This window comes from Phyllobates terribilis, unplaced genomic scaffold (assembly GCF_046119375.1).
Source record: "Phyllobates terribilis strain yellow unplaced genomic scaffold, ASM4611937v1 Scaffold_1__5_contigs__length_1240528914, whole genome shotgun sequence".
NCBI lineage: Eukaryota > Metazoa > Chordata > Amphibia > Anura > Dendrobatidae > Phyllobates > Phyllobates terribilis.
This window is the reverse complement of record NW_027362761.1, coordinates 361,416,934-361,489,022: the sequence shown is the minus strand read 5'-3', so window position 1 is coordinate 361,489,022 and position 72,089 is coordinate 361,416,934. Positions and strand designations below refer to the sequence as shown.

General features: G+C 42.7%; 1 protein-coding gene across 2 annotated transcripts; it reads left to right on the top strand.

The window, feature by feature from the left end:
- Positions 1–17,331: 17,331 nt before the first annotated feature.
- P2RX4 (purinergic receptor P2X 4) lies at positions 17,332–70,488 on the top strand. 2 transcript variants are annotated; one of them, XM_073676295.1, is made up of 12 exons: positions 17,332–17,556; positions 23,934–24,081; positions 45,526–45,597; positions 45,877–45,949; positions 50,664–50,760; positions 54,469–54,549; positions 55,826–55,967; positions 59,375–59,511; positions 61,398–61,491; positions 63,263–63,328; positions 67,266–67,364; positions 70,292–70,488. In XM_073676295.1, the coding sequence occupies exons 1-12, from the start codon at positions 17,417–17,419 to the stop codon at positions 70,430–70,432; spliced, it is 1,290 nt and encodes a 429-aa protein (XP_073532396.1). In that variant the 5' UTR covers positions 17,332–17,416; the 3' UTR covers positions 70,433–70,488. The 2 variants fall into 2 exon arrangements, with proteins under 2 accessions (XP_073532396.1, XP_073532397.1); XM_073676296.1 differs by having other exon boundaries at positions 17,333–17,556; positions 67,879–70,488.
- Positions 70,489–72,089: the final 1,601 nt, after the last annotated feature.

The window sequence follows — 72,089 nt, the reverse complement described above, 5'->3', positions numbered from 1 at the left end:
AAGAGTTAACTCAGTCACAAGAGACAGGGAGTGTTTTAGCAGAGCCCCAGGGTGATTGTGGGGAAGTTGTTTACTATTCTGGCTGGAGCCTTAGAGAAAGGTGGTGTGTGATCTGTATATCACAGAAGGCAATGGAACAGGATTCAGATCAGGAGAGAAACTAAACACAGGTCAGATAAACTCTCTGAACTAACAGTGCAGAGTATAATCGGGCAGGAAGATAAGGACTGGAAAGAATTGTGTCACAGGGATCATCTCCCTCATCAAATACCCCCCCCCTCCAACTCCATGCAGGATAAAGAATGCTGTGTACTAGTGAGTCCTTGTTAAGGAAAAGCCTGATGTTTATCCATAGAAGTGTGCTGCCAAGAGATCTAATCTGTGCTGAATTATGCTACTGAAGAGACTGACGTTACTGTGCCTGCTTTATGAGACTGTACTGTAATGAAGATTGTTGCCGTAATATCCCGGAATTGCACTTGCCATGCTTCGGATTAAATTCCACTGTTAAACTGTTGAAAAAGACTCGTGTCTGGTCAGCAACTGAATCTATCGTGTGCCTGAGAGAAGCTGCAGCCTATGGTCGTCCTGAGTAACGGTTCCCTCAGGATTCCAAAGAATTCATGAAACCCGTCTCACCCTATCTGAACCTAGTGGTGTGCGTGTAACACAAGGAGAAAGGGAAAAAAACTACACCTGAAAAAAAAAACACACAATTAATCCCAAGTGTCAGTTTTGTTTTTTTTTTCCTAAATATGCACGGCCAGTGATAATGTCACGCACAGTGTAGGAAAGACAAAGTGCAACACGAAGGGATGAGGGGAAGGGAGCCCAGACACTAAGGAAAGAGGGGGTGAAGACCTCCTAGGCTGATCTGATATCACCCTGTCTTCCCTACTGTCCATATATTGGTTTCTCACCAATCGCCGATCAGGAACCTAAAACCCTGTATCTCCCTAGAGCTAGGTTCTGGCTAGGGAAGGGGGGGGGGAGTGAGTGCTAGTCAGTCCCCACTAACAACTAAAGACAGCAAGGGGAGACAAACACTGGGGCAGTAACTTCGCTTGAGCCGACTTAAGAGAGATTACCCACACGACCTCTTAGCACCAAAGAGGAAGTAAGCAGACTGCAATAGCTCCAAGCCTTCACAGGGGGTCATGTGAATATCACCGGCACTTCCCTATAGCAAACAAGAAGTATTTAAACACCCAGGCCTGGGTGTCAATTAGCCGGAGGGAGGTAGCTGCTGGTTCCTAGAGTGAGACAGATCTAAGAAGGTGTCTGTAATGTCAAACGAAGAGATCTCCTGCAACCAACTGCAGGGCGACTGTCTGTCACATCTGACACACCCGTAACACGGTATGAGGCCGTACAAAACTCCCTGTGGACATTCCTGCAATGCCTGGAGCCTACGGCTCGATACAGGTGCTATGGAGAGCACCGTAACCCCTTTCGCACAGAGGAAAATGGACGCAGAACCACGTGAGGGAAACTTTGCAGATCTCGGGAATACTGCGGTCCTGGATGGATAATCCCTGGGGTTAACAGGATCTGTTAAAGCAACGTAAGAAAATTATAGAAATGTACAGTGAAAAAGAAGCAAGTGGCAAAGGGTGCTGTGCCCGATACTGCATGTTAAAGACTGATGTACTGGTACTGTCCAATAAAGTTGAACTTGCAAAAATGAGCAGGGTGTCCTCTGATGTGTGTGCGGCTAGTCCTGGAATTATGGACGTGGAGCAGAGGCGTAGATAGGGTTTTGGTTCAGGAAGGGGCGAAACTTCTGAGTGGGCCCCTAACCAGGTAACCCTGATTACAGCTATGGTGGCACACCCAGACAGTGGATGTAGGGGAAACTCAGCAGATGACCGCACTGTTACTGAAAATAATCTCTATACAGCACTGATATTACCGCCATATAGTGACATATATTGATAGATACCAGTCCTGCAGAACATATAGGAGATTACAGTACAGTTATATATAGTAACTTACAGTTAACGTTCTTTCTGATTAAATTGTTCACTTCTCCTGTCTTTTTCATCTGGCCCAGACCGACACGACAACGTCTCAATCCAGGATTCAGAGTCTCAGGTCTGCAGAGATCACAACAAAGACACATTTGACTCCTTACATTTCAGGCATCATCCCCATCTATTCCCAACCAGTACAAACACCTCATCCTGCTGATAATCCAATACTGAGGCTCTGTTGCTGTACGTGTCCCTATTACTGCACCTACTGTGTGGTACCATGTGCCCTCTAGATGGTAAAACAAACCTCTCGAATATAGTAATGCCGTGTGCAAGTGCCCTAGAAAACAGTGCCCACATTGTGCCCCCTAGAAAGTAATAATGCCCTCCATGTGCCCCTCTGACAGTCATAATAACCTGAGTTCCCCTATATCGATAAGTGCCCACTTAAAATGAAATAATGTCCTGAGTCTCCCCCCATGTACAGCTACCCTATACACAGTATAATGCTCTCCTATGCATAGTATAATGCCCCTTCGCTATATAGTACCACCCACACAGTATACTGACCCCTTAGTAGCCTCCAAGCTGATGTCTCCAACACTGTATTATGGCCCCCACACTGTGCAAAGACCCCACATTATCTCCCACACTGTATGATGGCCCCCACACTGTGCAAAGACCTCACATTATCTCCCACACTGTATGACCCTAACTATAATCCCCACACTGTATAAATAGCCTACACATAGTATAATTCCCCCTCATAGGCAGAGTCTGTAGTATAATGCCCCCCCCATAGGCAGAGTATGTAGTATAATGCCATCCCCCATAGGCAGAGTCTGTACTATAATGCTCCCCCCCTTCCCATAGGCAGAGTATGTAGTATAATTACCCCCACCCATAGGCACAGTCTGTATTATAATGCCCTCATCCCTTATAAGCAGAGTCTGTAGTATAATGCCCCCTCCCTTATAGGCAGAGTCTGTAGTATAATGTAGTATAATGTGCCCCCCCATAGGCAGAGTCTGTAGTAAATTGCCCCCCCCTTATAAGCAGAGTCTGTAGCATAGTAGTATAACGTGCCCCCCCTCATAGGCAGAGTCTGTAGTATATGTGCCCCCCCCCCCTCATGGGCAGACTCTGTAGTATAATGCCCCCCCCTCATAGGCAGAGTCTGTAGTATAATGCCCCTCCTTATCGGCAGACTCTATAGTATAATGTGCCCCCCCCCTCATAGGCAGAGTCAGTAGTATAATGTGCCCCCCCCCCCCCCCAATAGGCAGAGTCTGTAGTATAATGTCACCCCCCCCCCCCCATCTCCCGCTCCCGGCATAAAAATGAATAAGCATGATACGCACCTCTCCTCCTCGTTCCCTCGCTGCTCTGAGTGCCGCGCCCGGCCCGCACATCTCAGCACAGCGGGCCGGGCGCCAAGTGATGACGTTGTCAAGGTAAAATATATATATTATAGAAAATCAATTAGTTTCTTTTAATAGATTACCTAATCAGTGTGAATTAATATAAAGATGATGGAATAATCTATGTGTATGTATGTATGCAAATGTGTATATGCACATGAATTATGTTAATAGTTAATGAATATATAACTAACAGTTTCTGTTCTTATTGTAGACATGAACAACTAAATGATCTCCTGGGAATGACGTATGCATGTGCATGGCTGATAACAGAGAGATTCATGTCGAGTTGGCAAAGATGGCGCTGAGAGACGACTTCACCCCTCCCATCAGAATTCCTAAGGCGTTACTGAGGCCAGGAGATACATGGATGAGCAAATTGCAGTGTGCCGAGTTATCAGAAGGAGCAATGAATTTTACTAATCCCACCTAGAAGGAGAATACTATATAACCCCATGTCTACGTAATAAAGTATGCCATTTTGCGTGGTTCAGTCTTTGAGTGAAGTTTTTCAACCAGATTAGCAAATTTGGTTAATTAGCTTCTTTGCATGTGTGGCACCCCAGGGGTCTGGTTTTCCACAGTAACAGCAATGTTATGTCTGAGAGCAGGTGGGAGGTCTCTTGGTCAGGGATCCTATGCATGCCACACCTCCTGCCCAGTCCTGGGAGGGGAAGAACTTCCCCTATATAAACCTAGGGCTGAGGCAGGGTGAGTGAGTAGAGAAGAAGCAGAGAAAAGAAGCAAATATAGGAAGAAACAACAGGAGCTCTGTGGGAGCAGTGTTACAAGGAGTCAGGGGCTGGCAGCTGCAGAGCTCGCCCTGACTGAGAAGTTATCACCGGACCCGGAGTCCGAGGCTGTGGGGACTAACTCCTATCCAGCAGCAGAAACCGACCGGCAGGGGATTGCAGGTCCTCTGGCCCAGAAACCCGAAGGCCCCGAGTCACCGGCCATACGGGTGAGCACCACACGGTACACTCAGGGACGTGGGCTACTTATACCCGCCTCTAGCAAGGTAGCCAGAAGAGTATCGTTAGTTTGGGAGGCCTACAACTCCGCCTGGCCAGGGGAGATCCCATCTGCTCAAGGACTGACCAGGCCCCAATCGCTAGCCAGTACTCCGGGAGGGTCTATTTTTGTCACCAGTAAAGACCCTGAACTACACAGTACCGTCTCCGAGTGGTTCCTGCTACCCCCATCATCCACGTCGGCTGCCCTGAGGCCATACCCCTCCCGTTGGGGGTTATACTATCACGCTGCACAATCCTACCACCGGCCTCAGCGGTCTGCCCTGCAGCAGCAGCTCCCTGGCTGCACTCAACGGGTGGCGTAGTCGTCCAACATCTACCGCTAAAACAGCGCCACTTAGTCTGACTCCCTGGGCACGGACCGGATCACCGCCACGAGACTACAACCCTCAACAGATCCGGCTCCGGGTAAGCTCCCGCGTGCGCAACGCAGCGCGACACAGGCCCAGGGGCGCGTCAACTTTTGGCGTAGTCGGCAGGATTTCGTGCCCGCAACCACCGGGTACTGCGTGCCTGAAAAAGACTGTTCAAACTTACCAGTGGTGAAGATTCCCGCCATCCGGCGCCATCTTCTGTCTTCTTCCCGCCATCCGCGAAGTTTTCCCGCCATCCGGCGCCATCTTCTGCCTTCTTCCCGCCATCCGTGGAGTTTTCCTGCCGTTGGACGCCATCTTGAAGACGCCGCGCGGGAAGAAGAGGGGCGTGGACTCCGAAAGCGCGCGAGAACTGAAGCCCCGCCTCACGTCCGGACGTTGCGTAAGGTCCTGGAAGGAGCCCAGCAGACGCCGACGTCACAGGAGCGCGACGGAAGGTCCTCAACCCTGACGATCCACTGCGGAGCCGCGGCCTACGGAAGAGGATCATCGCAAGGTAGGCCACGGTCCACTAGGGGGGAGGAAGATGTCGGATACGGAGGAGAGCTTCACTGCCTCAACCCCCGCCAGCGCCACCGCTGTTGCGGTCATGCCTTTCACCATGCCCTATATCCCGGGGGCAGCCTGGCTACCCCAGTACTCAGGGGAGTCACATACCCTGCAGGACTTTAGAGAAAAACTGGATAGCCTCTTCCAGGTGTACCCCCTCACAGAAGAGCAAAAAGTAAGCATCCTGGTGGCCCAATTAACCGGGGCAGCCCAAAGGGAGGTAAAGTCCTGGCCACCTGGGGGGAGGACTGTCGCAGGGATACTAACCCGGCTGAGGGACACCTTTGATACCCGCACCTCAGCCGAGATCAAGCTTAGATTCTACGGGTGCAAACAGCGGGCACATGAGAGTATAAGGGACTATGCCCTGAACCTACAAGAGGCCCTGAGAGCCATTAAGCAGACCGACCCTGACGGCGTGGGAGACGAGGACAGGCTGTTAACTGAACAATTTATAGAGGGTTTATATTGCAATGCCCACCGAACCCAGTTGCGGGCAATGGCCTTACAGGACCCTCATCTGGGATTGCACAGTTCAAGGACAGAGCCATCCGGGTGCTCCGAGAACCGGCACCAGGTGGCGTTGTGACCCACAGACGCCCCACTACCACCTACCACCAGGAGGCGGCGCCCTTGTCGGCAGGGCCTGTGGGAGCTGATGCGCAGGCTTTGAACAATGACTCGGCTCCAGACCTGCACCATCAGGTCCAAGAGCTAGCTAAAAGCGTTGCTGCGCTAACCCGAACTGTGCAGTCTTTACAGGTTTCCACTCCAGGGAAGATCCAGCTGGCATCCGGACCGGAGGACATCCCGTGGCGTCGACCAAGGAGGACCCCACCGGCCAGAGGAAGACCCAGCGACCGATACAACGAGGACGGACGACCCATCTGCCGCCGCTGTAATCAACCCGGACATATGGCAAGGTACTGTCCTTTAAACTGGCACAACCTAGGGTAGAGGGCCAACCCCTAGGAAAAAGATCATCAGGCCCATCAAACTGGCGCGACAAATATGTGGGAGGACGTCCAGTCTTGCCTGTGGTACTGGATGGCATTCCTATGAGTGCCCTACTGGACACCGGGTCACAGGTCACCACCATCCCGTACGTGCTCTTCAAGCAGTACTGGAATGACTCGGATATTACCCGCTACCCTGACGACGACTTGAGTATCATCGCCAGCAATGGTCAGCCCGTGCCACAGATCGGATTTAAAGAGGTGACCATTAAAATTGGTAGAGTTGAACTGGCAGCACAGGGACTGATCATTGTAGACATTGACAAACACGAGAGTCACCCAAAGATAACTCTAGGAACTAATGTAATTGAAAATTGTCTTGCAGAGGTGATTTTCCTTTTACAGAAGGTTGCCAAGAACGCCAGCTCCGGCGAGCAGCGAGTGCTCCAAAAAGAGATCCGGGCACTGATGCGACGGCAACAGGTGGAACTCTCCGGCGGTGAGATTGGTAGCGTGAGAATGTGTGACCCTTTCCCTATTGCCATGCCCCCAAAAAGTGAAATGATGATTTGGTGCCGGGCAGCTATTGGTCTGAGAGGTAGAGATTACCAGGCAATGGTAGAACCAGTTTACTCAGACAGTAGGCCCACCATCTTGACAGCACGGGGGGTGGTTAATGTACGCCATGGGAGGGTGCCCGTTTGCATAATCAATATCGGGAAGAGGGAAGTGTACCTGCCCCGGTATGCCACGCTAGCCAAATTATATACCATTAACCAAAATGCTATACAATCTGTGGAACCCTTGCCTCCATCTCACCCAGAGGAAGGTAACGGCTCTAAGAAAACAATGGAGGACTGGTGACAGCAACTACATTTGGGTACTGACTCCACTCCCTCACATCAGAAACAGGGAGTCTATCGGGTGGTTCAAGAGTACGAGAGAGTGTTTAGTAAACACCCGTTAGACTTCGGGCGAGTCAAGGGGGTAGAACACCACATCCCCACGGGAGACCATCCTCCCATAAAAGAGAGGTATCGACCCGTACCCCCTGCACACTACCAACACGCCAAGGGGATGCTTAGAGACATGAAGGAGGCTGGGGTGATCAGGGATAGCTGTAGCCCCTGGGCAGCTCCACTAGTCTTAGTCAAAAAGAAAGACAACACCATGAGGATGTGTGTAGATTACCGGAAAATCAACCGTATCACACACAAGGATGCGTACCCCTTACCAAGGATAGAGGAGTCTTTGGCTGCTTTAAGATCTGCTAACTTCTTCTCTACCTTGGATCTCACTAGTGGGTACTGGCAGGTTCCTGTAGCAGAGGCGGACCGGGAGAAGACCGCATTCACCACCCCGATGGGACTTAGCGAGTTTACCTGCATGCCGTTCGGACTCTGCAACGCACCAGGAACCTTCCAACGATTAATGGAGTGCTGTCTGGGCCATAGAAACTTCGAGACGGTCCTGTTGTACCTGGACGATGTCATCGTATATTCTAAGACTTATGAGGACCACCTGAAACACCTGGCGGAAGTGTTCGAAGCTCTGGCAAGCTACGGCCTAAAGGTGAAACCCTCCAAGTGTCACCTCCTGAAACCAAAGGTGCAGTACCTGGGACACGTGGTGAGCGCTGACGGAGTGGCTCCCGACCCTGATAAGATCACCGCAATTAAGGAATGGCCAAGTACCTCCAGTGTAAAGGAAGTGCGGCAGTTCCTCGGGTTGGTAGGCTACTACCGCAGGTTCATCCCCGGTTTCACCAAAAAGGCAGCTCCTATGCAGGACCTCCTGATAGGCCAGTCCCGGAAGGCCAAGAACCAGAAGCCGCCCTTCAGATGGGAGAAGTTGGAAGAGGAGTCCTTCCGCCAGCTGAAGATGGCCCTCACGGGGGATGAAATCCTGGCGTACCCGGATTACAGCCAGCCCTTTATCCTCTACACCGACGCAAGTAACATCGGGCTAGGAGCCGTGCTGTCCCAGATCCAGCAGGGGAAAGAACGAGTAATCGCTTACGCCAGCCGAAACCTGCGACCCACCGAGAGAAACCCTGAGAATTACAGCTCATTTAAGCTAGAGTTCCTGGCAGTGGTGTGGGCAGTCACCGAACGCTTTAAGCACTACCTCGCTTCTTCCCGGTTCGTCGTGTACACGGATAACAACCCGTTGACACACCTGGACACAGCAAGACTCGGTGCCCTAGAGCAGAGATGGATGGCCCGTCTGTCCAACTACGAGTTCACAATCAAATACCGGGCAGGACGCTCCAATACCAACGCGGACGCCCTGTCCAGGATGCCAAACCTACCGGACGTAGGAGAAGATCCAGAGGGACTGGAAGAAGTCGAACTCCCTGCGTTCCACCGGCATGGGACTATCCAGTATTCCCACCGGGTAAGGAGTAAGCAAGCCGCTACGTTTAACCCCTTGCCTCACTACAACTGGGAGGAAACGCAAGACAGTGACCCTGCCGTCTGACTGGTGAAGGAGATGCTGACTCGGCCAGAGGCTCGCCTTGACCCAGACGCTCCGGAGGAAGCCAAGCAACTGTGGGCTGAGAAGAGTCGACTGTTCCTTTATAAGGGGAAGTTGTGCCGCAGAATGGTTAACTCCCGGACGCATGAACTAATCTGGCAAGTAGTGGTGCCACGAAGAGACGCAGCCATGGTGATGGAGGCATACCACGACGGGGCTGGACACTTCGGATGGAAGAAGCTGGAGTTCCTGCTGCGCGAGCGGTTCCACTGGGTAGGCATGAGGGGAACCATCGAGAGGTGGTGCAGAGACTGTGGCCCGTGCAACCTAAGAAGGAAGGACCGTGCCAGCCAGAAGACTCCCCTGCAGTCCATCGTCACCCGGCAGCCGTTGGAACTGGTAGCCTTGGATCATGTAAAACTGACCCCAAGCAGAAGTGGCTACGTCTACGCACTAACCATCGTGGATCACTACTCCCGGTTCTTGGTTGTCGTCCCCGTCAAGGACTTAACAGCTCGAACAGCAGCGAGAGCCTTCCAGCAGCATTTCTGCCGTCCACACGGGTACCCGGACCAAGTGTTGACAGACCAGGGACCTGCCTTTGAAGCGGAGGTCTTCCAAGAATTCTGCACTCTGTATGGCTGCCAGAAGATAAGGACGACACCCTATCATCCGCAAACTAATGGACTTTGTGAGAAAATGAACCAGGTGGTAATGGATCTTCTGAAAACGTTGCCCCTGGAAGAACGCAGTCTGTGGCCTGAGAAGCTGCCCGATCTGGTGGACCTATACAACCACATCCCGGTAGGTTCCACCAACTGTACCCCGGCTTACCTAATGAGGGCGAGACCTGGTAAGTTACCTGTTAACCTGGAAATGGGAGTCCTGACACCCGAGGACACTTCACCAGAAGCAGACTGGGACACAGAGAGGCAGCAGCAGTACCGGAGAGTACAGGAGAGCGTGGAGCGAAGTCTCTGTCAGGCTAGGGAAAGACAAGAGAAAACTTACAACCAGTATGCTCCCGCTGTTCCCCTGGTACCCGGAGAGCAGGTCTTGAAGAGAAAAAGACGGCTCCACAAGTTGGACGACCAGTGGGAGAAGGACCCGTACACCGTACTGCCCTCAAGCCACGACAACCCGAAGGTCTGTACCATCAGTAAAGACGGAGGGGAGACCACAGCCATTGTATCCCGGGATCACCTGAAGAAGTGTCCCGAACAGCTACGGAACCCTGAAGAGGAACAAGAAGACCCTCGACCCGTAGAGGAAAGGGAAGACATGGTTAATACTGTGCTCGGAGACTTCCCTCGGTCTTGGACTCAAGTCAATGGTGCAGTTGTGGTACCCGTACTCACCTTCCTCCAACCAGCATCCCAAGCACCTACGGAGCAACAGGTAGAGCTGGAAGAACAGCCGGTCCAGGAGGCAGAAGACCCCACACCAGCAGACCAGGAGGATCAACCCTCTGCTTGCAGTGAGCCTGCCATGTCCCTAGTGAGCCAAAGAGCCGGTAGACAGCTGCCCAGTTTACCCTTGACAGCTCCTACACCCTGTAGTTCAGGGCTAGACAGTCAGCTCCGTAGGTCCACTAGGGCCACTAGAGGCCAGTTACCCGCACGTTGGAGGATTTGAAGTGTATAAATTGTTTTATTTGTGATCACCTGTCTGTTACTTGTAAATAATTATGTGTTTCTAGTTATTTTTAAGAGTCCTTGGTGGATTTACCGGGAATCCTTTGTACATAGTTGGAGCGTAACCCAGGACGGACTAAAGACTGTTAAGGACTCGGGGCAGGACAGACCCCTACCTGGTTACGTCTCCCTGTTTTGGTGAAATGGACACCTTGCTTTCTTCAAAGACTGCACCCGGTTACGGACATGCCGTGACCACCTTTATGTGTTTCTTTATTGTTATTGTTATATCTTGTTATGTTTTTCTAAAATATGTTTAGTCCCGGAGTACTAAATTTCACTAGGGGGGAATGTGGCACCCCAGGGGTCTGGTTTTCCACAGTAACAGCAATGTTATGTCTGAGAGCAGGTGGGAGGTCTCTTAGTCAGGGATCCTATGCATGCCACACCTCCTGCCCAGTCCTGGGAGGGGAAGAACTTCCCCTATATAAACCTAGGGCTGAGGCAGGGTGAGTGAGTAGAGAAGAAGCAGAGAAAAGAAGCAAATATAGGAAGAAACAACAGGAGCTCTGTGGGAGCAGTGTTACAAGGAGTCAGGGGCTGGCAGCTGCAGAGCTCGCCCTGACTGAGAAGTTATCACCGGACCCGGAGTCCGAGGCTGTGGGGACTAACTCCTATCCAGCAGCAGAAACCGACCGGCAGGGGATTGCAGGTCCTCTGGCCCAGAAACCCGAAGGCCCCGAGTCACCGGCCATACGGGTGAGCACCACACGGTACACTCAGGGACGTGGGCTACTTATACCCGCCTCTAGCAAGGTAGCCAGAAGAGTATCGTTAGTTTGGGAGGCCTACAACTCCGCCTGGCCAGGGGAGATCCCATCTGCTCAAGGACTGACCAGGCCCCAATCGCTAGCCAGTACTCCGGGAGGGTCTATTTTTGTCACCAGTAAAGACCCTGAACTACACAGTACCGTCTCCGAGTGGTTCCTGCTACCCCCATCATCCACGTCGGCTGCCCTGAGGCCATACCCCTCCCGTTGGGGGTTATACTATCACACTGCACAATCCTACCACCGGCCTCAGCGGTCTGCCCTGCAGCAGCAGCTCCCTGGCTGCACTCAACGGGTGGCGTAGTCGTCCAACATCTACCGCTAAAACAGCGCCACTTAGTCTGACTCCCTGGGCACGGACCGGATCACCGCCACGAGACTACAACCCTCAACAGATCCGGCTCCGGGTAAGCTCCCGCGTGCGCAACGCAGCGCGACACAGGCCCAGGGGCGCGTCACATGCACTCGGACATCTTTAATTTGGAGGAGAGCAGTTACCTAGTGTATCTTAAATTGGTGAAATCTCCACAACGTCACTGATGTCAGACTCAGAGGGGACTGATGGGAGAGAGGGAGCGTCACGCTCCCTCTCTCTCATCAGTGAACTCGCGGCAGTGACGAGCGAGGGGGGGGCCTGATGCTGGCAGTGCAGGAACAGAGTCTCCCTGCTCTGCCTGGAGTATAACTGTATCCGGCATGCTGTGCGTGCCGAATACAGTTGCACAGCATAGCTCCGGGTGGGCCGCTCAGAGCGCAGGGCCCGGGGCCACCACCTCCTCTGCCCCCCGGTAGCTACGCTACTGACGTGGAGACAGCGAAGACCTGCAAGTGAGGGTAACGCACCTTACAAAGCACAACACATATGGACTGGGACACAATTTTCTTGTAATGTGCCAGGGCGTTATGGAGCAGCAGCTCATCCACGGCTACCGTCCTGGGCACCTTACACATGCAAGAAAAGATTTAGGAACTTGTGGTTGGAATGGAAGGTGAAGATAAAAATGTATATTGTACTAATTCCTACTCTTAATTGGGCATGAGCATATAAGGATCTGCTGCTTTAAAATTCTGATATATATATCCAAATATTAAAATGTCTTGCTGATTGGTCAGGTTTTTGTATTTGCTCTCCCAAGAAGCTATTGGTAAACACAAAGCAGCAGCCAACCTTTCGCAGGCCATGTTATGCCCTGACATTGGTGTCTCTGTGCTTCTCTGCCTCCATTAGCTGATGTCTGTCCAAAGAAGAGCAGTTTGGGTGAATACAACTCAAAACCCACTACTCCTGACAATAGTCTACTATGCAATTGTGTCTGTCTGGAAAGATGGACACCACCAGAAAGGCGGTCAAACACAGTACAAAATTTAATACTTTGCACTCCGTTTGCCACATTGATCTCTGTTGGGGCATTTCTCCATTCACATTTTCAGGGATTCAGATGATATAATCCAGTATCCAATTTAATATGTATATACAGCAGGATAAATAAGTATTGAACACATCATCAATTTTTTAAGTAAATATATTTCTAAAGGTGCTATTGACATGAAATTCTCACCGTATGTCTCACCAGATGCCAGGTAAGAACCCATCCAATCCATACAAATTAAACCATAGATGTCCATAAATTAAGTTATGTGTAATAATAAGAAATTACATAGTATTGAACACGATTACTGAAATACAAAAGCCTTTGTTGGTGATGACAGCTTCAGGATGCCTCCTGTATGGAGAAACTAGTCGCATACATTGCTCAGGTGTGATATTGGTCCATTCTTCCACACAAACACCCTTCAAATCCTGAAGGTTCCGTGGGCTCCTTCTTTGAACTCTAGCTTTAGTTCCTTCCTTAAATTTTCTGTTGAATCAGGTCAGGTGATTGACTCGGCCATTATAGCAGCTTTATTTTATTTCTTTGAAACCACATGAGTGCACACAACCACTCTTCAAACTCTGAAGGTTCTGTGGGATCCTTCTATGAACTCTGTAATGCCCATGTGCCTGCATGGTTCCGCTCCCTCTACCTGGCAGGAACGCCAACGTACTTACCGCCACAGCCACTCTGCGGTGTCTCCTGTTCTAGCTCTTGCCACAGCTCCCAGGTTCCTGGGCCCATACACATCATGCAGGTCTCCTGGCAACACACTTAGGGTGTGCGCACTCCCTGCTTCTTAAAGGGGCAGCGCATGCACTCAGGAAGTGTCCCCAGCCTATAGCCAGGAGGCATTAGGTATATAAGGCACCCTCCCCTGTAGGGAGGTGCCTGAACAACTTCAGTTCCTAGTATGTCTACAACCTACTAGTCCATTGTCAGGTCCCTGATTTCAAACATGTTTTGCGATCCTGTACCAGTACCTGTCCAGTGCCTGTCCAGTACCTCTCCTGAGCCTATCCTGTCTTTACCCATCATACTGTCTGAACCTGAATCCGTTCTGTCTGACCTGGCACCAGTATCCATACTGCCAGTGATCCTGATCCTGTCCTGCCTGACACATCGAGGATAGATACAAAAGAGGCCAGGATGAAGAAAAGTAGGGCCAGGATGGAAACAAATGGGGCCATGAAGGAGACATATGGGGCCAGGATGGAGACATATGGGGCTAGGATAAAGACATATTATGGGGCTAGGATGGAGATATATGGAGCCAAGATGGAGAAATATTATGGGGCCAGGATGGAGACATATTATAGGGCCAGGTTGGAGTCATATTATGGGGCCAGGATGGAGACCTATTATGGGGCCAGGAAGGAGACATATTCTGGGGCCAGAATGGAGACAAATTATGGGGCCACGATGGAGACATATTATGGGGCCAGGATGGAGACATATTATGGGGCCAGGATGGAGACATATGGGGACATGATGGAGACATATGGTTCCTGGATGAAGACATATGGGGCCAGGATAGAGACATATGTGGCCAGGATGGAGACATATGGGGTCCAGAATGGAGTACATATGGGACCAGCATGGGGGACATAATTATTATAGGAAAGGGTCAGGATAGAGGACATTATGACTGTACGGGCGGGAGACAAATTTGGCCAGGATGGAGACATGTGGGGCCAGGATGGAAACATACAGTGAAGGAAATAATTATTTGCATTTTGCAGTGAGAAATACGTATTTGCCACCAAGTATTAAGTTTAACCCTTAAAATTATAGACTGTTCATGTCTTTGTTAGTGGGCAAACATACAAAAACAGCAAGGCATCAAATAATTACTTCCTTCACTGTATAGGGCCAGAATGCAGACATATGGGGACAGGATGGAGACATATAGCGCCAAGATGGAGACATATGGGGCCAGGATGGAGACATGTGGGGTCCAGAATGGAGACATGTGGGGCCAGTATGGGGGACATTATTATAGTAAAGGGCCAGGATAGAGGACATTATGACTGTACGGGCTAATTAAGGGATATTATTACTGTTGTGATGTATTTTATTTTTGAGGATACTGCTTTCAATGGGAGGGGGGCTCCTGTTACTGTGCAGAGCGGCACTATGTTGCTTTTATTCTTCATTTGGTGAAGTGTAGAAGTCAGGGAAAAATTGAGGAATGTGCTCTAGAAGTGATCAGCTATAGATGACTGTATTTTTTTCTGCAGAGACGAGTCCTGGCTGGAAGAAGTGATGGTGGTCTGCGCTGGATGAAGAATAAAAGAGAAAATGAATCACTTCAACTACAGACGTTACTGGTGAGTCAGTGTGTTACCTGTACACTTACACTATACACTATATAGTATATACAGAGCTCTTGTGTATAATGTCACTCGTGATCCCTGTATTACCTGTATACAGACACTAAGTACAGAGCTCCTGTGTATAATGTCACTGGTAATCACTGTATTACCTGTACACTGACACTATATACTATATTCAGAGCTCCTGTGTATAATGTCACCAGTGATCCCTGTATTACCTGTACACTATACACTATATTCAGAGCTCCTGTGTATAATGTCACTGGTGATCCCTGTATTATCTGTACACTATACACTGTATACTATAAACAGAGCTCTTGTGTATAATAACACTTATGGTAATATTAGTGTTATTAGTATTGTGTTTTTTTTTATTAATGACCAGTATTGTAGTATTCGGTCACTGTGTGGTGGTAATATGTGGTCGAATGATGGTGTGACTGTATTTGTCCCTAGCATGTTGTATTAGTCACTGTGTGGTGGTAATATGTGGTCTGGTCATGGTGATGTCCCTAGTATGTGGTATTATTCAATCACTATGTGGTGGTAATATGTGGTCTGGTCACGGTGTGGCGGTATATGTCTACTATATGTGGTATTATTTGGTCACTATGTGGAGGTAATATGTGGTTTGATCACTTTAGGATGTTATTTTGCACATATTTGCTGCTGAGGCCAGAGATTAGTTGCAGCAGACAGTTGAGGTGACAGATGGATTGGAGGTCATCTTTTCCAATCTGAGCAGGGTTCCTTTAGTACTAATTTTCAAAAACCCTTTAAAACTATCCACCATACTAAGAAGTGACTGACAGCGCCTGGGACAATGTGTGCTGGACAGGAGGCAATGAGGTGGGGTAAGGTAGCGTAAGAAGGGTAAAGTGCCTTTACTTTTTCGTTACCGTTACTTGTATTTTGTGGTTGAGGAAAATGAGTGTGGCTTTTTAAATGGGCGTGGTTTCCTAATGCAAACAGGGAACCTGTTGACCCATTGTCACGCCCAGGGGATGAGGACGACTCGGTACCCGGGCCTTTGTCTGGTTTTGGGTATGTCGCGGTGGTCGGCTCCCGGGCCCGTACCCTGGGGTCACTCTTGAAAAAGGGGATTGGAACTTGGATAGAGATAAAAATAAAGTAAATAGTTCGTGACGCCACCTGTAGTACCTTGTAATGATTACCAGCGCTGCTTCAGTGTGAAGTTTGATGGTGGGTGGTGATGCTGGGGCTTGTAGTGCAGGCGGGATGGCGCAGCAGGAGTAACTGACAGAGACAGGGGATTCGATTCAATACCTTTACTGGTGCGGATGTCAGGTACGGTCCAGGGTACTCAGTAGGATGGGTGCACTTCAGGACTTCTCCCCAGTGAGCGGGTATAAGGCCTCCTGGTCCGTGTCTGCCTCTCTGTATGCTTCTGGCCAGCCTGCAACTGGGCCTAGCTTATGTGTCGTGCTGTTCCTTCACCTGTCGCTCGGTAGTAGGACCTTCTGCTGGCAACCACTATCCCTGGACGTCGGGGCCTTCGTGGTTCCTGGTCCTGTAATGGGTCTAACTTCAGGTTGTCCAGGGACTTATAGTCCTCCTGGAATGCCGGTGGTCCCAACTGGGTATAAAGGGACCCTGTAGGCGCGGACCCGGTGTCCGGTTTGTATATCGGGGTGAGCCTATGATGCTCCTCTGCCTCTGCCCCCTCAACTCCTCTCTCCTTTCTCCTCTTGCCTTCGGCCACACTCGGGGCCCTCAGAACTCAGTAGCAGACGTGCTGCGTCTTCGCTGCTCTCAGCGTCAGCACGCTCTCAGACTCTCTGGCTCTGTCTGACTGAACTGCCTGGCTCCACCCTCCATATATATATCCCTAACGGGCTCCCTCTGGTGGTGTGAGGTAGAAGGGTGGAGGTGTTTGTATGTAATGAGGGCCTCTTGTGGAGAAGTTCATCCATGCACCCTGGGTCCTGTGGTACCTGTGCACAGCAGGGTGCCACACCACCCCTGGTCTATGCTGTGTAAAAAAAGCACAGTGGGCATGAGATTTCTGTGAATCTCTTCCACTTTGCTGGGCCTGTAAGATGCTGCGCTTTTTTTGCACAGCGAAACTACGCAGCATCAAAAACTCATGGTGCTAGCCTGAACTATCATAGTGTTTAACAGCAAATCCTGTGCATTCCTGTTTCATTGGAAATCAGGGGGATCTCATATGAGGTTTTTGAATGGATCACTTTCCGTTTGTCTGTTTCTAAAACGGAACATCATGTGAACAGAGCAGCAGACGGTATCCGGCACTGAGCACCAAGCTCACTAGTGACAGCTGCTGAATGTGAGGCGTGTACTTCCACTGCCGACCAGTAGATGGCAATTCGGGAGGAAATCCAGCTCCGCCCTTTGATGAGGAGATGATCCCCGACTAGAGGGCTGGTCACATGACCCGCTGGAGTCCAGGAGTCTTGGAGTTCCCGGCTCCTGTGCGGTCATGTCTGCTGGAGGCTGCTGTGCCGAGGTGTACAGCTGTATATTCGACTACAACACCCCGCGTATTGCGCTTATTAAGAGCCGCAAGGTCGGACTGCTGAACCGAGTCATCCAGCTGCTGATCCTCGCCTATGTTATCGGGTATGCGGTCTCCGTAATGTGGGGTTATTATAGAGCGCGGGTGATGTGTCGTCACCTGCTGCCATATGTGCAGGTATACGGCTGTCCCCAGGGGACACACACATGCCAGGGGGCACAGGTCTGTCACTGCCCAGCAGCTGGTGGGAGACTACGAGTCTTCCTACACTGCTGGCCAGGAATGCTGGGGATCGTAGTATCGCATCAGATTTACAGAACGTTGTACAGGAATGTGTAATGATTGCCGCCTTCACCGAGAAATAATATTCTACTGTGACAGTGCTAGATTGTGCCCACCATAATACCACCATCCAACTGGGCTCAATATCTCTAATGACAGCGCCAGATTGTACCCTGTGCCCACCATAATACCACCATCCAACTGGGCTCAATATCTCTAATGACAGCGCCAGATTGTACCCTGTGCCCACCATAATACCACCATCCAACTGGGCTCAGTATGTCGAATCACAGCGCCAGATTGTACCCTGTGCCCACCATAATACCACCATCCAGCTGGGCTCTGTATGTCGAATGACAGCGCCAGATTGTACCCTGTGCCCACCATAATACCACCATCCAGCTGGGCTCTGTATGTCGAATGACAGCGCCAGATTGTACCCTGTGCCCACCATAATACCACCATCCAGCAGGGCTCTGTATGTCGAATGACAGCGCCAGATTGTACCCTGTGCCCACCATAATACCACCATCCAGCTGGGCTCTGTATGTCGAATGACAGCGCCAGATTGTACCCTGTGCCCACCATAATACCACCATCCAGCTGGGCTCTGTATGTCGAATGACAGCGCCAGATTGTACCCTGTGCCCACCATAATACCACCATCCAGCTGGGCTCTGTATGTCGAATGACAGCGCCAGATTGTACCCTGTGCCCACCATAATACCACCATCCAGCTGGGCTCTGTATGTCGAATGACAGCGCCAGATTGTACCCTGTGCCCACCATAATACCACCATCCAGCTGGGCTCAATATCTCTAATGACAGCGCCAGATTGTACCCTGTGCCTACCATAATACCACCATCCAGCTGTATCTCTAATGACATGGTAGACACATGGTGCAATCTGGCACTAATACCACCATCCAGATCCAGCTGGGTTCAGTATCTCTAAGACAGTGCCAGATTGCACCCTGTGCCCACCAGACCCCCACCACCCAGCTGGGCTCAGTATCTACAGGTGCATCTCACTAAATTAGAATAACCTCAACAATTGTATTTATTTCATTTCTTCAATACAAAAAGTGAAACTCATTATATAGAGTCTTTACAAACAGTGATCTACTGTATTTCAAGTGTTTTTTTCTGTTAATGTTGATGATTATGGCTTACAGCCAATGAAAACACAAAAGTCATTATCTCAGTAAATTAGAATACTTTATAACAACAGCTTGAAAAATGTTTTTAAAATCCGAAATGTTGCCCTACTGAAATGTATGTTCAGTAAATGCACTCAAAACTTGGTCGGGGCTCCTTTTGCATCAATGCGGCGTGGCATGGAGTCAATCAGCCTGTGGCACTGCTGAGGTGTTATGGAAGCCAAGGTTGCTTTGATAGCAGCCTTCAGCTCGTCTGGTGTCTCTCATCCTCCTCTTGACAATACTCCATAGATTCTCTATGGGGTTAAGGTCAGGCAAGTTTGCTGGCCAATCAAGCACAGTGATACTGTTGTTTGTAAACCAGGTATTGGTACTTTTGGCAGTGTGGACAGGTGCCAAGTCCTGCTGGAGAATGAAATTTCCATCTCCAAAAGTTTGTCGGCAGAGGGAAGCATGAAGTGCTCTAAAATTTCCTTGTAGATGGCTGCGCTGACTTTGGTCTTGATAAAACACAGTGGACCTACACCAGCAGATGACATGGCTCCCCAAACTATCACTGATTGTGGAAATTTCACACTAGACCTCAAGCAGCTTGGATTGTGTGCCTCTCCCCTTTTCCTCCAGACTCTGGGACCTTGATTTCCAAATGAAATGCAAAATATACTTAATGCATTTACTTAGTGTCAATGACTACCTTCTGGACATCTGTCAAGTCAGCAGTCTTCCCCATGATTGTGGAGCCTACTGAAACAGACTAAAGGACCTTTTTAAATGCTCAGGAAGCCTTTGCAGGTTTTTGAATCCGTCCATCTCTCTTCTAGCAGAATCCAGGAATCGAAAAAGTGGCACCCACCATCCCATAAAAACACTTTTATTCAAGCCTCCATAAAAACATGGATGCAGGAGGATACGGGCAGCGTGGTGGACCATGGCCGATTCGGGTCAGACTACACTTCTACTCTGTTATTGCCCATGCTTCAGACACCATGAATCAGCTGACTGGTTCCCTTCCACTTTTAATAACCTGTTAATGTTTTTTTTCCACTGTAAGGGACATACGACGGGGGAAAAGGGCATTTTTTTTTTTTTTACTTTGTGAAAACCCTTTTCTAAACTTTGCTAGTATGGGACTTGAATGTATGATTATCTGATCGCTGCCATTGCACCTCAGGGGCACCACTTGATTGTGATGGTGGCCATGGTTGCTGTTGACTACTGCATATTAAGGATTAAACATTTGAGATGAGAATTTTTTGCTCCTGGCTGTTTACATTATCTGATGGAGCAAACTCGGCTCCTGGGCCTTGGCCATCATCCACCATTTATGTCCAGCACATGTCGGTATGGGGTTAAGCTGAAGTATACGAGATTGGTGGACAATTCTGACAAATCGATAGGTTTGGCTGACTTTATGTAAAGTATATGGCCAGCTTTAACTAGTAAAATAAATCTGCAACCAGGAACTATAACCGTTGTAATCTTGCATGACGACACGTTTGTTTGTGGTATGTCACTTTCTAAGAACAGGTTCAGGTCGTATCCACAAGTATGAAAGTTCATCAAGAGTTTTACTAGAGATTAAGATCCATAAGCTATTTTTCCATTCTTTATGAGATGGGAGTCTAAGGTCTCATTCACACGTCAGTGTGTCTGGTATGTGTGGTGCCAGTTTTCACATGTACTGGAGACACTGACACACGGAGACCCATTGAAATGAATGGGTCTGGGCACATGTCAGTGTGTTCCCACGGACTGTTTGTCCGTGTGCAAAACACACTGACATGTCCGTTTTTTTACATGCAACACGGGCCGCAAAACGTCCCACACGTGGACACTGATGAGTAACGGATGACATCCATGTGGCAGTGTGACACGTACCGGCGCCTGTTAATCAGCAGTGCAGTTAGCGCTGTTCCCAAGCGACGGGTGCTGCAGGAATCTGTCATCATTGTCCCCTGCCGGCGCAGAGATCCCGCTGTCTCCAACTGTAAAAATAAGAATAAAATTAAAAAAATCATTACAGTCACCTGCGAAGTTTAAATAATCCAGTGTTCCACACTGTTATCCATCTGACCGACATTTCTTCATCAGCATGTGCGGTGGCATGAGGCGACCGCACATGCTGAGGAGCAGGAGAGAATGACTCGCTACAGCGAGTGGGCCCCTGTACTCCGCTGAGCTCAGTGAGCGGTGTCCTGTCACTCAGTGAGCTCAGCACAGTTCAGGGGCCCGCTCGCTGCAGCAAGTCGTTCTCCCCTTCTCCTCAGCATGTGCGGTCACCTCAAGGCACCACAGACACTGATGAAGAAATGTCGGTCAGATGGATTACAGCGTGGGACGCTTATTTAATTTTCAGGCAGGTGAGTATAAAGATTTTTTTTTATTTTATTCGTGTTTTTACAATTGGAGACAGCGGGAGCCAAATACCACTCTCAACATTGTCCCTTGCTTGCGCTGATCGCAGCGTCGGCAGGGGACAGTGATGACCGATTCCTGCAGCACCCGGCGCTTGGTAACAGCTCTAACTGTACCGCTGATTCCCAGGCTCCGGTATGTGTGATTCTGAGGTGGCACACGGTTGCCATACACGGACACGGATATCTCCGGTACTGGTTTTTCGAGGACTGGAAATATCTGGATGTGTGAAAGAGCTCTAAAGCTGTGTGCACACGTTGAGTATTTAATTGCAGATATTTCTCCATCGTTTCTGCATCTCTTGGAAGGAGAACGTAGCCTGAAAAATATTGCTTTTTTGTCTGCGTTTTTTCAGTGCATTCAATGGGTGAAAAACGCTGGCAAAAACGCACAGAGAATTCACATGCTACAGATTATTTTCTGCACCAGATCTGCAAGTCAAAAATGCTCAACGTGAAACAAAAAGGTGACAAAAACGCACCAAATCTGCAACGTGTTCACACAGCCTAATTGTGTTGCAAAGAACCGAGCATTTATTTCCTATTCACACCTCCAAAAAAAAAGGAAAAAGACATCAGCAATGCTGGATGGAACTCAATGATCGGGTGCAACAGTTTATCTCCTGCAGAGCCTGTTATTTCTTGACCTTACAAGGATAAAATAAAGAGCAGTCCTCACCAAGGTGAGTTTTACTCATTCTTTATTTTTCTCATAAGTGAAAAACGGTCCATGCCCTCAATTCATCAAGACCGGCTTTGTTCACGAGGAGGAGATGTGCTGGAGTTGGACGCTCCTGATTCAGGAAGAGGTGAATTCCAGGTCATGAATCTGGAGCGTAGGATGAGCGGTGTACACCCTGTGTGAGTGCGTCTCTCCTCCAATCCTGCCCCAGCTCCTGAGGGAATAAGATTTATTGCAAATCGAAACCCTCCTTCCCAACTCCAGCTCTGCTGAAGAGCTGGGAAAAACTCGTGAAGATGCCAATAGTCGTAAAATTTAGGCACAGTGAAAAGTTGCAGAATTTAGCTGCAACTCGAAAAAGTTTTTAAATCTTTCATAAATTGGACACAAACTAAACTTGTGTTGGGTTATTCATAGAAATGGAATTCAGTCCAAATGTAATTTTCTCCAATGCAGCATAATGTAAGAATAGTTGTGTGGTTTTTTTTAAGTGTATAAGCAAAAAATTGTATTAAAGGGGTTTTCCCTCTAACAAAGTTTAATTTTAATCAATAGATCTTGGAATAATAACTTCCACAATTGGATGTGTGTTAAATAAAATGTTCCTGTGCTGAGATAATCTTATACATGTGCCCCTGCTGTGTACTGTGTAATGGCCGTGTCTGACCGTACAGGGACACTGTCTGATCATACCACATCTCCTGGTCAGGGGAGAAGAAAGAGTATAGAGATATTACAGCAGTGGATCCCAGGGGATTCTTTCTGTGAAGTAAAACATTGCTTAAAAACAGGCAGTAAAATGTTTTACCCCACAAAAAGAATAATTTGCGATCCCGTTCTGTAATGTCTGTATACTCTTTTTTTTCTTCCTCCCCTGCCCAGGAGCTGTGGTATGATCAGACCATGTTCCTGTACAGTCAGACACAGCCATTACACAGTACACAGCAGGGGCACATTTATAAGATTATCTCAGCACAGGAACATTTTTATTTTAAAACAGCCAATTGTGGAAATTATTATTATTCCAAGATTTGTTAATTAATATGTACTTTGTTCGTGGGAAAACCCCTTTAATGCTGTATTTGCATTACTTATGTTGCTATTGTATGACGTAATCATTTTACTGTAATTATGTGCTTACAGTGTTGCACTTTTTTATATTGACACTGTCTATCTGGGGCTGCTTGTTAGTATCTTGTTTTGTACACTATGGCAATATGAAAGCGACTCTCCACGACATACCTAATGTCCTCCATTCTGTTGCCTTTCTGTCAAATCGGTGTCTTGTTTTCTTCTTCCACATATTGGCCACCATAGAGGCATGGGGAGCATTGTGGGATAATGTGAAGTCTGTGGTCTTCTCTGCCTTTGCGTTGGTGTGGGATGGATCAGTGCTGATAGCGATGGTACTATGTCAATTCTGAAGCTGAGTAAAGGCAAAGGGTAGGCATGGTGTACACTTTCTACGGTGCTTCCTATGCCTTTGTGGCAGCCATTTTTGAGGAAGAAGAAAACAAGGCACTAATCTGACGGACTGAGATGGAAGGGAATAGGTGTATTGTGGCTGTACATTACAGATCTATAGTCACATTTAATGTGGGGGGTGGACAGTCACTTTAAAAACTATTAAGCAAAATTGAAATGTCAGGGACAAAAGTCTGAAAAACTACAATACAGTCCTGGATCTATTGTAGATCAAACTCTATACACCCATAATGGGATCCACTAAGGTATCCATAACTTTAATAGAACAAACTATGCATTATTATTATGCGCCAACGTATTCCACAGCGCTTTACAGTTTGCAGCTCAATTAATTGCCCATTACAAAGCTAATGGGACAGATTGCCCCCCTACATCACAGCTTTTATATAAATGTAGGGATAAGTCAGTCCACTGTTTTAAAGCAATCCCCGCTCTATTGTTTCTTCTTCATTTACAGATGGGTGTTTGTCTGGGAGAAAGGCTACCAGGAGTTTGACACTGTAGTCAGCTCCGTAACATCTAAAGTGAAAGGAGTAGCGGCAACAAACACATCGGACCTTGGCTTCAGGATCTGGGATGTTGCTGATTACATTATACCAGCTCAGGTGAGTTTTGTACAGCATGAAATGAAAATGGCTTAGATCTAACTTCTCCTAAAAATGTCAGTCTGCTGGATTTGAAGGTGCCACGAAAGTGGTAAATTTGTCTTCAGGGGAGAACTAAAAAAAAAAAAACCTCATGTCTGCTCTTTCCTTTTACAGCAATTAGATTGTTAGAAGGTTGAACCTGCCTTGTTCATGTATATATACAAGTTGCATTTTGTGTGTTTTTTTTTTTTTTTTTTTTGGTACAGATTTACTTATGTCATATAAGGTCTATGTCAAAGCACATCTGAGACGTCATAGTTTGCAGCTCTATAGAGTTCTCTGATCTATTTACACCGCTCTCAGATTTCTAGCCCAAAAAACAAGTGCAAAGGTCCCCATATACATTAGTTGGCCTTCAGGCTGTGGCTGTAGTGGCCAGCAGGCAGATGTGTACAGGAGGCTCTAGACTTCCCTCAAGGGTGATGGGAATCGGGCAATTTAAATTAAAACATCAGATCATTTTATTCTGGCCTTCTCCACCCTTAGCAGAAAAATGCTAAAGGGTTGTAAGTTATTGTATGATTAGTCATAAGCAGACAGCATCATTCAGGGGAAGAAGAAGAAACCGCCTCCAGTGAAGCTTAGACTCAGCCTTACGGTATCACACAGAGAAAGCCATGTGCACACGGTGCGTTTTTTATATTGTAAATCCGCGCGGAATTGGCCCTAAAAATGCATTATAAACCTTATCCCATCATTTTCTATGAAATTTTGCAAGATCTTTACACATGATCAGGATTTTCCCTTACAGAATTTCATGTGCGTTAAAAGCAGCAGCATGTCCATTCTTTGTGCGTTTTTGCCTGTGTTTTTCCTATACAATGCATTGGAAAGAACGCATGGCAAATCCGCAGGCAAAAATGCATCAAAAATTCTGTGGATTTTCTGCAGAATTTCTGTTCCCAAGAGGTGCAGAAACTCTGCACAAATTTCTGCAAGCAAATCCTGATCATGCGCCGAAAAGACTGATGCGTCTAACCAGGTCACACAGATCTCACTGCTGGCGCCTACTGGGATAAGTGCAGGGGAAGGAGAGCAGAATTGTGTGTCATCTGGAGGACGTCAGAGAGCAGCGGCACATTCTCACTTCCTCTGGATGTCTGATTTGTCTAAAGGAGGGGAAAGTTAAGTGGCCGCTGATTGGCTGCAGGGAGAACTAGTGCCGACACCGTTGGAACAGCACCCGCACCGGAGGAGAGTATAGTGGTTATTATTTTCTAAGGAGGAGCATAGTGATTGAGAAGGATTTGTCCAAGTAGTGGACAACCCCTTTAATTCTGCTCAATATTTAAAAAAAATTAACTCCTTACCGACATCTACTGTACATGTACTGTGCAATTCGTTAGCTTGTATATGGAGTGGGCTCATGACTTGAGCTCATCCCATGCCCGGCAGGTAATTGCTATGTGTTACAGCCAAGACCTGCCTCTAACAGCCATGGGTGAAGCTCTCGATTGGTAACTTGTTAAATGCCACTGTACAGCGGCATTAACAGTTCGCCGGCATGGAGGCGTGTCACACTATGCGCCCATCAGCATGCACATCACGCTGTTGTGGGGTTTCCAGTGGGTTGCTATGACAGCCGGGCTTCTGCTTAAGACCTTTGTGCTTGTCATTACGGTGCTCTCTTGAAATCCAGCCTGTGACCGGGCTTCAAAGGAGACTGTGATTTTTACTGTATGCAGCAATACTGTGGTATTGCCGCAGATAGCACAAGTGATCAGACGATCACAGGTTCAAGTCCCCTGAGGGGACTAATAAGTACAGTGAAAAGTGTAAGAAAAAAAAAAATTACCCCCAATTAAAGACAAATTAATAAAATAAATACACATGTAGTATCACTACTTCCAGGCAAGTCCAGTGTATCAAAATATAAAAATGATTGGTAAATACCGTAAACAATAAAAAAAAAAAAATGAAATAGTCCTCCATATTAGTAGAATACACAGCCCATATCCTTCATATAATATAATGCACAGCCCAGGGCTGTGGAGTCAGTAAGCCAAACCTCCGACTTCAACTCTGACTCCTCAATTTCCATGACACCGACCAACTCCGCTTCCCTCATACATGGCTCATGTTTAACCACTTCGCGCCAGAGCCTGTTTTTGCCTTCGTGACCAGGCCAATTTTTTCAATTCTGACCACTGTCACTTTATGAAATAATTACTCTGGAATGCTTCAACGGATTCCCCTGATTCTGAGATTGTTTTTTTCGTGACATATTGTACTTCATGTTAGTGGTAAAATTTCTTCGATATCACTTGCGTTTATTTGTGAAAAAATCAGAAATTTGGTGAAAATTTTGCAATGTTCAAACTTTGAATTTTCATGCCCTTAAATCAGAGAGATATGTCACACAAAATAGTTAATAAATAACATTTCCCACATGTTTACTTTACATCAGCACAATTTTGGAACCAAAAGTTTTTGTTGTTAGGAAGCTATAAGGGTTAAAAAGTTGACCAGTGATTTCTCATTTTTCCAACAAAATTTACAAAACCATTTTTTTAGGGACCACATCTTATTTAAAGTGACTTTGAGGGGCCTTTATGACAGAAAATACCCAAAAGTGACGACATTCTAAAAACTGCACCCCTCAAGGTGCTCAAAACCACATTCAAGAAGTTTATTAACCCTTCAGGTGTTTCACGGGAATTTTTGGAATGTGGAAGAAAACAATGAACATTTAACTTTTTTTCACAAAAATGTTACTTTAGACCCAGTTTTTTATTTTTCACAAGGGTAACAGGAAAAAATGGACTACACAATTTGTAGTGCAATTTCTCATGAACGCGCTGATACCCCATATGTGAGGGAAAACCACTGTTTGGGCGCACTGCAGGGTTCGGAAGGGAAGGAGCACCATTAGACTTTTTGAATGTAAAATTTGTTTGAATAATTAGCGGACTCCATGTTGCGTTTGGAGAGCTCCTGATGTGCCTAAACAGTGGAAACCCCCCACAAGTGACACCATTTTGGAAACTAGACCCCTTAGGGAACTTATCTAGATGTGTGGTGAGCACCTTGCACCCCCAAGTGCTTCACAGAAGTTTATAATATTGAGCCGTAAAAATAAAATTTTCACATTTTTCCCACAAAAAATGTTTTTCATCCCCTAATTTTGCATTATCATAAGGATAACCGGAGAAATTGCACCATGAAATTTGTTGTGCAATTTCTCCTGAGTACGCCGATACCCCATATGTGGGGGAAAACCACTGCTTTAGTGTACGGCAGGGTTCGGAAGAGAAAGGAGCGCTATGTTGGCTGAGATAGGTTCCAGACACCATGTCACATTTGAAGAGTTGCTGACATGCAGAAACAGCAGAAACCCCCACAAGTGACCCCATTTTGTAAACTACACCTCTCAAGGAATTCATCTAGGGAAGTAGTGAGTATTTTTTAATTTTTAAATTTATACCATTGGGCAGTGAAGAAAACATAATTATATTTTTACCACAAAAAAATGTTTTACCCTCAGATTTTACATTTTCACACCTGGCAATGGGTAAAAATGGTGCCGAAATGTGTCACACAATTTCTTCTAAAAGTGGCAATACCCCATATGTGGCTGTACCGTACCATACCACTTAGCCATACGGCGAGATCTGGGAGGGACGGAGCGCTATTTGACAATTGGAGAACAAATTATTGTAGAATAGGCATTTGGATTTTCTGAATTTCTTTTGGGGGGCATGGGGCCATTTCGCTTTTCCAGAGCCTTTCTGCTACCAGTAACTTGGAAGTCCCTTATATTTTTAACAGATGACGGACCTGAGTGGGGACTAGCTTTTTTTGAGGACTGAGTTGAAGCTTTTATTGGAAACATTTTACGTAACATTTATCCGGCGCTCTAGACTGAGCACTTACATCGGGGTTTCCATCTAAATTTCCAAGTGATGTAATTCAGATGAAACCCCTGCGGGATCCATTCACTGTAATGAGGCAGCAGAGTTACTCTGGACTCCGTCTGGCCTCTGTTTAGCGGTGTCCTTTTTTTCTGAAGTGCACAAAACTGTGGCCAACCGCACTTTTATGCACGTGTAAAAAAAACCTGACACCGTGGGATTACAGGCCAGACGGCATCCACAGTGGCCTATATCTGCCTCATTACAGGGAATCTTCCGTCATGGGTTCCATCTGAATCACGTATTTCAGAGATTTACACGGAAACTCTGGTGTAAGTGCTCAGTGCAGAGCGCAGGATAAATGTGAGCAGAGCCTTACTGCGATCTTTGGGAGACATAAATCAGTAGCTGGTGAAGAATTTGTTTTATTTATTTTTTACGCCGTTCCTCGTGTGGTATAAGTGATGAGATTACTTTATTTTTCGAATCGGTGCGATTACAGAGATACCAGATTTATATTTTATGACTGACAGCTGTCACAAACTAAAAGACGATTTTTTTGCAAAATCTAGTTTTTGCATCGCCATATTTTGAGAGCTATAATTTTTCCATATTTTGGCCGACAGAGTCATGTGACGGCTTGTTTTTTGCGGGACGAGTTGACATTTTTATTGGTACCATTTTAGGGTACGTGACATTTTTTGATCGCTTTCTATTCCGTTTTTGGGAGGTAAAATTAAGAAAAACCAACAATTCAGGAACTGTTTTTTGAGGGTTTTTTTTATGCCGTTCTGCGTGTGGTAAAAGTGATAAGGCAGCATTATTCTTTGGGTCAGTACGTTTACAGCGATACTACACTTACTGTATATTTTTTTATGTTTTGGCGCTTTTACACAATAAAACTATTATAGAAAATTTTTTTTTTGCATCGCTTTATTCTGAGAGCTATAACTTTTTTTATTTTTTGGCTGATACAGCTGTATGGCGGCTTTTTTTTTGCGGAACAAAATGACGTTTTCAGCGGTAACATTTTTATTTCCATTTTGCTTTTTGATCGCATTTTTTTCCACTTTTTGTTTGGCGATATGATGAAAAAGCATAGTTTTTTGCTCCGTTTTTTTATTTATTTTTATTACGGTGTGCACAGAAGGAGTTAATTAGTGTGACCGTTTTATAGATCGGGTTGTTTCGGACGTGGCGATACCAAATATGTGTACTTTTTTTTTGTTTTTGCATAAATATACGGATTTATTGGTTTAATATTTTATTTATTTTTTATTTTATGATTATTTATTTATTTTTAACAGTTTGAAACATTTTTTAGACTTTTTTTTACATTTTTTACTTAGTCCTGTATGGGACATTAATTTTTATTTTTCTAATCACTGTTCTCATGCAATGCAATAGACATGTATTGCATTGCATGAGAGCTTTGCTGACCGTTTCACACTGTCTGTCTCCTGCTAGACTTCAGCTACAGGCTGAGTCTAGCAGGACACCATACATGGCAGATTCGGAGGCGGTCATGTGACCTCCGGCTGCCATGACAACGTCAGGTCCTGTAAGACATCAGGGGGCCGTCGGAGAGGTAAGTGGACGACCCCCTCTCCTCTCACTATCTTCTAAATGCCGCGATCACTATAGATCGCGGCATATAGAAGATAGCAAAGGGTTAACATCATTGGGACCTGACACTTAGATCTGGAATAGGACAGACATTTATAGGACATTTCATAACTTTCCCAAATTCTTCTGAAAAAATATTCCCCACAAATTGCATTGAACGACTGTACCCAATTTATTATATATTTTAGGAGTTGGTCCATTTTATACCGACTCCGATTCCACTAAAATGGACACAGACTCCAACTCCACGACTCCGACTCCATAGCCCTGGCACAGCCCATAGTCATCCGTGTGGTATAATGCACAGCCCATAGTCATCCGTGTGGTATAATGGACAGCCTATAGTCATCCGTGTGGTATAATGCACAGCCCATAGTCATCCGTGTAGTATTATAGCCACCATGTACTCACATTTATTTATTTATTTTAAAAATACTCACCTTCCCTCCTCTCCCCCGCCACAAATCATCCTCGTCTAAAGCCGATAGTTGACTTCAACGCGCAAGCGATGGGAGCGCATGACGTCCCTGCTATTCGTCCCCAGTAACGTGCACGTTAATGTCAGCTGCTGGACTCTGATTGGCAAGCAGCGTGTATTGCCGCGCATAGACCCGATGGGTCTGTGCGCCGTAATACACTTAAAGGGGTTTTCCCACAAACAAAAGTTCATTTAATAACTGGTTGTGTCTGACCATGTACGGAACATACCACAGCTCCTCGGCAGGGGAGGAAGCAAAAGACAATACAGACATTACAGCAGGGGATCGCAGAGCATTCATTTTGTGAGGTAAAACATTTCACTGCCTGTTTTTAAACAACATTTTACCTCACAAAAAGAATCAGCTGCGATCCCATGCTGTAATGTCTGTATTGTCTTTTGCTTCCTCCCCTGCCCAGGAGATGTGGTATGTTCTGTACACAGTCAGACACAGCCAAATATTTGCTGGCCTCGGCGGGCCTCTCTTTCGCCTGGCCCAGTTGCACCTGCGACCTAAGTAGTTACGCCCCTAGTTACGGGTCTCTAAAAATGGTGACAATCAAAAAAGATTTTTTTCTAAATTTATATTTAATTAATTTTTTTTCAACACTAAAATAATGAAAAAAACTGAGAAATTGAGTATCCCTGTAATTGTGCTGATGAGGCAAATTATATTGGCAAGTGATTTTTACCACACAACGTCTGCTGTAAAAACAATTCTCAAAAAACAATGTCAGACTTGAGGGGTATTTTTCCCCACTCTTGGAATTTTTTCCCCATTTTTTTTCAGTACACTATGTGGTAAAATGAATGGTGTCCTGCAAAAAACAAACCCTCACGTCTATGTGGACAGAAATAAAAAAGTTATGGCTTTTGGAAGAAGGGAAGAGAAAAATCAAAACAAACGAATGGAAATTGGCCACGGTGGGAAAGGGTGAATGTTAAAATAAAATGGGATAATTAAAGGGGTTGTCCACTTCTTTTTATGATGCCCCCAATGTATCCCCCCGGGGCCCATAAGGGTTTTTGTAAATACCTTGCAGTTACTGCCTGTGAGCGGCGCTATCACTGGCCGCTCACAGTCGTCACGTGACCCCCGGCTGCAGCCGGCTCTGATATCCGCTGATGTCACGTAATGATTCCGGATGCAGTCGGGGGTCCCTCTTCTGAGTTCCACGGTGGCTACTGGGTTGTGGGCGGGGCTACCCCACGCGTCATACCTGGCATCCACCGTGCGCTCTGCCTCTCCTCATTCATTGGGAAAGCGTGCGGTGGATGCTGGGTGTGACGCGCGGGGTAACCCTGCCCACTGCCCAGCAGCCACCGCGGGGAGCGCGTCACTGATGTCACGCCTCACTTGACGTGACATCAGTGGAGGGTCACGTGATGCCTGTGAGCGGCCACCAATAGTGCCGCTCACAGGCAGTAGCGGCAACAGAAGGTAGTTACAAAAACCCTTATGGGCCCTACAGGGATACATTGGGGGTATAATAAAAAGTTGTGGCCAACTTCTTTAATATTGAACACAATTTCTGTATATCGATTCGGCCTTTCACAATAAACAGTATCTCATGTGGCCCCTCGAGGACATTAATTGCCCACCCCTGGTCTAGAAGCATTCCTCTTTCTTCTGTTATTATAAGGTTATCGATTGTGGACTTATTTTCTGAAGGAAGTACGGTAATATTTTTCTATAATAGCGAGACATACGGTTTATATATAAACTGCTACCATCCAGCGAAATTATCTTGACTAAATATTTACACTCTGATAAATTTGCATACATTACTCATGTGTATTCTTGTGTTATGCAAACTACAGTTGTATGTAAAACAAAATGTACACTTTGCTCTGTGGCTCCGAGCCATGTGTTTTCTGATCCATACTTGGTTTGCCAAAGCCATTAATACAGATCTCAATTCAGATGAGAAAAAAAAAGTATTGCTCACAACAGCAACACAAAGAGAAGGGGGAAAGGGAACCCAGACTCTAGGGAATGGGGGAAGTGGAGACCTCCTAGGCTGATCTGATATCACCCTGTCTCCACTAATGTCCCTATATTTGTTTCTCACCAATTGCCGCACGCGAACCTAAACCCTGTATTTCTCTATCGCTTGGTCCTGTATAGGGAAGGGGGGAATGAACACAAGTCGATCTCCACTAACGACTAAAGACAACAAGGGAGACAAACAAGGGGGAAAGTAGCTTGGCTTTAGTTGACTTCAGAGAGAGAACTCCAAGCATCCTCCTATCACCACAGAGGAAGATAGCAGTCTGAGAGCTCCAAGCATTCACAAGGAAATATGTGAATATCACCGGCACGTTCCTGCTGCAAAGTGAAACTCTTTAAACACCCAGGCCAGGGTGTCAATTAGCAGTAAGGAGGTAGCCGCTGGGTCCTAGAGTGAAACAGCTAGGAGGGTGTCTATAATGCCAAACGAAGAGATCTTCTGCAACCACCTGCAGGGCGACTGTCACATTTGACACACCCGTGACACAAAATAAGCAGCATGTCCATTCTTTGTGCGTTTTTGCCTGCGTTTTTCCTATACAATGCATTGGAAAAAATGCATGCCAAAAAAGCCTCAAAAACGCTGTGGAATTTCCGCAGCGTTTTTGCTGTCAAGAGGTGCAGAACCTTGCAGAAAAACTGCGGAAATTTCTGCAAGCAAATTCTGATCGTGAGCACATACCCTTAGGAAGTGAAAATGCTGGCACATTCCCCTTGAAGAATACTGTATGTGGTAATGCATTGTACTGTTTTGATTGTGGTTTTATCTATTTGGTAATTTGCATTGCTATGTTTTGAAATGTTGATGTATTCGTTTCCTGCTCCATTCATAGAAGTAAATTATAACTCAAAGGGACAAAAGTGCGAACATAAACCCTTTAAAACTGGTAAATTTTAATGATAAATATTAAGACACCTAAAGACCCTAAAGTGAACAACACTAAAATATACAGTCTGAAGTAGCCAGACTAACTGGGAAAAAAAAAGCAAGTGAAATCCACAAATTCAAACCTAGTCTTGTCTCCCTTGCTTGTGGATAAAGATACCTAGATAAACGGCATTACATCTGTCTCTTTGTATATCAGATAAACATCAAATTGCAACGTAAGTTTGCCAAGATAGGCTGTGGAGTAACAATCATCCCCAGGTGATACCACATGGGACCCTATGTAACCCTGAGAGCAATGTCTAACTGCCCTACCTAGCAGCGGGGTTTGGCACCCTAGATGACGAGGTTTTAGCGCCTCTGCTCCACGTCGGCTGTCACTCACTTTCTCTGTATAACACTACGGGAGCCTTAGCTAGACATAGATCAACTGTCTAGTAAGGGGAGATGGGGAAAACAAAATACAGGGTTTATGACATCATTTTGATGTCTGTAAGCGGAGATAGTTTCCATGTCTCTGCTCCGACGCGTTTCCCCTTTATTGGTTCATCAGAGGGCCCAGATCCATGTTATTCTAAGTATTCTAATATGTAGATGTTATGGTAGTCAGAAGCCCATGCTGGTATAACTAGGATAAGCACTTGTGCTATTTAAATATGGCTCCAAATTGAAGACTGCCACCCCCATGGGGAGGAGTCTGATCGGATAACACCAGACTCAAACCCCCCCCCCCCCCATAGGCCCAACCCAGGCATCAATACATTTGAGAGGGAATATCATATGGTGATCCCTCACCAACCTCCAATACACCTGAGGTCTTACGTACTAATGTGCTTGTTCCATACGCCATTGCCTAATGCTTCATAGAATGGTGCCCCGGATCGCATTGGTGTGTCACAAACGAGCACGAACCAGAAGTCTATGCGTGCAAGCTGAGACGCACTCAAATGCTCTGCCCATGCGCGAACAGCGCAGTCACAGACCGGAACCGGAAATAGTTTGTGTTCCTCACTGGAACACATGATCCCATGCGTCCACGTGGGTAGGGTGCATGCTGGGACAATAAGAGATTCGATACAAACCAGTATTCGTTTCTTGCCAAGCAACATCTAATTAGCAACAGACAGGATGGGAGGAGTTATATGGGCACTAGCTAAGGCAGATTTCCTGTTCTAGTTAGATAGGGTTTAGCAACTGAGAATTACTGACCTATGGTCTAGCTGCTTGCAGACCTGCATTAAGGCTAAGTGCCCAAGTTGCGGAACTGAAGCATATTTTTTACGCTTCTCCCTGGCGGGAAAATCGCATGCGGATTTTACATGCGGTTTTCCCGCCAGGTAGAAGCGTTTGTGAGGCGTCTTTGCATGCATTTCCGCATGCGGGTTATCAAGCACTTCTCCCAGTGATTTAAGCATCACTTGGAAAAGTGCTTGACAACTTGTTCACACTATATAAATCCATGCAACCGGCATGGATTTATATAGTGTGACCAAGTAATAGTTAAAAAAAAGAATCAGAATGGTAAAAAATAAAAAAAAGAAAGTTTATACTCACCTACCGATGCATTCTCGGCCCCGTCCGGAGTCTTGAGCGGCTCACGCTGTTGTGTGCAGGACTTGCGGTGACGTCATTGAGTCATGTGATGGGTCACATGACTCAATGACGTGGCAGGTCCTTCACACAACAGCGCGACGGAGGGAAAACATCAGAAGATAAGTATAAACTTTATTTTATTCTTTTTTTTACAGGTTCTTTGGTACCCAGGTCTGGATGAGAGTCTCCTCTCCTCCAGACTTGGGTACCATCCGCATGCGGAAACGCAAAATTAATGAACATGCTGCGGATTTTTGACCGCAGCTTATACGCTGCGGAAAAATCCGCAACATGGGCATTGACCTTGCGGAATGCCATTGGGGACCATGGGGTACGGATATACATGCGTTTTACAAGCGTTTACGCTGCGGAAATTCCGCAGCATATACGCTTGTAATACGCAACGTGGGCACGCAGCCTTAAAGGGTTTTCATGTGCCAAGAGGCAGACTCGAGATGTCAGACAGTACGAATCCAAGTGAAGTGAAGAAAAAGTGGGAAGTCTGAGGTCAGAAAGGAGTCATACAACCCCTGACAAAAATGATGGAATCACTGGGCTCGGAGGATGTTCATTCAGTTGTTTAATGTTGTTGGGGAAAAAAAACAGATCACAGACATGGCACAAAACTAAAGTAATTTCAAATGGCAACTTTAGGGCTTTAAGAAACTCTAAAAGAAATCAAGATTAAAAATGTGGTACTCAGTAAGGGTAATTTTTTTCAGACCAAGCAGAGGGAAAAAATTATGGAATCACCCTGAAAATTTTCATTTCCAAAACTAACACCTGCATCAAATTAGATCTGCTCGTTAGTCTGCATCTAAAAAGGAGTGATCACACCTTGGAGAGCTGTTGCACCAAGTGTACTGACATGTATCATGGCTCCAACATGAGAGATGTCAGTTGAAACAAAGGAGAGGATTATCAAACTCTTAAAAGAAGGTAAATCATCACGCAATGTTGCAAAAGATGTTGGTTGTTCACAGTCAGCTGTGTCTAAAATCTGGACCAAATACAAACAACATGGGAAGGTTGTTAAAGGCAAACATACTGGTAGACCAAGGAAGACGTCAAAGCGTCAAGACTGGAAACTTAAAGCAATATGTCTCCAAAACAGGAAAAGCACAACAAAACAAATGAGGAACGAATGGGAGGAAACTGGAGTCAATGTCTCTGACCTAACTGTAAGAAACAGCCTAAAGGAAATGGCATTTACATACAGAAAGACTAAACGTAAGCCATCATTAACACCTAAACAGAAAAAAAACAAGGTTACAATGGGCTAAGGAAAAGAAATCGTGGACTGTGGATGACTGGATGAAAGTCATATTCAGTGATGAATCGCGAATCTGCATTGGGCAAGGTGATGATGCTGGAACTTTTGTTTGGTGCCGTTCCAATGAGATTTATAAAGATGACTGCATGAAGAGAACATGCAAATTTCCACAGTAATTGATGATATGGGGCTGCATGTCAGGTAAAGGCACTGGGGAGATGGCTGTCATTACATCTTCAATAAATGCCCAAGTTTACATTGATATTTTGGACAGTTTTCTTATCCCATCAATTGAAAGGATGTCTGGGGATGATGACATCATTTTTCAAGATGATAATGCATCCTGCCATAAAGCAAAAACTGTGAAAACATTCCTTGAAAGAAGATGCATAAGGTCAATGTCATGGCCTGCAAATAGTCCGGATCTCAATCCAATTGAAAATCTTTGGTGGAAGTTGAAGAAAATGGTCCATGACAAGGCTCCAACCTGCAAAGCTGATCTGGCAACAGCAATCAGAGAAAGTTGGAGCCAGATTGATAAAGAGTACTGTTTGTCACTCATTAAGTCCATGCCTCAGAGACTGCAAGCTGTTATTAAAGCCAGAGGTGGTGCAACAAAATACTAGTGATGTATTGGAGTGTTCTTTTGTGTGTTTGTTTTTCATGATTCCATAATTTTTTCCTCAGAATTGAGTGATACCATATTTTTTTCCCTCTGCTTGGTCTGAAAAAAATACCCTTACTGAGTACCACATTTTTAATCTTGATTTCTTTTAGTGTTTCTTAAAGCCCTAAAGTTGCCATTTGAAGTGACTTTAGTTTTGTGTCATGTCTGTGATCTGCTTTTTTTTCAACGACATTAAACTACTGAATGAACATCCTCCGAGATCGGTGATTCCATCATTTTTGCCAGGGATTGTAGCAGAAACGAGGACGAGGTCCTAGGTGCAGGCCAGGAAGGCCATTGTGATGGTACGGAACTTTGCTCAGGGAAAGCCGAAGACAGGATTGTTGGGAAGTGAAAGGAAGGAATTGCATAACCAGGACTCTAGGAAACGATTAGCTATACTAGAGAAGAAGCTAGAGTGTAAACATACTGCTACACGAGTTCTCCTGGAGAGCTGAAGATGCAGTGGCGCAGCAAAAAGAATGTGTGGTCCTGATCAAATGGACTTTGGTGGTACTAATGAGGAGTCATACCCACGTACCCCAGCCAGTAGGTTCCTCTTAATTCTACTGGGAACTGAAAGTAGCTGTGAGGGGCTGTAACTTTACTCATCAACCCGTGCAGTCCTGACAGGGGAAGATGGAGCTTCTCATGATGGTTTGCTGGACTGATGAGAATTGTGAGAAAAGCAATGTAACTGAAAAGAGCCTATTCCTGTATTTTGAAAGTGAAGTATTGTGCATACTATCTGATGTACATAGTTCTTATCAAGTTACTGTTCAGTAAAGAAAAGTTTATTGTTGGACTTGGCTCGCCCTCACTGATCTCTGTCACATCTGGTCCTGGCCTGCAAAGTATAATGGCACCATGCTGTCTGAAGAGGTGTATCGCTGAGGTTACTACTGCACATACATGCCCCGCCACATGAAAATGGGGATCCTGGCTGGGTGTAAGGTGAGTGCCTGAACCACGGCTACTTCTCACCGCCACGTTACAAAGCGACTAAAATAATGGGAACACCATTTTTTTTTTTTCTTTTTTTAATTTCTTCTTTTTGTTTTTTTTTAACTGGGAAAACACCTTTAACTTCCTTTTAGGAGGATTGCAGACATTCTACCAGACCGCTATTTAAATGAATCCTAAACTTAACAGGCAATCAATGATTCTTTAGTTGTTCTCTCTAGTAACTACAATCAGTCATCAGATATCACAATACAAACTGTAATCCTCTTCTCTTTTTTTTTTTTTTTAATATTTTATAGTAGTCCTTACTTATTTTAAAATTAGCACTTTGAATCCAGCACCATCGTTTTAGTATTAACCCCTTTACCCCCGAGGGTGGTTTGCACGTTAATGACCAGGCCAATTTTTACAATTCTGACCACTGTCACTTTGAGGTAATTACTCTGGAACGCTTCAACGGATCCCCCTGATTCTGAGATTGTTTTTTCGTGACATATTGTACTTCATGATTGTGGTAAAATTTCTTCGATATCACTTGCGTTTATTTGTGAAAAAAAATGGAAATTTGGCGAAAATTTAGAAAATTTTGCAATTTTCAAACTTTGAATTTTTATGCCCTTAAATCAGAGTGATATGTCACACAAAATAGTTAATAAATAACATTTCCCACATGTTTACTTTACATCAGCACAATTTTGGAACCAAATTTTTTTTTTGTTAGGGAGCTATAAGGGTTAAAAGTTGACCAGCGATTTCTCATTTTTCCAACAAAATTTACAAAACCATTTTTTTAGGGACCACATCACATTTGAAGTCACTTTGAGAGGTGTTTATTACAGAAAATACCCAAAAGTGACACCATTCTAAAAACTGCACCCCTCAAGGTGCTCAAAACCACATTCAAGAACTTTATTAACCCTTCAGATGCTTCACAGGAATGTTTGGAATGTGGAAGAAAAAAATCAACATTTAACTTTTTTCACAAAAATGTTACTTTAGACCCAATTTTTTTTTATTTTCGCAGTGGTAACAAGAAAAAATGGACCCCAAAATTTGTTGTGCAATTTCCCCTAGGCACGCAGATACCCCATATGTGGGGAAAAAACACTGTTTGGGCGCACAGCAGGGCTCGGAAGGGAAGGAGCGCCATTTGACTTTTTGATTGTAAAATTTGCTTGAATAATTAGCGGACGCCATGTTGCGTTTTGAGAGCCCATGTGTGCCTAAACATTGGAGCTCCCCCACAAGTGACCCCATTTTGGAAACTAGACCCCCCCCCAAGGCACCTATCTAGATGCATAGTGAGCACTTTGAACCCCCAGATACTTCACAAATTAATCTGTAAAAATAAAGTGTTTTTTTTTTTCCAATTTTTATTTTTACGAATCAATTTGTGAAGCACCTGGGGGTTCCAAGTGCTCACTATGCATCTAAATAGGTGCCTTGGGTGGTCTAGTTTCCAAAATGGGGTCACTTGTGGGGGAGCTCCAATGTTTAGGCACACAGGGGCTCTCCAAACGCAACATGGTGTCCGCTAACAATTTGAGCCGATTTTCCATTCAATTTGTTAGCGGACACCATGTCGCGTTTGGAGAGCCCCTGATGTGCCTAAACATTGGAGCTCCCCCACAAGTGACCCCATTTTGGAAACTAGACCCCTCAAGGATTTTATCAAGGGGTATAGTGAACATTTTGAACCCAGAGGTACGACACAGAATTTGATAACATTAGGTCATCATATTGAATAAGTTGTCATTAGTCTTGAGCGCAAGTGCTCGCTACTTGAGTGTACATCGGGTACTCAGGTATGCACCATGTACTGCGTGTGCTCGAGTGACATGCTCGAGTCCCTGCCCCGCATGTTTCACGGTTATTAGACACCCCAAAAAAAAACATGCGGGGATCGCTCGTGCATGGCAGGCAATCCCCACAAAGTTTTTTTGGCCATGAAGCATATGGGGCGGAGACTCGAGCATGTCACTCAAATACCCACGATACCCAATGCATACCCAAGCACGCGATGCAAACTCAAGTAGTGAGCACTTGCGCTCAACACTAGTCGCCATATCGTGATCTTTTTTTCTTACTTTTGAAAAAAATCACAACCCCAGCCCTAACCCTAGCCCCAACCCTAACCCGAGAGTTTATTTTTTACGCCGTTCCTCGTGCGGTATAAGTGATTAGACGACTTTATTCTTCGGGTCGGTGCGACTACAGCGATACCAGAATCATATGGGATTTTTATGATTGACGGCTTCACACACTAAAAGACGCATTTTTTGTAAAATCTAGTTTTTGCATCGCCATATTTTGAGAGCTATAATTTTTCCAGATTTTGGCAGACCGAGTCATGTGACGGCTTGTTTTTTGCGGGATGAGTTGACGTTTTTATTGGTGATATTTTCAGGCATGTGACATTTTTTGATCGCTCTCTATTCAGATTTTTGGAAGGCAGAATAAACGAAAACCAACAATTCAGGAATTGTGTTTTGTTTTTTTTTTGTTTTTTTTTTATTCTGTTCCGCGTGTGCTAAAATTGATAAGGCAGCTTTATTCTTTGGGTCAGTACGTTTACAGCGGTACCACTTTTATATCGTTTTTCTATGTTTTGCACTTTTGCATAATAAAAGCAATTTTATAGAAAAAATTATTTTTTAGCATCGCTTTATTCTGAGAGCTATAACTTTTTTATTTTTCGGCTCATGGAGCTGTATGGCAGCTTGTTTTTTTGCGGGACGAGATGACTTTTTCAGCGGTACCTTTTTTTTTCATATTCGTCTTTTTGATTGCGTGTAATTCCATTTTTTGCTTGGCGGTATGGTGATAAAGCATTGTTTTTTGCTTTGTGTTTTTTTTTTTTTTTTTACAGTGTTCTCTGAGTGGGTTAACTAGTGGGACACTTTTATAGGTCAGGTCGTTCCGGACGCGGCGATACCAAATATGTGTTCTTTTATTGTTTGTTTGGTTTTTTTTTTCATAATAATATTTATTGATGGGTACATTATATTTTTAATTTTGGTGGATTATTTTTTTTTTAAATATTTTTACAATTTTATTATTATTTTTTTTCACTTTATGACAGTTTTTTTTACTTTTTTACTTTGTCCCACTATGGGACTTTCACTTTTTTTTTCTCTGATCGCCTGCATGGCACAGGAATGCAGCACCATCCCTGTGCCATGCAGGCAGTCAGCGCTGGACAGGGAGAAGATAGTTTGGAAATGCACTGCGCATGTCCAAAAAATCTTCCTGCTGTCTGGTGACCCGGATGTTGTCATGACGACATCGGGTCGTCATGGCAACATCCAGGAAGCCTCGGCAGACAGCGCTGGAGGCCGGAAGAGGAGGTGAGTACACCGATCACCTCCCCTTAGCCACCGCAATGCTGCGATCGACTTCGATCGCAGCATTGCGGGGGTTAATGTGCCGGGAGCGGTGCGGGACCGCTCCCTGCACATAGACCCGGGTGTCAGCTGTGACAATCAGCTGACACCCAGCGGCGATCGCGCCTGCACAGCCTGTGTGCGGGCGAAATCGCCAGGGCGTATTAATACGTATCTGGTCCATAAGGCCGAGGGCACAGATACGTATTAATACGCCCTATGTCGTAAATGGGTTAAATCTGGTTACTGAGCAACTGTAAACATTTAGAAAGTACAGGCCAAAGTTAAAAAAAACAAAACCTCATCACCTCACCTTTTAGTATACGTGCAGAAGCTATCACACAAATTTATCATACATATACAGTTGCATCTCACTAAATTAGAATATCATCAAAAAGTTAATTTATTTCAGTTCTTCAATACAAAAAAGTCAATCTCTTATATAGTCATTACAGAGTGATCTATTTCAAGTGTTTGTTTCTGTTAATGATGATTATGGCTTACAGTCAATGAAAACACAAAAGTCATTATCTCAGTAAATTAGAATACTTTATAACAGCTTGAAAAATGTTTTTAAAATGCGAAATGTTGGCCAACTGAAATGTAAATGCACTCAATACTTGGTCGGGGCTCAAGATTATCTATGGGGTTAAGGTCAGACGAGTTTGCTGGCCAATCAAGCACAGTGATACTGTTGTTTATAAACCAGGTATTGGTACTTTTGGCAGTGTGGACAGGGGCCAAGTCCTGCTGGAGAATGAAATTTCCATCTCCAAAAAGTTTGTCAGCAGAGGGAAGCATGAAGTTCTCTAAAATATCCTGGTAGACTGCTGCGCTGACTTTGGTCTTGATAAAACACAGTGAACCTAAACCCACAGATGACATGGCTCCCCAAACCATCACTGATTGTGGAAACTTCACACTAGACCTCAAGCAGCTTGGATTGTGGCCTCTCCACTCTTCCTCCAGACTCTGGGACCTTGTGGAGTGTGTCACTGACTGGCTTCTGGACATCTGTCAGGTCAGCAGTCTTCCCCATGATTGTGGAGCATACTGAAACAGACTAAGGGACCTTTTTAAACGATTAGGAAGCCTTTGCAGGTGTGTTTTGTTAATTATTCTAATTTACTGAGATAATGACTTTTGTGTTTTCATTGGCTGTAAGCCATAATCAACATTAACAGAAATAAACACTTGATATAGATCACTCTGTTTGTAATGACTATGAGTTTCACTTTTTGTATTGAAGAACTGAAATAAATTACCTTTTTATGATCTAATTTTGAGAGCTGCACCTGTACATGCCATATATAGGTATACATATAGATAGTCAAGTTACAATTTCTATATCTTCTCATACTAACAAAAATGACATAAATAAGGTGTCTTTTTGGAGTTTGATAAAAAAAAAAAAATGCACAGAGCATGAAGTTTTCCTAAGCTGCACGTTATCACCACCAACCTGTACAAATGTAGTTCTCCTAGAGATGTGGGGATTCTCAAAAGATGCTCATGGTTTAAAATCTAGGTAACCAATCATTGTGTCCAGCTAAAAGGACTCGTAGCTTCTCAAATTAAAGTTAAGAGTCCATTTTAGATTAATAATTTCCTCCATTTGGATGAGACCATTTACACAATTAAAGAGAACCTGTGGTTTTGAACATTCAGTCTGATCTACCAACAAAATGGTATAGACCAGAGGACACTAAGCAAATTGATATACTGAATCTGATCTCCGAAAACTAAGTTGTAAAAGCCTCTTCTCCTTGCAACTCACCAAGCCCTGAGGGTAGAAGGCAGGATTCAAAGGGCTGTCCTCCCGGGTATCAAAGTACTATGGTCCTTCAATCCCGACGAGAGAAGATACAGACTGATCACTACAGGCTGTTCTCTTCATCACTATTGGGGTGAAACAGAGGGCTCATTCAGCGCTGTTAAGCAAATCTAAAGAAGAAAAAGAGGCTAGTAATCTACCAGCTAAACTATAGGTAAAAACAAGTCTGAAACCCAGCTGTGTCTGCCTCCAACGTGACACTAAGCTAAACTGAGTAGCTTGATGCAGGCAGACCATGTGTAGCCTGTTGGGGAGGAGTAAACTTTTATTTAAATCTGTATTCTTCGTGTCAGCAGATTTCACCTATGGTTTCTGTGTTCCCCAGTGGGACCCTGTTCAGATTGACATATAAAAACAAATAATGCACTTGTCTTTTGTATAGGACATTATACCAAACTGACTAATTTGCCCTCAACTGCTCTGTGTATCCATTGTGAGAAAAACACAATACAAAGGTTTGCTGTTAAAGTGAGAGCAAAATCTGGCGAGATCCTCTTTTCTGGGAGTTACCAACTTAGAGAAAAAAAAGATCTGATTCTATACAGTATCTGAATGGAAGAAAGGTATATTGGAAAGTGGGGAAAGGGCAACGTCTAGAAATTGACAAAAAATTGATGGACCATTTCAGGCCCTCTGACTTTGCTCCAGCTTGTAGAATTTGTATTGAAAGGGAAAGTGTCTTTGATTTGGCTTCTTTTGAATCTACCTGCTGCACAATCCTAGAGCAATATTGTTGGTAGCTGCTGAATTCTGAGCCTCAAGATTTGGAAGGCGGACCCCAAGTGCATGAAATCTATTACAGGCCTTCCTCTTCAGGGTTTTTGCATGTTCAAGGGCTGAATTGGACAAGATTATTTCTGACTCTACCAGCAGAAAGAGCACTTTGTTCTGACATCCATTTTGTTCCTTTCGACAGTTCTTGTCAGGAGGTGGCCTTGACCGCCGAGACAGACCCCTAGCACAACAAGGCTACAAGAGACCATCTTTTATGTCAACCCCACCTCGGTGACCACTTGGTTCAAGGCCTCTAGGTTTAGAGGCAACACATTTTTTCGGCATGAAGGACTGTCACCCAGGGGCTCTATTCGGATGGGCAGCTATTTTCCTCCCTTAAAAGACGCATAGCTTTGTGCAGTCAACGACACCTCGGTCACCTACGGTTACTAGATAGCATTTACTGCCCTCCCATGTAACAGTTTCTTCAGATTGTGTCATCCCCCCCCTGCTTTACCTTCAAGGGCTCCATTTTGACAATTTGTTTTTTTTTTCAGGTAATATCTAACCTTCTCCAGGCTTGGGTCATTATACCAGTCTTTCCTTGGGAGCGCTTTAGAGGTTTTTACTCAAATCTATTCTTCATACCCAAGAAAGTCAATTCAGTCCAGCCCATTTTGGACCTAAAGTTACTTAACGCTTTTTTTTTTTAATCCCAAAAGTTAGGGATCTCCTAAAATTCTAACTGACCTAGCATATCCATCCCACAACCAGCCCCATATGAGTTCACCACACCAAGGGGAGGTATAGGGGTGTAACCTTGATCTAATAAAAAGCAGAATTTGGGTGTCTGGCTTTGTCATTCTGGAAAACATAGTTCGCTGTGAGAGGCTCATTGGAAAGTCAATATAGGCTTTTAGGATTGCTACTTCCTATAGGTGGCACTAGAGTTCTAGTACTCTTCCGCTCTGAAGATAATTTGCATATTTACCAGAGGAGCATTGCAGCTTAAGTCTCCTCACCTTGACATGCTTAACATGTCACTCTCTCACCCAGCCAAACTATATCTTACACTTTGCACTGACGAGGGGCAGAACCCCAAAACAGTGTCTGCAAATTGAGGTTTTGGCTATTATCCGAAGTCATGTGACAAGGCTTGTCGGAGAGTCAGTATTGACTTTTAGGATCGCTGCTTCCTATTGGTGGTACTAGAGTTTTAGTTCTCGTCCTCTCTGAAGAGACCATTTGCATTTTTCCAATTGTAGCCTTTCTGTCCATAAAGAGCCATTCCTGCAACACCAGGTTTAGTAATTCTTTCGTTATTCCTTTTTACGCTATGTAATTTCATATGCTGTATTGTTTTGTTCCCATTTTGAATCCTCGTTGCATACTTTTTATAAACGCTGCCTAACTTTCTGGATTTCTGTAACTGATGTCCAATCGGCCTGTATGGATGATTTGTAATGGCAGCTAGTAATTCCTTTTTGTTATTGTGGAGTTGGCAGTGATCGTACTGGGGTATGTATATGTGTGTGGAATGGGAGGTGTAAATACCATACACCACCGTGAGTTCCCCCAATAACTGGCCTAGTAGTGGAAGTAGCCACGTCCATCCCTAGTCAGTCAATTGGATAATTGTCCTGACGATTGGAGGCAGCAAAATTCTGTTCTCTTGACAAACCGGCGACAGCTGGTGGATCTGCGTGAACTTCCTGGTGTAATTTCTGGCAAACTGGTAACAGTGACGGGATCTGCGTAAGACCCTCCCTCCCCTCCAGCTGTTATCTCTGACAAAGAGCATTATTAAAGGGAGCGGCTGGGGGAGAGAAAAGGTGAAGGGATAGGGGTTGAGAGGGAGTTGAGTTCTGCTTGATGGATGTAGTTTATTAGCAGGAATCAGAGTTTGTAGGAGGCTGTAGGTGTAGTGATGTGGCAAAAGGAGTATGGCTGCTGTATTCTGCCCATTGTGACCAGATTTTCTCGAATTTGCTTTATTACTCTAACATTTTCAATAAAAGTGTACTGTTAAAAATATGCTGGTCCACTTATCCACTGTAATTTGTCCCCTAACAGGACAGAACCTGTGTGTTAAGAAATATTTTACTAAATGTTATTTATTACAGGAAGAAAATGCTTTCTTTGTCACGACAAATCTAATTCTGACACCAAATCAAACCCAACGCCATTGTGCGGAGGTGAGTTTTTCTCTCCGTGATTTGCATAGATATCTTTTTAAGTTACATTAATAAAATTAGATTATCAAGAGCTAACAATCAAATACTCTAAAAATAAGACGTTCAAAGTGTGTCCTGCAGCTTGGACCCCCTGGCACCACTTGTTCTTTTTCTCTGAAGCACTACCACAGTATACATTCGGAATTACACCATGTCCATTGAGAGACCACTCTTTCCTTGTACTTGAGCACTTCTACACAAACTACTATGGTTGAATTTCATTTATTTTTTTATTCCTAGCTACCGGATACTTCCACAATATGCAATTCTCATCGTAACTGTACCCCAGGTTATGTAGGAACGCACAGCAATGGTATGGCCTCATATTAATACACTTGCTCTGTATGTTTAAATATAAGTTCTACAGGTTTAAACTCCGTCGAGAACATATATGAGGAAAATGTGCACAGATGACAGTGACTTTTTTTCTTTTTTGTTAATGGCACACAACTGTATTCTAGAATCATGAAAGGTAAAATTTAGAAATGTATTTATTTTTTTTTAGGTTAGTTCATGCTGCTGATTTTCAAAGCAAATTTTACTCCATGCAGCGCAACGGTTGACATCTATTGTAAATCTGCGGCATTTCTTTATTCTGCAGCATAATAACCACAATTTTGGTGTGGATTTTGTCGCTGTGAAAAAGTCAAAGCCCCCATGTGCACATACCTTTTTAATGCAATTAATACTCTCCTTGTACACTTTAAAATTACTTTACAGGGAATGACTGCTGAGCTTTGATCTTGCAGCTCCAATAACTCGCAAAGAAAGATCTTCAATGATTTCTGATTTTATAGTTTGACTGCACAATTAATTATTGCAGATAATTTTGCTGGAGGACCTTTGAGCTACTTGAAGAACACCTCCAGCAGAATATATTTTATAAAAGCATTCCTAGACAACATCTTGAATTTTAGATTCCAAACCTATTTCCAACGCTCAGTGTTTTTCTAGTACTCAAACTATGCCTTGGCACAACATCAAAAGAACGGCTAGCATCAGTATTCTGTCTATGTGCTGGGAGGACAGTCTGGTTAGCCTTCCCTCAGTATTCTCCTTAACCGCAAAAGGACACCTTTCTATCTTTTATCTGTTGCTGCATTTTTGAATTTTTCATTCATGTCAAAAAGGGCATTGAGAGCTCTGGGTGTGACAGAGTACTTCCCAAGCCTTTGCCTCCTTGACTTGTTTCCCTACCTTGGACCAACCTCTTTAGCTTAATTGATAGTTCACTGCATGCATTTCCTGGCTTCACATGTCATATACAATGAGCTATTAATCAAACTAAAGAGTGTGGTGCTAGGTGGCGAAATATTCTGCAGGAGAAAAGGTCTGGGAAGTGCTCTGTCACGCCCAGAGCATTAAATGTTGTATTTGCATATCAATGAAAACTAATTTCTAGGGAATGCAGCAACAGATAAATTCTAAATGTATCGATAGATTTACATTTCAAGCACATGCATGCCCATATATAATGTGGTTTTGGAGGGTTAATCTTAAAGACAGACTCCCTTTAAGATGCTAAATAAGTACATAGGGTGGCTGTATCCTGATATTCAACTGTAGTTTGTCTAATCATTATGCAGGCAATTCAGGTGTCTGTATGACACAATCTTATCCCCATTGATTCATGGAGTGTCACCAATGTACTGGTCCTAATGGGGTACATCTGAAAGCCACAAGAAAAGCTACATGTATGAAATTGAAGCACTGTATTTATTTAAGGGTTAGTTCTGCTCTGCTCAATTTTATTTTGATTCTGAAAAAATACACAGATCTGTCAAGTTTAAACTGTAATCCTCATGTGTTGATCTTGAGAAAGGATAAAGCTCTATGAGTCAGATGATTGCCTCATATAAGGGGGGAAATTGCCATACATATGGAATCAGACTAGTTCCCTCAATAACTTCCCATCACATAATTAAGTTCCTATAACCTGTAATGTTATATTTTTTTAAGAGAGTCTCCAGTCCCTCCTTGAACTGCTTCAATTAATTGACCATCACAACTTTTTGTGGCAGAAAATCCAAGTGTCTTTCAGAACTTGTACAGTCATGGCCAAAAGTATTGAGAATGACACCAAAATTATATTTTCACATGATCTGCTGGCCTCTGGTTTTTATTAGTGTTTGTCTGATGTTTATATCACATACAGAAATATAATTGCAATCATATTATGAGTACCAATAGGTTATATTGACAGAATGAGTTAATGCAGCAAGTCAATATTTGCAGTGTTGCCCCTTCTTCTTCAAGACCTCTGTAATTCTCCCTGGCATGCTCTCAATCAACTTTTGGACCAAATCCTGACTGATAGCAGTCCATTCTTGCATAATCAATGCTTGCATTTTGCCAGAATTTGTTGGTTTTTGTTTGTCCACCCGTCTCTTGATGATTGACCACAAGTTCTCAATGGGATTAAGATCTGGGGAGTTTCCAGGCCATGGACCCAAAATCTCTGTTTTGTTCCATGAGCCATTTAGTTATCACCTTTGCTTTATGGCAAGGTGCTCCATCATGCTGGAAAAGGCATTGTTGGGCGCCAAACTGCTCTTGGACGGTTGGGAGAAGTTGCTCTTGGAGGACATTCTGGTACCATTCTTTATTCATGGCTGTGTTTTTAGGCAAGACTGTGAGTGAGCCGATTCCCTTGGCTGAGAAGCAACCCCACACATGAATGGTTTCAGGATGCTTTACAGTTGGCATGAGACAAGACTGGTGGTAGCGCTCACCTCTTCTTCTCCGAATAAGCTGTTTTCCAGATGTCCCAAACAATCGAAAAGGGGATTCATCAGAGAAAATGACTTTGCCCCAGTCCTCAGCAGTCCACTCCCTGTACCTTTTGCAGAATATCAGTCGGTCCCTGATGTTTTTTCTGGAGAGAAGTGGCTTCTTTGCTGCCCTCCTTGAAACCAGCCCTTGCTCAAAGAGTCTCCGCCTCACAGTGCATGCAGAAGCACTCACACCCGCCTGCTGCCATTCCTGAGCAAGCTCTGCACTGCTGGTAGTCCGATCCCGCAGCTGAAACAGTTTTAAGATACGGTCCTGGTGCTTGCTGGTCTTTCTTGGGCGCCCTGGAGCCTTTTTGACAACAATGGAAGCTCTCTCCTTGAAGTTCTTGATGATGCGATAGATTGTTGACTGAGGTGCAATCTTTGTAGCTGCGATACTCTTCCCTGTTAGGCCATTTTTGTGCAGTGCAATGATGGCTGCACGTGTTTCTTTAGAGATAACCATGGTTAACTGAAGAGAAACAATGATACCAAGAACCAGCCTCCTTTTAAAGCGTCCATTGATGTCATTCTTACTTAATCATGACTGATTGATCGCCAGCCCTGTCCTCATCAACACCCACACCTGTGTTAATGGATCAATCACTAAAACGATGTTAGCTGCTCCTTTTAAGGCAGGACTGCAATGATGTTGAAATGTGTTTTGGGGGTTAAAGCTCATTTTCTGGGCAAATATTGACTTTGCAAGTACAGTAATTGCTGTTAAGCTGATCACTCTTTGACATTCAGGAGTATATGCAAATTGCCATTACAAAAAATGAAGCAGTAAACTTTGGAAAAATTACTATTTGTCTCATTCTCAATACTTTTGGCCATGACTGTACAGTAAAGAATCAACATCGATGATGACCACTTTCATTGAAATGTAGAGTATGCCCTCTTTTCATTGTTGCATATCTAGATGTAAAAAGGTCATTAGAAAGATATCTGTCCATATATTTGTGCGTTGTAATAAGATCGCCCTTAAGTCTTTATTTTTTCCCGAACTGAGTAAGACCATATTTGCTAACCTGTCCCTGTACTGCAGTTTGCCCATTCCCTTATTAACCTTGGTTACTGTTTTCTGCATCTGCTCTAGTTAAGAATAATAATCTTTTTATTTATATAGCGCCAACCTATTCCACAGCGCTTTATAATTCAGACAATTTACAGACATTATTGTCGCTGCCCCCATAGGGAATTAAGATTGTGAGCCCCAATCAGTATGTCTTTGGAATGTGGGAGGAAACCGGAGAACCCGGAGGAAACCCACGCAAACACGGGGAGAACATACAAACTCCTTGCAGATGTTGTCCTTGGTGGGATTTGAACTCAGGACCTCATCGCTGCAAGGCTGCAGTGCTAACCACTGAGCCACCATGCTGCCCTAGTTCAGCTGTGTCTACACTGGAGCCCAATATTGTACACAGTGGCTTGCATAGCAGCAAAACTATATTCTTGTCATGAGCATCGCTGCCTCCTTTTTTTTTTTTATTATTGCATTCCAAGACTTTATTTTTCTTGGTAGCAGCTGCCTGGCACTATTCACTAGAGTCAAGTTTGCTGTCCTCCAATACACCCTAGTACTTTTCAGTGGACGTTTTAGCAAGTGTTGAAGCATTTAGTAAATAATTGTAAATTTTGTTTCCTCAGCCAAAGTGAATGATCTTACATTTATCTACATACTTGCTGAATTTGCCACTTCTGCACCTAAACCTCCAGCTTTCCTACAATACCTCTGTAATATTAAAGTATCATTCTATCTGTTGATTACCTTGCTGACCTTGGCATTATCTGCAAGTATTGAAATTCTACTCTGTAAACCTTTCACAAGGTCATTATTAAACATCTTAAAAATATGAGGGCCCAATACTGACCCCTGTAGTATGTAAGTGTGAACTGTGATCCAATGAGCTTGTGGTCCATGAATATCCATCTTCGGTTTCTTATCACTGTGTCATTTATTAACCCAATTATATATTCTCCCTTTAGTCCTATTGTTCTCTTTTTACCTAACAATCTTTTATGGCGCACCATATCAAACACCTTTTTTTTTTAGATCATTTTACAGGTTGCATAAATGGATGTTCCATTTCAATTTAACTTGATTTGTAGTAGAAGAAAACTGTCAAAGGGAAAAAAAAACCAAGTAAAGTGGTTTACATAATTTTAATACTCACCGTGTGACATATTTATCTGTAATTTATTTTTTATGGTATTGGTTTTAAACAAATGTTGCAATCTTCTGTTACCAAGGAGTACAGACTGGACGCTGTGTGCCTTATAACGAGTCAGTAAAAACATGTGAAGTGAATGCGTGGTGTCCAGTGGAAAACGACATAACTGTTCCCATGTGAGTGGTACAATTTACTAATTATATACAGTAAAATTCCTCCAGCCCAGATTTTATTGAAACCTAATAGGTGTCAGGATTTTGCCAGTCATAGAAAAGTATATAAAGATGACTTGTAAAGGTAGAAAACACTTATCCTAAATAATCCACTAAGGATGTGCCTATTTGCGGTAACACTTGTGGGGTTCTTTTTCTGTTTTTGTTTTGTTTGTTTGTTTTTGTTCTTTTTTCATTCTCATTCCATGTGTGATAACTTTTTTTTTTTTCCCTCTTCATCAAAGTAGCTGTATGATGGCTTGGTCTGTTTTTTTTTGTTTTGTTTTGTTTTGTTTTTTTTTAAGATTTTTTTTTTTCTGTTACTGGCATCACCTTGGAGTACATAACATATCTAGCTCCTATTAACAATTTATGGAAAGGACTAGAAAAAAATGTTGTGACATTACTAATTTGAATTTTATGCCACTCCCCGTGCTGCACAAATGGTGTTAACTACATTTTGTGGGTCAATGTATATATCTATTTTAAAGTTGCCATTTAGAGACCCAGAACTTTTTAGTAGCAAAGTTTAAAAAAAGGGAAAAAAAAAATCTGTGGTTCAACATTTTTTTTTTTTAGGAAAAAAAACACAATATGAGCAATTTGCTCTGGCAAATGGTGGAAAATTGTATTATGATGGAAGAGAAGGGGTTAACACTAGGTGGCTCCTGCAGAGGGAGGTTTTTTTGGATACAGAGGTTGGAGACTTTTGCCCCAAAAGGGATAAATATTGTAATTTTCACATTGCAGGATGGAAGCTATTTAATTCTGTACTAATCAAATGTTGGTATTTACATGATGATGGAACAACTGTGAATATAGTGTCTGAAGAGAAAGGTGCAATGGACATCTCAGGTTATACAGGTGCATCTCACTAAATTAGAATATCATCAAAAAGTTAATTTATTTCAGTTCTTCAATACAAAAAGTCAAACTCGTATTATATAGAGTCATTACAAACAGAGTGATCTATTTCAAGTGTTTATTTCTGTTAATGTTGATGATTATGGCATACAGCCAATGAAAACACAAAAGTCATTATCTCAGTAAATTAGAATACTTTATAACAACAGCTTGAAAAATGATTTTAAAATCCGAAATGTTGGCCTCCTGAAATGTATGTTCAGTAAATGCACTCAATACTTGGTCAGGGCTCCTTTTGCATCAATTACTGCATCAGTGCGGCGTGGCATGGAGTCAATCAGCCTGTGGCACTGCTGAGGTGTTATGGAAGCCCAGGTTGCTTTGATAGCAGCCTTCAGCTCGTCTGCATTGTTGGGACTGGTGTCTCTCCTCTTCCTCTTGACAATACCCCCATGGGGTTAAGGTCAGGCGAGTTTGCTGGCCAATCAAGCACAGTGATACTGTTTGTAAACCAGGTATTGGTACTTTTGGCAGTGTGGACAGGTGCCAAGTCCTGCTGGAGAATGAAATTTCCATCTCTTAAAAGCTTGTCGGCAAAGGGAAGCATGAAGTGCTCTAAAATTTCCTGGTAGACGGCTGCGCTGACTTTGGTCTTGATAAAACACAGTGGACCTATACCAGCAGATGAAATGGCTCCCCAAACCATCACTGATTGTGGAAACTTCACACTAGACCTCAAGCAGCTTGGATTGTGTGCCTCTCCACTCTTCCTCCAGACTCTGGGACCTTGATTTCCAAATGAAAATTGGAACTTTGGGACCTTGTGGAGTGTGTCAATTACTGCCTTCTGGACATCGGTCAAGTCAGCAGTCTTCCCCATGATTGTGGGGCCTACTGAAACAGACTAAAGGACCTTTTTAAATACTTAGGAAATCTTTGCAGGTGTTTTTTTGATAATTATTTTAATTTGCTGAGATAGTGACTTTTGTGTTTTCATTGGCTGTAAGCCATAATTATCAACATTAACAGAAATAAACACTTGAAATAGATCACTCTGTTTGTAATGACTCTATATAATGAGTTTCACTTTTTGTATTGAAGAACTGAAATAAAATTTTTGATATTCTAATTTAGTGAGATGCACCTGTATGTTAGTGAATTTATGGATTGAACTGTCGTGATCTATATCTGCTGGCTGAGGAATAAATTTAAATGACGCGCCCTCCTTGCAGTGCTATATAAATCTGCAGTGAATAAATACAATTATTTCTTCAGTTTTGCTCTTAAGGTATTCATTGTATGGTATAAGGGATATGTGAACATGATTTTCCATGTCAGTGCAAATACAGCAAAACCACCAGAACTCAAACCACCATCCGCGTATGAATATAATATCAGGATCACCATCAGAACATTAATACAGCAGCTGTACCACCATTAGTACAGTAATACAGCACCAGAACCGTTGTCAGTATGGCAATACAGCACCAAGTTTAAAGGGTCCCCTTTCAGAAAGTTCTGGTCCCTGAGCGGAGTTTGTTATGAAAAAAACCAAACAGACTGCGCTTTACTCATCATACCCGGGTCCACTAGTGAGTTTCTGCCACTGGTCTGATGTCTGGAATTGGCTGCAGCACTGGCTGTCAACGTGACGTTAATCAGTGAACTCTGTGACTCTGCCGGTGCAGACAGAATGCCCTGACCAGTGCCGCTGAGCTTACGGACTATCGATGTGACGTCAACCCTGCAGCCGTTTCCAGACATCGGGAGCAGCAGTGGAGATTCCGTGCTGGATCCAGAGATTTGTTTAAGTAAAGCATGATTTGTTAGTTGTTTTTTTTTTTATTATTAAAATGCCCTTGGGGGCTGAAATTTAATCAAGTGCAATACAAGGACAGCCCCTGCCATATACATGTGTATTGCATGAACCTACAACTCTCTCTACAATAAGACTTCTGTCTTCGCGCCTCTGCAGCGCAGCTGGGACGTCAGCAGTGTGAGGAGGTGATCCTATCAAGCTGCTGCAAGTCGGGAGGGCAGGGCGCGGACTGACAAGCTCTCCTCCTCTGCCAGGCGCCACTCATGCTTTCAGTTGTATTTGCGTCTAAGTTTTACGTAGGTTTAGGCACCTTTTGTCACTCCTCATTCCCCTATTCCTCTAAAAGGTTCCTAACATAAAAGACCGCTTGCCCCACATAAGAAATAAGCTGGGTTTCCAATGTAAACTCACGAGAGAGACCGGCCAAACTAGAAGAGCGGTTTTGGGAGAAGCCAGCCGAGGACGGTGCCGAATATTCTAGTTTTCTACTTTAGGTCTTCAGCAAGATCTTTAAACTGTTTTTTCTAAAACACAGAAGCTTTTCAAAGCAAAACATACAATCCTGTAATCGTTAAGGCAAATTCTGATTCATGCTGCCTGTGGTTTGGGCAGTGTGAATCAACTGATAGTTTAATTATCTAAAAAGGATCCTATCTTGCAAAAACACCCTATATTACCCATGTCAATTGAAATGAATTGATTTGTTTCTTTTAAGAAAGAGATTTCTCCTTTTGTAAATGTTTTTCCATTTTTCCAAAATGTAAAGATTTTAGAAAGACTGGAATGGAAAAATGAAAAAATGGGTGCAGCAGGAATGGAATAAAGAACATAAAATATGCTAATATAACCGGTAATTTTTTTTTTAAAGCAGAGGATATTTTTTTAATGATCTCTGCCCGATCTTTTATATCTGTGATCTCACACTTCACATTTCTTTTTTGTTCTTGTAAATTATATTTGCTGATAACTTATAATTCCCCCTCTTTTAGGCCTGCTTTTCTTGGGGCTGCTGAAAATTTTACTGTGCTTATCAAGAATAACATTTGGTACCCCAAATTTAAATTCTCCAAGTAAGTACGATTAATATAGAAAAACTGTAGAAAAAATATAGAAAATACAAGTACAAAAGAGGACTAAGTTTTACATTATTGCGCACAAATGTTTTTCTTACACATTTTGGATTAAAATGGTAGCGGAAGTGAAGCAATGATAACAATCCTCCACCTAGCTAATATGCTGATGTGAATATAAAGTTGCAATTCTAAAGGGTAACTATACTTTCAAGTAAACTTCTCAAAACAAGCTGTCATGCATTTGTACAAGAGGATTAACTCTATTTCTGGCCAATATATGACTTGTATCCTACATTTCCACTAGTTTTTCCCTCTTCAGGCTCTATCTTTTAATTTGCAATTGATTTTACGCTGATGAGTGGAGAATAGCTTGTGTGTTGTCTTCCATACAGAGTACACCACACACACACATTCCTGCTCTTCATTCATTAGATAGCACACAAACTGAAGCAGCATGGTTGAGATTATACTGCACTCCTGAGCTGTGTAGCTGAGAATCCAGCTCTGGGGGGAGATGAGACTTTTTTGAAAGATCAGCATGATCTGTTTATCCTTATGCTGTTTTTCACACCTCTCCCTTCTCTTAGGTTACACCTTCTATTATACTCTGTCACCTCCTTGAACTGGCAGTCTGTCTTATCTTGGCAAGATGGTGTTGAGCTGTTTTATGGGTGGGGGGGTTGTTCAGAGGTGATGTTGGGTTTAAGATGCAGGGGGGAAAGGAAAAAAGTGTTCATAATTTGTAAAAAGCAAATGTCTGTGATAAGATACATTACAAAATTTCTTATAGTTACCTGTAGTATTGATGTATACATAGATTTATGAAAGAACCAGATCAGTGAATTATTTTTTTTAACATGATACATGTATATACATCAAAATTAGTGAACCCATATTACAGAATATAAGAGCAGAAATGATGTAGGATGTAATGAAGCTAACCACTTCTTTAACATTAGCTTCATATTGTATATAGATAGTTTGACATTGCTAAAAAGGACTAACCCATATTAGGTCATATAGATATCATATGGGGGGCTGGTCTTCTTTCCGGGACCACTGTTGTGGGCCATAGTGGAGCTGGTGATATCAAGTGATATCTGGTGAGATCAAGGAATACATGTATGCAGTGTGTAATATTACATTTAGCAGCTGCATCTTGCTGTCATTTAGTTTAAATAACAACTTTTATTAAGCAGGTTAAAATGTTACAAATATTTGCTGAAAAAATGTAGTTGTGCGGTCATTTTATTTCTATTTTATTTTTTTGTAGGCGAAATATTTTGCAAAATATCAGTGCAGACTATCTGAAAACTTGCATGTACGATAGAGTGAAGCATCCATTCTGTCCTATATTCCATCTGGGAAGAATGGTGGAGGAGGCCGGAGAATCTTTCCAGGAGATGGCTGTATTGGTATGTTCATAGGAGCATGTTATCTTTGAAAACAATGATGTATATTTCCAAAAATGAGCAAAAAATATTCCACATTTAAAACTACCGTATTTTTCAGACTATAAGACGGACTTTTGTCCTCAAATCATATATATATGTGTGTGTGTGTGTGTGTGGCGGGTAGCGGTGTAGGAGCAGGGCACAGGATGCAGTAGCCGCCTGCTGCAGCCTACACTGTCCCCGCTGCTAAAGAAAATGAATGCGTGGGGAGCACTGAATATTCATGCTCCTTAATAGCGGCATACAGGGTATCAGCAGCGCAGCTCCTGCTGCTGCCGGAATAGTCTGTGCCCGCTGTTAAAGGGCATGAATATTCAACCTCTCTCCACGCTCATGGGCGTAGAGAGGGGTGAATATTCATGCCCTTTAATAGTGGGCACACGCGATCGCCCGGCAGCAGCAGGAGCCGCACTGCGGCTACGCTGTGTGCCGGCTATTAAGGAGCATGAAGTCACCTCTCCCCGGACACACAGTCCCGGCGTGGGGTTCAGTGACTTCTGGCAGCTGATCTCTCCTTGTGAGCCGCACATGGTAGTGACGCCATGCGCGGCTCACATGGCGAGATGTGTGGGCAGACCGGATGCAGTGCTGGAGGAGAGAAGACAAGTGAGTAGGAGTGTTTATTTTTTTTATGTGCAGCATGATGGGGATTAGGGGGACCATGCATACTAGGATAAAGATGAGGGGGCCATACATACCAGGATAAGGCTGAGGGGCCATACATACCAGGATAAGGCTGAGGGGCCATACATACCAGGATAAGGCTGAGGGGCCATACATACCAGGATAAGGCTGAGGGGCCATACATACCAGGATAAGGCTGAGGGGCCATACATACCAAAGATAAGGCTGAGGGGCCATGCATACCAGGATAAGGATGGGGGGGCCATGCACACCAGGATACTGATGGGGGGGGGGCCATGCACACCAGGATACTGATGGGGGGGGGGGGGGCATGCACACCAGGATACTGATGGGGGGGGGGCATGCACACCAGGATACTGATGGGGGGGGCATGCACACCAGTATAGGGGTGAGGGGTGCCATGCACACCAGGATAGGGGTGAGGGGTGCCATGCACACCAGGATAGGGGTGAGGGGTGCCATGCACACCAGTATAGGTGAGAGAAGTGTGCCATGCACACCAGGATAGGGATGAGGGGTGCCATGCATACCAGGATAGGGGTGAGGGGTGCCATGCACACCAGGATAGGGGTGAGGGGTGCCATGCATACCAAGATAGGGGTGAGGGGTGCCATGCATACCAGGATGGGGATGTGGACCACGTATAATAGGAAGGGGGGGCATATGTACCAGGATGGGGGGATATTTTTAGAATTGGGTGACATTACCCCTATACCAGTGTCAGAAGAAGAACCCCTCCCCCTTAAAAGTGCATCGTGAACACATTTTTTGCTTGAATTTTTTTTTTCTATTTTCTTCCTCTAAAACCTAGGTGCATCGTATAGTCCGAAAAATACGGTATTATAATTTCAATTTTTTACATTTTTTTTTATATTATTATTATTAGGTGTGGTCCGAAATAAGTTCATTTTCATCCTAATTGCCTATCTATTTAAGACCATAATCTAATCTATTTTTTAATATATTTTAATTAAAAATTCCCTATCCTTCCCTAACCACACTAACCGCTTTAACTTTTTTGATTTTTTTTTTTTTTTTTACAACTTCCATTTTGAAGATGCTTTGTTTGAGAATCCCAGTGCATGCTGGGATACTCACTCAAATAAAGCGTCAACAGGGGGCAGAGGATGTGGTCACTGCCACAGCCCCTCCCTGAAATCAAGGGTCATCCTTGACCTTTGTTTCAGGGGCTGGGTTAGTTCCTGCTCTGTCACTGTGGGATGTGCTCCTCAGTACGCTCTCTCGACGGCTCAGATCAGTAGTAATGAGCCAGCAACAGAGCGCACTGTTAGTGCGAGTTGTAAGATGATACCCTGTTTGCAGAGACCAGCTCCACCCTCGCAGGTGACGTTACTTGCGGGGGCAGCGCTTGGGCTCTGAGGCCTGGGTAACCTTACAGTGCGTACTGACCGTGTGCTCTGTTGCCAACTTGTTACTACTGATCTGAGCCGACGAGCATGGGCATGGTTATTGTTCACATTGCACAGTAAATGAGTAGAGACTATCCCAGCCCCTGAAACAAAGATCACTAATGGCGCTTGATTTCAGTAAGGGGCAAGGGATGCGACAGATTAGAGTAATACATTAAATAGGCATTTAGTATAAAAATTAATGTGCTTTGGACCACACCTTTAACCATTTGCTTTGAGTTAACAGTCTCATGTATGAAATATAATATTATAATAATTTTATTTGTAAAATACCTTGTTTTTTTCTCTCCTGGAGCCTACTAGACAATGTTTTTGCACCAGTCTCTACTTTTTTCTTTCCTGGCATTGACCATTTTGAAGAATTTTAAAATCTAATGACACACTTGAAGGAATTACTATTCAAGAAAGTTGTCAGACCTGTTGCTCTGAATGTGCCACGCAAAATTTTTGACTGTTCATCCTAAGTAGAGTGGATATTTCTAATTTAAGCTTGTGTGCTATAAAGAAGCTGTTGACACTTTTGATATGAAAACATTTTTTACCGATGGTTGTGGTTACCTTGAGTTAGAAACTAATCCACTAAATTTTTGGCTACAATATTCATTAGTCTTCAGACCCTCCTGATATGCAATTTATTACCTGCTAATAATTTAAGACCTTTGACATGTGGGATTGTCCCTCCCAGTAATATATGCTGAATGTGAGGTCAGTGACGGCCTTCACCAGCTGTCATTAACTTGTACAGCTGCATTTCTCTTCCGTTACCCATCTGATACAACCCCTGTGTAATCTCCTCTCTAATGTGGATTCACTTTTATCTCTACACTGATGCCCCTTGTGATTCCACCTGTGATTCCCTGCAGAATCTGCTGTAGTTGCTATAATCTTTTCTGATTTCTTTGCTTCCCACAGCCGCTTATACCATGGGTTCTCTCCAATCTCCCTTGATCACTTTGGTTGCTCTTAACCATCTTTAATACAGAGTAACAAGGTGCTTTGTTCCATGCTATATGGATGATGAGAATTCAGATCCGCTTAGTCCAGAGTCAACAGCATCTAAGAGTAGTCTGTTATCACGTCTTTGCTAGAACAGACCATAGCCAGAAGGTCCTATTCCTGCAGCTTTTCTTCAGACATTGCAGATGATTTATCTGGTACTAAATGAAAATCACTTCAGTTGTAAGCAGATTGTTTCCCACAATAAATTCCCTTGAAAAGTTAGATCTTTGGATCGCCCTATACTAGAAACTCTTGATTGTTTATAAAGCTCTCTGTACGGTCTTGTTTTAAAAGGGTGGAGTTATGGGAATTCAGATTAGTTGGAACTGTGACCTGGACAGAAAACATACAAACTGCGTTCCAAAGTACTCATTCCGGCGTTTGGACAATAGAGAATTAGATCACAATGTTTCTCCCGGATATAATTTCAGGTAAGCAAACACGGAGCTTTATTGGTACACGATACAGTCAAGTAGCTGCTCCTTTTTATGAGACCTCTTATGTCATTTTATAAGTCTGTTTGTGAACAAGGCGCTTGACACCGCTATTCCGAGAAAAAATTCACCCGATCGTGTTAATCTTGTGTTTTTAAAAACAAAACAAAACTATTATCCCTTTTGTATTTGAGTATGTAATATTGGGATATAAATATGTTTTATTCACATAGGGGGGTTTAATGCTCTTATTCATATATAAAAACTTTATAAAAAAAATGCAGTTTGCATCACAGAATCTAGTACTAACAACCTGTAATATATATTTTTTCAAGAAAAGCATCCAGGTGTTATTCAACCATTAATCCTATTTAATTCCTAACTTTAATTCTGCTTATGGTTTAGGATAGTAGTTGTCCTGAAAATAGTAAGTGTATTAACTAATTAATTAATTGATCTGTAGAAAATTTAGGAAAGAAATTAGCTGCTGTTTTGCAATGCAGTTATGGATCCCACGGTTTTTACAAGTTAAACACTTTTTTTTTTGTGTGATCACCGCTATATTACTGAATTAATGCGCATTTCCAAATTTATCTATTTGTAATGCATTCTTAAATGGAGGTACATGTGGCAGAAATCCTGTAGCTTGTACCTTGTACCCCAATTCTAGCTTATCTGTCTATTTACACATGTCAAATTTGATTGATTTTGGTGCAGATTGTGTGCGACTTTCTTGTATACAAGTCATTGTGTCTGTGAAGCTGGGTGTAAGCTTCCCTGTGCATGTCCAGAAGCGAAGAAGATGGCTGACGCCACGGAGTAGCCGAAGATTAGCCCCCGGAACAGAGCTTCTTCGCTTCCAGACATGCGCAGTGCGTCTCCGAGGCCGGGAAGCACACATCCAGCTTCAGAGACGCCATGAAGTGTAAGCGCGAGTTTTGCAGAGAAAAGGCGATAACATGATTTGCAAGAGCTGCTGTCCTCACACCCACAGGGGTGAGTGGGACGACTATTCTTGGGAAACAAATGCCCCATCGTTTAATATATATACTGTGTAAGACATGAATAAAAGCTAGCTAAACAGTGTTTATTCCAGCATGAATACAGGCAAAACACAAAGATCATCATTTTGTAGACTTCAATAATTATTATTTATAGCTCTCAGCGCTTTACAGACATCATCACTGTCCCCATTGGGGCTCACAATCTACATTCCCTATAAGTATGTCTTTGGAGTGTGGGAGGAAACCAGAGAACCCGTCGGAAACCCACGTAAACACGGGGAGAACATACAAACTCCTTGTAGATGTTGTCCTTAACGCGATCTGAACCCAGGACCCCAATGCTGCAAGACCGCAGTGCTAACAACTGAGCCACCGTGCTGCCCTGATATTCTGAAATTCTGGAGAGAATTAATATGACTCACATAGTATTAAGGCAGCAAACATTGCTGTAATTAGTGGCATGAGCAGCAGCAACATTTTGGAGGACACTGCTCCCTTGACGCTTTGAGGGTGCTGCTGCTCATGCCATTAATTCCAGCAATATTTGCTGCAATAATGACATGAGGAATATTAATTCTCTGCATAATGTCGGAATGCCATTAATATATGGAAATGTAATGACCGGAGCTAACATGGCATCTGAAGATGAAAATTATTGGACAACTCAAGTCTTATGTGAATTGAACTGAACAAACTGAACTGACATTTGATCTATTTATCAAGCAAACACTGTCCGTTTTAATCCTGGGATAAATCTTGTTTAGCTGGATCCTATGAAGAGTTGGTGTACTCTGAGAAATCCCATTAGCATTTGTTGGTCACGTTGATGTGTTTGTGGAGCCGTGCAGAATAACCTCTTGTCCATGCTCTAATTTTCAGGTTTGCCAAATATTACAAGGATTCCAACAATGTGGAATCAAGAACGCTCATGAAAATTTATGGAATTCGGTTCGATATCCTGGTTTTCGGAACTGTAAGTTGAATGTGAACTTTCTTTTTTCATTTTGTTTGTACTTGTTTTTTTTTATTACCTAGGGTCAGAGTTGTGCTAAAGACTGAACATAAAAATACATACTTTTTAACTGAGTAGAAAAGTCCCCAAATTTTACACACAACATTCCTGACTGACTGTGCTACATGGAATATACATCTTCAGCTGAATAATGGGGGATTTGTGTATATATATTTTTTATTTAAATTTAATATTTTGTACACTTAAAGTGAATGATGGTATCTAGTTAAAATTGTGCCTGGGCTCCTGTTGGGGGATATAGCAAACAGCTAGGCGAGGAGACTCCAGTTCAGATTTTCCCTCCAATTAGCAGGAGACAGAATTTCTATTGGCATTAGGCCATACCTCAGTCGAAGAAAGGGGGGAAATGCCACCGTTGTCCTAGGCATTTGCTTGATCTAGCTTGCTGTTAGCCTCTTATGCATGGCTTAAAAATCTAGAATAGGTTAGGAGGCAGGATGAGGCTTGGCTACATTTGCCTGTCAAATTCATGGAAAGTGCCAGCGTTTCTTATGCCACAAATGCTATTCCAGTTTGAGACTAGAGTAGCATTTCTGTTTTGGCTCACAAGGTGTAAGCCAATGAGACGATGCAACAAATTCAATAAGTGGCGCACGTCACTCAATGAATTCGACACATCATACTACAGCAAGCCCTTCTTTAAGACTGGCATGCTCAAGACCAGTTTTAATGAATCTGCCTCTATATGTTAGTCAACACAATTATAATGGACATTGATCCACAATCGTAAAAATTTGAGATAAAACACACTGGATGTGCAAACCGTAATGTTAAACACATTTATAGTGCATTCTCAAAACCTAAAGAAGGGGACATAAAACCTGTTCACAGTGCTGACCAAATATATGTGTAGTAATAAGATACATGCAATAAAAAAATGAAGCACATGTATAAATTGAAGGAGACACGCATATATAGTTTGCGAGAGAGTCTGAAACCCCTCAAAGTCTGGTCTCGCTGAAATCTGTAGGTTCGGCCAACGTTGATCTGATGTGTTTTACAGTTTTGCCTTGCAATTATCTGTTGCTTTTAAAACTCGACTTATTTGCTTTGTGATGCTTTTGGCATTATTAACAATCATTTTATTAAGTTTTCTTACAATTAGAGCTTGTATACAAATACAAATACTTGTATTAGTATTAGAGCTTGTATACAAATAGTCCTCATAGAAACAGTGTAATGAGAACATCTTGTACTGGAAACAAACAGTGATAAAAAAGATATTAAAGATTATCTAAACTTTTTTTTCCTTTTTATTTAATTTATCAACTTGCTAAGTTATTCTTTGTAAAATAATCTCACCTTATTTTTATTATTTGTCTCCAAAACTCCATTCTGATAGTACTGTTATAACTGCCTAGTTCATGCCCATTTAGCAGCTGCTTTGAACTGCTGCTGTTCTAGCAAGAATCTGCATTCAAACTCTATTGACAAACACAGGAAGAGTTACAGTAAGTATGGGTTCTTGCTAATGCTGCAGTATAGAGCAGTTGCTAAATGTGTATCAATTAGGCAGTTAAAACAGCACTTTCAGCATGGAGTTGGTTGGGGGAGGAAGCAGAATAAGATAATGAAGTACACACAAGATTCAGAACTTTGTAAAGGGTGATCTTTATATAAATGAAAGTTTACTCTTTTAAATCTGAATGTCATGCATTAGATCATTGAACATATTGAATTGTCAGATGCAACACTGTGTTTGTCTTCATAGGCAGGGAAGTTTGACATAATTCCAACAATGATAAACATTGGATCTGGTGTGGCATTGCTTGGTGTGGTGAGTAAATAAATGCAATTAAAAACTAGTTAATTGTCGAAGTTAACTTTTTGAGGACCACATCCACATAGCTAAAAAGGCTGAATTTGCATACAGGAAAGGTGGGGGCCATATCTCAGGAATGGAGATGCACAGGAACAAGAGAAAGGAGATCTCTGATTCAGGAGAACAGTGGCATTTACACCAGGAAAAAAATGATTGCAAGTGACTGGTCCCCTTAATTTTTATTTCATGCAAGAAAAAAATAAATAAATAAAAATAAATATATATAAATACACACACACACACACACACACACACACACACACACACACACACACACACACACACACACACACACACACACACACACACACACACACACACGGTGGTCCAAAAGTAGGTGGACAGAATGTAATAAGGTTATGAAGGGGGAGATTTATCAAACATGGTGTAAAGAGAAACTGGCTCAGTTGCCCTTAGCAACCAATCAGATTTCACTTTTCATTCCTCACAAAGTTTATAGTCGAAAACCAAAAAGTGTCAGTGATTTGAAAAATTACATAAGAGATGCATTTTAGGAAATTACCCAAAGAGACTTGTGCAAAAAATTTTGTCGAAGCGTAAGAGGCCGACTTCAAAGCTATGCAAATTGTAATGGAAAACAGTTTGGGCACCTGCGTTGATAACATTTAAGGGCATTTGTATTATTGTTCAGAATAAAATTTAATTGTCAATGTTATGCTTGTGTTAGTAAATATAATTTTATATATAAATCAAAATAAATGTTATTATTTTCTGGCCACCTACTTTTGGACCACCCTGTGTGTGTGTGTGTATATATAGTACAGACCAAAAGTTTGGACACACCTGGTCATTTAAAGATTTTTCTGTATTTTCATGACTATGAAAATTGTACATTCACACTGAAGGCATCAAAACTATGAATTAACACATGTGGAATTATATACTTAACAAAAAAGTGTGAAACAGCTGAAAATATGTCATATTCTAGGTTCTTCAAAGTAGCCACCTTTTTCTTTGATGACTGCTTTGCACACTCTTGGCATTCTCTTGATGAGCTTCAAGAGGTAGTCACCGGAAATGGTTTTCACTTCACAGGTGTGCCCTGTCAGGTTTAATAAGTGGGATTTCTTGCCTTATAAATGGGGTTGGGACCATCAGTTGTGTTGTGTACAAGTCTGGTGGATACACAGCTGATAGTCCTACTGAATAGACTGTTAGAATTTGTATTATGGCAAGAAAAAAGCAGCTAAGTAAAGAAAAACCAGTGGCCATCATTACTTTAAGAAATGAAGGTCAGTCAGTTCGAAAAATTGGGAAAACTTTAAAAGTGTCCCCAAGTGCAGCTGTAAAAACCATCAAGCACTACAAAGAAACTGGCTCACATGAGGACTGCCCCAGGAAAGGAAGACCAAGAGTCACCTCTGCTTCTGAGGATAAGTTTATCCGAGTCACCAGCCTCAGAAATCGCAGGTTAACAGCAGCTCAGATTAGAGACCAGGTCAATGCCACGCAGAGTTCTAGCAGCAGACACATCTCTTCAACGACTGTTAAGAGGAGACTTTGTGCAGCAGGCCTTCATGGTAAAATAACTGCTAGGAAACCACTGCTAAGGACAGGCAACAAGCAGAAGAGACTTGTTTGGGCTAAAGAACACAAGGAATGGACATTAGACCAGTGGAAATCTGTGCTTTGGTCTGATGAGTCCAAAATTGAGATCTTTGGTTCCGTGTCTTTGTGTGACGCAGAAAAGGTGAACGGATGGACTCTACATGCCTGATTCCCACAGTGAAGCATGGAGGAGGACGTGTGATGGTGTGGGGGTGCTTCGCTGGTGACACTGTTGGGGATTTATTCAAAATTGAAGGCATACTGAACCAGCATGGCTACCACAGCATCTTGCAGCGGCATGCTATTCCATCCGGTTTGCGTTTAGTTGGACCATCATTTATTTTTCAACAGGTCAATGACCCCAAACACACCTCCAGGCTGTGTAAGGGCTATTTGACCAAGGAGGAGAGTGATGGGGTGCTACGCCAGATGACCTTGCCTCCACAGTCACCAGACATGAACCAAATCGAGATGGTTTGGGGTGAGCTGGACCGCAGAGTGAAGGCAAAAGGGCCAACAAGTGCTAAGCATCTCTGGGAACTCCTTCAAGATTGTTGGAAGACCATTTCCGTTGACTACCTCTTGAAGCTCATCAAGAGTGTGCAAAGCAGTCATCAAAGCAAAAGGTGGCTACTTTGAAGAACCTAGAATATAAGACATATTTTCAGGTGTTTCACACTTTTTTGTTAAGTATATAATTCCACATGTGTTAATTCATAGTTTTGATGCCTTCAGTGTGAATGTACAATTTTAATAGTCATGAAAATACAGAAAAATCTTTAAATGACCAGGTGTGTCCAAACTTTTGGTGTGTGTGTGTGTGTGTGTGTGTGTGTGTGTGTGTGTGTGTGTGTGTGTATATATATATATATATATATATATATATATATATATATATATATATATATATATATATATATATATATATATATTATAGTATGTATTTACATAACCTATTACATATCTATATTTAAATATATATACCACCAATGTAAAAAAGGAAGAAAATGCTATTAAATTAAATTCTTCACTGTGCAACCAAAAATCCAAACTTGCCAGTGCAGTGACTGTGTGATGTTTAGGGTTAGAGCTTAGTGATCTAGAAATTTCTTCTGCCTCATAACTCAGGTGCAGTTATAAAAATGTTTGCTGCAGACTCTTCACTTAACAAACAGCACGTTTTATATACCGTGTAACTCGTATTGGTTTTCTCGTGTGTGAAACTGACCTTGCAGTCATTGGAAGTTTAAGGCTATGTTCACATGCAGCATTTTTTGCTGTGTTTCTTTTGCTGCACTCTCTATTCAAATTAAATGCTGCTTTTTACAGACAGCAAAAGCTATGCATTTCCAGATCTCATGCACACGCTTGTTTTCTTTTTCTTGACTGAATTTGAGAACTGCGGCGTTTTTTAAATCTGCAGCGTGTCAATTCTTTCAATGTTTTTGCGCATTTTTTCACAAATACAAAGCAATGCGAAAGTAAAAACGCTGTAAAAATGTTTTTGCGGTGTTTTTGTTGAATAAAACTAACTTTATTAAACATGTACTTTGGACAACACCAAAGAAGAAGCAGCAAAAACACTGCAAAATGTGCATTTTGAATGCAAAGTTTTCACTGCCAAGAGAGCAGGTTTTGGCTGCAAAAAAAAAAAAAAAAAACGCAGCAAAAAAATGTGCGTGTGAACATAGCCTAAGGGAAATGAGCGCACAGTCTTTTTGCTGAGTTTTTGGAGCAAAAACGGAGGCGTATTGAGATTTGGAGGAGGATTTGTAGAATTTTCGCTCAGTTTCTGCTTCAAAAACTCCTCAATAAAATCTGTGTGCACATTTCCTAATTGAAGCCTATTCTGGCAAGTTAATGACAAATTTAATCAACTGTTTTTGGTTTCTGTTTCGGGTCTAATGGCAAATGCCGCTCTTATGGTTCAGATTGTAGCACAGGTTTCTAATGTAATAACTAATAACTAATTTGCAAAATTGAATACTAAAGAGAAGAGTGGTGGAACGATCACTGGATAACGAGGCAGAATTAACATTTGGAAGTCTGGAGAGAGTTCGGTGATAACCATATTGGCTTCCCACACATTTCACCACACACAGATATAATGAAATAAAGACTAGATAGAATATATGGCCATATTCTGAGTGTGAATATGGTAATCTGGCAAAACAAATAATTTAATGTTTCAAAATAATACACCGTCATTTAATATGGTAGCATTTATCATTCACTGAAAATGATCATTAAATCACAGGTATAAATGTAGTGTAAAGTCCCAGCCTCACTTATGTAACGTTCTCATCTTGCCTTTTAATTTTAGGCTACGGTTCTGTGTGACATTGTTATATTTCATTTCTTCAAGAAAAGACATTATTACAGAGAAAAGAAATATAAACATGTGGAAGATTATGAGGAATTGGTAAGACTTTCATTACTATATTATTTTGTTATGATTTAATCTAGTGTCTTCCAAAAAATCTGCAAAACAGAAATAAGAATATAGTTAGTATGTAAAAATGTTTTTTTTTTTTTTTTTTTTTTTTTTTTAATTCACATGGTTTAAAGTTTAAAGAATGTCTAGCTCAGTCAGCATGACAGACATTATCATTACCCCGAAAAGGCCTTTTTATTTTACATTTGCGTGTCCCCTATTCATCATGTACAGAGCACACAAAATACTGTACCTGAGATCACATGTAGTATGTAATTAGCTTTAAATGGTTCGGTCAGGTTTCAATCTTTTTGCTTTTTACAAGATGAAGCAGTATTGCAACTTTGCATAATGGTACTGCCTCCTCCCTTTCTGATACCAGCTTTGTATGAAGTTAAGGGTTTTTATAATTATATCAATAGACTGTGTATAGATAAGTCATTCTCTTTTTTTTTTTTTTTTTTTTTATGGGTATATAAACAGACACTGGTTTTTATTGCAGGGTGATAATGGAACTTATGGATCAAACCCTTAACCTATGGAGTAATAATGCAAATTTAGTTAGCTATTCTTACATACAAGAACATCGAGCTGTCTTGTTTCAAAGTTGTCTCTCATTCATAAATAAGTTGGATCTCTGACCTTGGAAATCTTCAACAAAACATTCCATGTCTGCTGTCATCTTCGTTCTTATGCGGCACGCAGGAAATTACCGCTATCATGTTGTGTACACAAGGGCATTTCATTGTGATGCATTTAATAAGGGAGCTATCTGATCTTGTTAGTTTTGTTTTTTTTTTGTTTCTTCCCTTTTGTTGCTTTATTTTATTGGACTTAAAATTCATGACACATATTTTAATATAGGCCTGAAGATTCAAGGGCTAATGAATGTACACGTACTCACTATTAAAATCCTATATCTTTGATGAATGGATTTGAGATTCGTCTTGGCCACATCATGTGAGCCTTCCTTTTGCGGTTTGCACTTCTTTTTTTATCTCTCTTTTTGAAAACTTCTAGAGCCCAAATGTCACATAATCAGAATATTAAGGAAACACTATTTCATAAAAAGTTTTCTAAAATACTTAATAATGTTTAAACCACTATAAAAAATTATGTATATTTTTTTAGTAAATTATTGCAGTTTTGTACCATTGGTCTAAAACGTCCTATTTGTGTTAGTTGTTTTACACACAGCATTTCTTAGAAAATTGTCACTGCAGTATTTGATACAGGGGTGTGTGTTTCTTATGCCAACGCTAGAAGTGGATTAGAAAGGAATGAACAGTATATAAAGGAACAACTTCTTTCTGCTGAATCCACTTCTGGCTTTGACTCAAAAAACAAAGCTGAAATCCCCCTATTACCATCAGAATCATCTCATTCATTTATTTATGATTAATTAATTTATTACTTTGAGTCCAGAAAAGTCATGTTTATGTATTTATTGAAACAGTTGTGACACTACTTTTTTATTGCACTTTTAAAATTGCAATAAAGGAAAATATATTGAGCCATTCTCAAAGCTCTTTTACATGAGAGTGCTGACATACTGTAGAAAGTAAATATTTTTATAAAAATTATAAAATTCTGGTCCCACCAAGTTAGACTTTTTACACTATATACCAAGCTGAAAACCTATTTTAAATTGTATTGCTTATCTTGTACTGATCCCCGAGTTCCGTACAGTATTCTAGTCCTGAGCTGTATTCATAATTCTGTTTGTTATATACCTGTAGACAGAAACATCCTTAACGAAAATCTTTTGTAAGAAAATGAGCTTGATTTATATTGTTTACGATAAAAAAAAATTAAACAGTTTTATACTTTCATGTTTCTATTCTTTATTTAAAAAATAATTCCTGAAATCTTGCCATTTTCACAGTAGGCTGATACTTCCTGTTCTGGAAGGATTGTGTCTCAACAGTCCTTTAGCATTATAGCAGAGGTTTTGCTGTTCAATGATAAAGGAATATTCCACAGGATTCACCATTCACTATAGGTGATACATAGTGTTCAGTTCTGCACACTCCCTGCACAAATCGCAAACCATGCTCTCAATACTTCACCATAGAACTCAGAGTGGAGTCAGAGTTTCCTATAATCATATAAAAAAGTAGAATTTAAAAGATATGCTTGTTTTACAAATCTAACAAGTAAATATGACACCTTCCTTTTAATAACTGCTACTATAATGGAACACTTATTTTTTATTACTTGGTGTCATCTTTACATCAAATTGCTTTGTGCAGGCATTGAGCCAGCAAGGAATACTGGGGGATTCCAGCTCTGAATACAATACAATAAGTAACTCTGTTCAGTGCAAGATTATTAATACATTACATTTAGAAGAGTTTTTCAGCTTTTTTTGTAGCTTGATTTCAGTATTACAACTTGTATAGAGTCACGCAAATCCTCTACCAAATTAAAAGAAAATCTGTTTTTTTTACCCCATGCAAATAACTTCTTTATTCTGTTTTACAGGGGTATTCCCATCTCCAAGATCCTATCCCAATATGTAGTAGGTGTAATAATAATAATATTAGCAAATACTATACAACATTTCTAATTGTAGGTATTTTTGATTTGCTATCTCTTACCTCATGTGCAGGCATTGCAGGACCTTAGGTATCCATGGTTATGTCCACTGATAGTGCCAGTTAGCTAGCTAGCTTCTAGTGGTCGTAACCATGGATACCTAAGGTCCTGCGATACCTGCACATGAGGAAAGGGACATAGCGAATCAAAAATACTATACTACATTTCTAATAGTAGAATTTGCTAACATTATTATTACACCTACTACATATTGGGATAGGATCTTGAAGATGGGAATACCCCTTTAACTCTCCTGTAATAAATACAATACACTTAACTTCCGTTCCCCATTATCTTAACCTAATTTTCCAATACAGATGGACATTGAAGAATTCCAGAGTTATATCCATGATGGAAAAAGGAAACTAAAAATACAACTTCTCAGTGTGGTTGAAAATGTTCCTTTTACAAAAATATCCAGAGTGTTTATTCAGCTACCTAAACACACCATGGATTGATTCAATAAGGACACATTGGTATATTTTTGTAATAAAAATAAAGATTATGCATGTTATGTGGATGTGGTTTTGTGTGTAAGTTTCTAACCTGTACTGGTCGTCTACTTTTTTTTTTAATAAACCTTTTGAGAAATTTACAACAATAAAAGTATTAAATACAAAAAAATCCAAACTGGAGATCATGACATCAGATCCTGCAATTGTTTGTCATTAGTGAACAGGTTTTCCAAGTAACAAATACAAGGAACATAAATTGAAAATTTGCGCAGTAACCCCCCTGTAGTCTAGATTTCCATGTCCCTCCCCAAGTGCCTTAGATTTTTCTTTCATCTACTAATTAAAAACACTAAAATGAAAGTGGAAATTCCCTAAAACTCTTACATATGACCCGCAGTCGAGGAATTCTTACCTTAAATAGCAAGCTCTCTAGGTTTCCAACAGTATCTGCTGTCAGATGCCATTCTGTTGCTTTAAATGGTTTTTAGAAGTACTTTGATCTTAAGATCAGTTAAAAAGGTTTACGTGAAGGTTTTTCATTTACTAAAGAATCCCTTTGTATGTGTGTCTTGTCGCCTTACACTTTCCTTTCTTCAAGCACTATGTTATAGAGCAGGGGTATCTGAGCAGACCAATATATCGCTTAGTGAGAAAAGATTCAGTATTACCTGTGTTTTACTCATTGTGGAGTGTGTCAGTGACTGCCTTCTAGACATCCGTCAAGTCAGCAGTCTTCCCGATGATTGTGGATCCTACTGAAACAGACTAAGGGACCTTTTTAAACGCTTAGGAAGCCTTTGCAGGTATTTTTTGATATTTTTTTTTAATTTACTGAGATAATGACTGTTGTGTTTTCATTGGCTGTAAGCCACAATCATCAAGATTAACAGAAATAAACACTTGAAACAGATCACTGTTTGTAATGACTCTATATAATGAGTTTCACTTTTTGTATTGAAGAACTGAAATAAATTAACTTTTTGATGATATTCTAATTTAGTGAGATGCACCTGTATGTCACAGTAGGCTGGCCTACTTATATCTATTAATAATTGGGAAATTAACCCCACCATTTTCTCTTGAGAGGGATAATTGAGATGTGCAATTCTCGGCCACTAGGTGGACCAAAAGAAAGCGACAAATGTTGACCTAGTTTATTTATGTCTACGTGTTGTGCGAAGTAGTGAGATAGTTTGCATAGGATAGAGCAGTTTTGAAAAGCTTATCATTTTTTTAGTAGGGAACATTGTGCTAGTACTGGGAAAGGAAAGTATGACCACCTTTTGATCTCGGGCAGTATTGCAAAAATTATGGATTGTAATTAAATTGGGCATTAATTTTTGGAAGAGCTCCAGAGTCAATATACAAAGTATGTTATAGAAGAGATGGAGTCAATCACATAGTATGTCAAACCCGCCCATTTATTTTTATATAGATGATGTGTTACAACTAGGAGTTCTCTTCGATTTATTAACTTTAGACACACACACACACACACACACACACACACACACACACACACACACACACACACACACACACACACACACACACACACATTACTGCCAACGCCACAATAATAAAAGGAGCTAGCTGCCACCACCAATTGTTTATGCACGCCAATTGAACACCTGTTACATGTAGCGTATGGCGGCAGGGG

What these genes read in the sequence shown, in the direction of transcription:
- P2RX4 (XM_073676295.1), top strand. Translation starts at nt 17,417, where the DNA reads ATGTCTGCTGGAGGCTGCTGTGCCGAGGTGTACAGCTGTATATTCGAC. An exon ending in TGTAGGAACGCACAGCAATG is followed by an intron (nt 45,950 to 50,663) that starts GTATGGCCTCAT and finishes TCTGTTACCAAG; the next exon opens with GAGTACAGACTGGACGCTGT. An exon ending in TCTCCCGGATATAATTTCAG is followed by an intron (nt 59,512 to 61,397) that starts GTAAGCAAACAC and finishes TCTAATTTTCAG; the next exon opens with GTTTGCCAAATATTACAAGG.